Raw genomic sequence first — 71,240 nt, forward strand, 5'->3', positions numbered from 1 at the left:
AAAATAATGTTGCTGCTTGAAAATTATACTACCGGTATATTAATATTGCACATTACAAAAGTATGACTCTAAATGTTTAATGTATATATCCTTTTTCACGCGCAAAGCCAGTAAACTTTACAGCAGGGGGCGCTGTTTAATCAGCGCCGTAATGAGAGAGCGTTTGGCCAACTCTTTGAAGAACTACTACGCTGTGATTGGTCAACTGCTGGTCACATGACATATGGACGCCTTCTATTTTCGTTATCACTTACATATTGCAATTGTGTCGTGTTACTCAGCATGGCGTTGTTCACAATTACAACCAGGCAGTGGCGTTATGATGCAGGATTAGATTTAGGGTGAAATAAAGTAAGTAAAATACCACGATTTGATGTAGGTGGGACTGCACACTGCAGCTTTCTACTTCGTCAAATGAGTGGTGTGCCGTTTTACTTTTTTTTTTTTTTTTTTTTTTTTAAGACTTTAGATTAATAAAGTGTTTGTTTGTGAACGTCATAAACGCCAATGCAACACGTTACGTAATCGCAGCGGCATAGTAACGACAAGGCTATTTACTGTAAATTTGCAACAAATTTGGTTCAATAAAGCATCTAAAAAAAAAAAAAAAAGTAACGACAAGGCGTCCATATGTCATGTGACCAGCAGTTGACCAATCACAGCGTAGTAGTTCTTCAACGAGTTGGCCAAACGCTCTCTCAATACGGCGCTGATTCAACAGCGCCCCCTGCTGTAAAGTTTACTGGCTTTACGCGTGTGGATCATGGGTTTTCGGCACGTAAAACTGCTCGGCAGAATATCGCTGCCAAAAGTCACGTGAGTTGTATCCGTAAATGTAGAATTGCTTTTTACGTACGCAAGACATTTTGTTGTTGTAATTGAAGATATACTTCTTTGTGTACGTAGAGCACACGTTTTGTGTACTTAGAGCACACGTTTTGTGTACGTAGAGCACACGTTTTGTGTACTTAGAGCACACGTTTTGTGTACATAGATCACGTTTTGTGTACGTGGATCAGGTAGTGTGTACGTAGATCACGTTTCTTGTGTTTACGGGGTTTTGGCATGATTCTAACGCCATCGTCAATCCGTGATACTTTAGGTCCCAAACCAAAGTCCTTCCCGATAAGCTACTACTTCCCCTACGTGAAATTAATTTCCACAATTAGGTAATATACTTCCAGCAACTTTCCATTCAGTGCGGCTGTGGTCTGGATAAAAATCTCCTCATCTTCCCACCGCTCTTGTTCGGCATTGGCTGAGAGCTGTGATGTCACTGAGTGGACCGCCCTATAAAAAGGCCTTCTCCCACACACGCGTCAGAGCGACTGAGAGCTATCACACGCATAAACAGGCAGACAGGCCAGACTCTTCAAAACGCCCTGGAAATATCCACCGCCAGCCCACCGGTTTGCATCTCAACATGTGTCGAGGACTTGAACTGTTGCCAATCACCTGCCTGGAGAGGTAAGCGAGTCCTCTTTCCTATTCAAATGACTGTGCTGCGTACGTTTGTTTCTTTTAAATTTTAGATGTGTGGTTTATTTATTTTTTGTCATCACAGGGCAAAGGAGCTGAAAGCTCTTTTTGGAAGTTTGCTGCACAAGTCGGATCACAGCGTCCCTGTGCAGCCCAAAAAAAGTGATGCTCACAGGTAAGGTACATCTACCTCTTCTTTCGATATAGGCCTACCGAATCAGATTTTTTTTTTACAGTGTTATATAATATAGAATATAAACTGATTTATTTGTTTTATTCTTTCACTTACCTGTTTCTCCTTTTGTGTTGCAGTGTTGACGAGTGTCTGAAATGGAAAGACTCATTCGAAAAATTGCTGTCCAGCCAAAGTAAGTGCAGCCATGCAAGACTTTCACTGGACACAACATTCGGTACACCTTTACAATCTTTTTTTTTTTTTTTTTTTTTTAATCAAAGAGCAATGTTTTGCCACCCAATTTAAATTATAAAATGTAATTTTAACACAGATCAAATAAGATGCCATTTAATATGGTGTATGGGAAGTTATTATTATTATTAAAGAATACTTTAGCACTAAAATGAAGTTTAAAGCGTGGGTTTGACATTTTGAACTGTAAATTATACACATAAAGGGTAAAAAGTGAATCACATTTAGATTCAGTATAAGCAGGAAATACATTAGCTAGCTTAAGCTAAGTCAATTAATTAATCATCCAGCCATCCATTTTCGTGACCGCTTATTCCTCAAGTGTCGCTGGGGTGCTGGAGCCTATCCCAGCTCACTTTGGGCAGTAGGCGGTGTACACCTTGAAGTGTTTGCCAGGCAATTGCAGATTAATCAGTCAGTCTTTATTTATATAGCACTTTTCATACAAAAAAATACAACTCAAGTGAATACAACTAATAATAATAATAATAATAGAATAAAAGCATCAAATGATACGTTTGCAGTAAAATTAATTGGGTATTGCTTTACATTTGATTCTACGTTAACATCTGACTTATGAGAGTTAATATTACTAACTAGTTTTAACAGAATTATTAAGTTTATATTAAGGTGTTTGTGGCATTTTTCTGCATTGCCAAATGGGTGAGCCGGCTCTGCAATAACAATAGCTCTATTTTCAGCGTCACTCTCTGAGTGCTATTAAACTAGCCCTGTGTTATTATGGTTATTATTATGGTTTTCGAGCCGCACTGCATCATTCTGAGAGGTGCTTCCAATATTGTGGCTTCTTTCTTTAGACGTGAGAGGAGAAAAAAATAGTAGATACACCTCCCAGTATGATGCAATTGCAGTGCAGTTTCATCTTTGTAGAGACATCGATTACAGACAGCTATTGTATTGGATGTTATTTAAATGTGCAGGTCAAATGTAGGTTACAAAAGGTCATGCTAATTTTTGTCCTCTCCTCTCCTCTAGACGGTTTGTGTCTATTCAGAGCTTTCCTCGTGTCAGAATTCAGCGAGGAAAATATTGCCTTCTACTTGGCGTGCGAGGACTACAGGACGACAAAGCCCTCCAAAATGTCCCTAAAGGCCAAAGAAATCTTTGATGAGTTCATCAGCACTGATGCACCGCGAGAGGTAAGAGACCACGCCCCAAAATAGGAACGTTAGTTAAGGGTAAGGAAAACGTCATTGATTGTTCACTCCTTCGGCAGGTGAACCTCGATCACGTGACGAAAGCCATCGCCAAGGAGAACATCGAGCATCCCACCTTGTCATGTTTTGATCTGGCCCAAGCCAAAATTTACACTCTGATGGAGAAAGACTGCTACCCTCGTTTCCTCAAGTCCTTGAGTCAGCAGAGCGGACAAGACCGGCTCAGCGACTTCATCAAGAACTGCGCAACGAGCGGCCGGCAGATGTGATCCTCCCGGCGGAGGAGATGCCGAAGCTAATGACGCCCAGCCGAAAGGTGCGCAACCAACCTGAGCCGAGGAGTCGTTCCCCAAGTTCAGCAGACTGGAGTCCAAGCTGACGGACGTGAAGCTGTGAGGTTGTAACACTGAGCTGCTCGTGAGAGACATCTGAACAAGTCCCCACTCAAGGCTGATGGCCACGGTGGCAAACGACTTGGAACAATGCAGAAACAGATGCCGTCTTGCGTTCGCACAACAAATCCATCACGATGTTCATTTATTTATTCTCTTTAATTTAAACTAAACGCATATTTATAATGAAAATGATGAACGTTTGCTTTTCAGCTGTTTAAGTGACTGTCTCTTTTTTTTTTTTATTATTGTGAAATGAAATGCATCAAATAAATTGACACAAATGTCTCTGGAATGTTCTGTTGTTGTGAAGGTGCTAATTCTTGTATGGCCTCTTGACAAGTAGGTGACCAAATGACTCATTTTAAGCCAGTGGATGGAAGAAATCAGTGTATCAACATATTACAGCGTGAATATGTTTTGGACTCTCACGAGAAATTAAAGATACACGATGTTCACTTTGGGATGCGTACAGAGCAATGTTATCACTAGATTTGATGTGGACATAGAGTGAAGACTATGTAACAAGGAGCGTGCAAATCCAAACATACAACAGCTTCGTGCTAGCACAACGTCGTTTTTAACTAAAAACAGGAAAAAACTGATTGTGGTCATTTGTGTTCACATCAAACTTTTGTTTGGAAAGTTTCAGAGTTTCACGATGAACGGAAATTGTTTTGACAATGTTGCCATATTTGTGTTAAACGTCTCAATAATAAAATGTTAAATAACTATTTTGTTTTTACATTAATGTACAAAAAAATAATACAAGTGTGAAAATAATGGTGGATGATAGAAGTAAAAAGTAAAACTTATGTCTGCTTGCCTCAACACACAAAAAGAAGATAATCAACACATAATGAATGACAGCAAGCGGTCAAGACACTTTCAGTGTACCGATACAAAATAATTCAACTGCATGTCATATATATATATATGTGTGTGTTTATGTGGGTGCGTTGTGTATTTGCAGTAATTGTGCTTTTATACATTTTTTTTTTTTTATACAAATAGACTGAGAAGATTCTGTTTTACAATACAGATTGTTCCGCAGACTATAGGTTCGGAAAAAAATGTCTGTTCTTAATTTGTACTCACTTTCCCATTTCATAAATTTGGTTTGTATATTGACTGGTAAAAATTAATGATGGGCCTTTATACATTATTTTAAGGCGGTTAAACTTCATCAATTCATTAAATTTTAAAGTTTTTAGTTGTATGAGTAATAGATGAGTGTGGTCTTTGTGTCCACAACCAAATCGCTAGTATCACATAATTGGCTTCTTAAGCAGGTGATATTGTTTTAAACTGCACGAGTAAATTTACATTATCTTCCTAACTTCTTACAACACATTCAAATTATGAGATAGCTATTGCCGCTTACTGTAGTGGATGTGCAATTACAAATTGTGCTATTAAGGCCAAAAAAAATAAATAAATAAAAATCCCCGTGGTCACACATTAAAATTATTTCAGTTTTTTTTATTTCGTTTTTTTTGGTGGGGGTGGGGGATTTTATGTATTGGTACTTGGTTGAGAACTCATACTGCTATTGGTCTGAAAAAATGTGGTATCAAACATCCCAAACGATATTTGTATATTTTCTTACATGACCTCTATTGTATTTGTCACACAATAATCCAAAGTGGGTGATAAAAGGCAGTGAAAGTCTGAAAGAAAACAAAATAAAGAAAATTGCATCTGTGGGTTTACTGATATGAAAGCACAGCCACCACATATATTTGTATAGATTCCAGTAATATTTACTGAAATTCCAGCCCATTTTATAACCTTTTCAAATACTGTATTAGACACCTCACAGTAATGAGATACGATGTAAAGAATCACATCTGAGTGTTTGCATTCACTTAAGCATTCCAAATATGACTTTGATTTCAGCTCAATGTTAATATTTGAGGTGCTGGTGGCGAGAGGGGCAACACTATGACGAAAATGAGTCACAGATATGGTAGTGAGCCCTGCGCCGATGAGTTTGCCTTCTACCATAGAAGCGACTCACTGCTTGAGTCAGCGGCCCTTTGTCACTAAGCTTCTTTCTTTCATCGTGCTGCAGACCCTCATAGAGTAGCTGCCTTGGAGGCGCGCTCAGCTCCCACGCATGCAGACTGCCAAGGTAGGATTCCGTTCAAATTATCAGGCCCCGAGGAGGAAGAAGTGCAGTCATTAACACCAGGCTAACGCTCCTGAAAATGAATCTGCTCGACAACCTCTTAGTCATTTCACACACACACATATTGTGGGGATGCACTAAACCTTGACAGTGATTGAGATTATGAAACAAAGTCCTGCCAAATGAAACATGTTTTTATCAAAGAATAGATGGGCTTGACAAAATCCAGCAGTTTTTAATCAATATCAAAAGGCGGCCATTTTGCCACTTGCTGTCGAGTGAAAATGACATCGGTTGCTCACGTCTGAGGTAACAACCAATCACAGCTCGGCTTCAGAAAACAGGTGAGCTGTGATTGGTTGTTGCCTGTACCCTGAGTAACTGTGATGTCATCGTCACTCGACAGCAGGTGGCAAAGTGGCCGCCCCCAGATATGGATAAAAAGGGCTGGATTTTGCTTCATCACTCACATTCCACAAATGTAATATTAATCAGAATGTCATGTTTAGGCGAGTGAGGTCACATGTAACATATTGTCAAGAAATGATTAAAATTGACTTGCGCTTTAAGCAGGAAAATCCACCCATTCTTTTACATAGCAGAGGGCAGCCATTTTGCTGCTTGCTTTTGATCTAACATGACATCACGGTTTCTCTGGGATTAGGTCATGACCAATCACAGCTCACATGTTTTCTAAGTTTGGTCATGTGACACTCGCAAGCTGAGCCCTGATTGGTCGTTACCTGAGCCCTGACCAATATGGGTTGTCATTTTGCTTGCTGGTCAAATCGGCAGCAAAATGGCCGCCCCTTGAGATGAAAAGCTACAGTAATTTCTTGAGAACAAAATCAAATAATTTTCTGTTGCCTCGTTGTGGATGTTCCCGATGTTGCTGCTGCTTTTCTCTCCTTGTAAATCCACAAGATCTCAATCGATCATGATTTTAGTGCTATGTTTTTTATGTCGTGCTATCGAGCCGTTTTTTTTTTTTTTTTATGAAGTAAGGACTAAGAGCATGATGTGTCTCTTGTCGAATGTAGGTAACAAAAGTTAAAAAAAAAAAAAAAAAAAAAGTCTTTAAAAATAAATACTCGCGTAATGTACAGATGCCTGAAAAATCAACTAATTTCTTGACAATAATATGTTTTATGTGATCTCACTAGTCTAAACATGACATTTGTGGAATACAAGTTATACCGCAAAATCCATCCCTTTTTATCCATCTCAGGGGGCAGCCATTTTGCCACTTGCTGTCCAGTGATGATGACATCACAGTTGCTGAGGTCTCAGGCAATGACCAATCACAGCTCACCTGTTTTCTGAAGTGTTATGGAGGGGGTGTGGTGGATGGACCCAGAGGCGGAGGAAACAGGCAGGAAGAGTAATGACAATAACTTTGACAGGCGGAGTCGTGGATAGACTTGGCATGATGAACCTGGACTGAGGCGGAGACCTGGCGTGGACTGAAGCGGATACCTGACCTGGCGTGGACTGAGGCGGAGACCTGGCGTGGCGAGATGCCGGTACTTGGCGTGGCGAGGTGCTGATACTTGGAAGACTTTGCGTGGATAACTTGGAAGACAGCGTGGATGACTCGAAAGTCTTAGAAGACTTGGCAAATTAAAGACGCCATACAAACATACAAGGTATAACAATGCTCCCACACCCGCATGAGACAAACACCACTCCCTTATACCAACACTAATGACACTAACAGGACACACCTGGGAGACACAGCAGGCAGAGGGCACTAATTAGGTCACACAAACGGGAGGGGAGACACACACAGGTGGACAAGGTTAACAGTGACGAGACTAGGGGAGACAAAACTGGAAAAAAGACAACACAAACACCCAAAAGCAAACTAAAACCCAACCACCCAAAACCAAAACAAAACATGACATGAAGATGAGCTGTGATTGGTTGCTACCGCAGACCTGAGTAACTGTGATGTCATTTTCACTCGACAACATTATAGCATATTGATAAAATGTGCTGAGTTTGACTTCTTAGCTCATTTTCCACTAACACAATATTTACCAGAACACCATATTTAGACTAGGGGGGGCTGCATAGAACATATTATTGTCAAGAAAAAATGTGGGGTTCGACTTCTCCTTAACACAAGCACTACTAAAATCTAAAACAACTAGATCTCCCAGAGCAGTCATTTTGTCGGCTTGCACTCCCGCCTAATTATATTAATCGCCTAATACGGTTATTACTCGCTGTTTTGAGGAGCTAATAAAGCCCCTCTCTTGCTTTTCTGTGGAAAATGGGTGTATTAAATTTTGATTACCAGGCTTGTATTGCCAAAAACGTCATGACTCACATCTAGGAGCGCATTTTTTTTTATAAGCTTTTACTCTACCTTGAGCTGTGTCACCAATTCCAGTGAAGCGATACATGGCTCCTTTTTAGAGGGGGTGGGCTTGTTTTGTTTGGACATGCTGTCTGAAACTCCTGAGCGATCCAGCGACCACTCATTGTGATTCGTCAGACCCTCTGTCAGCTTCCCAGAATGTAGGTGTGTAGTCTCCTTTCTTGTATAGGTTTTTTGTTTTGTTTTGTTTTGTTTGTTTGTTTTTATTCAACATGGTAATCTAGCTTGTATCCAAAGCCAAATGCCTCCGCGTTTAATGGTAGTTGATACGGAAGCCCAGTGGCGCCAATTACGGAAGCCCAACGCAAAAGATCCATCCATCCATTTTCTGAACCGCTTGCTCCTCACAGGGGTCGCGGTGTGTGTGTGTGTGTGGGGGGGGGGGGGGTTGGGGCTATCCCAGCTGGCTTTGGGCAGTAGACGGGTTACACCCTGAACTGGTTGCCAGCCAACGCAAAAGATGTACATTGAAATGAATAGACCAGTCAAATTCACGGGTGTGGAGGTAAAGTAGAAATTACTCCTAAATATTTTTCTACTTTTAATACAATAAAATGGCAGTGCCGTAATGATATATATACAGAGAGAGGGAAAGCCAAAAGACCTGGAACATTGTTGATCTATGTAAACAGGGTAACAACAAATCCGATTTTGAGAACAGTCAAAATGACAGCTCTGGGTGATTGTAACAATCGGCAGTGTGGCACCGCACCACAAGGTGGCGCTTCTTTTCTTTGTGTGGAAGTAGTTTCCTTTTTCCTTTTTGGCGATGAATGTTGTTTTTTGTGTGTTGCCCTGAACTGAACGGTCATTGTAATGCACGGTGGCGTTGAGCCCGCTCTCCCTTTACAAGTTGTAGTGTTAAAGTCGATCGATATTTGTACTTTGTAATTGCAAACTCCTATCACATGTACAAACAGATGTAGAATAAACTAGGCTGGCATGTTTCATAACCGAGTATTTCGACGTGTTATGGGGGTGGTGAAGTTGATGGAGCCCTACTTCGACATCTGCTCCACCATCCCACCTAACTGGCTGACATGAGCCAGCATCCTCATTTTAAAAACATATTTTCCATGAGACTGGTGATTAATAGCGTGACTAATAGTGCTTGAATGCACAAGTGTGGCGTAAAAAGACAAAGCGCTGTAGTTATTGTTAGCGGGTTACCAAGGGAACACACCCATGAAGCACAGACGACTGGCCTTGTTTGTTACCTTGTTTTCATTTCAGTTGTTTGTTAGTTAAAAATAGTTGCTCACCAGGCATTGCTCTGATTATAATCATCATTAGTGTTATATTAAAAAGAAGCGTGAACTAGACTCGCTGTTGTTGTTTTTAAGCGTCAGCGGTGCATTATTGCTGTGGCAGTCAGTCACGTAGAAGTACAGCAAATATGGTGACTCATCACGACAGTAAGGCCACATATTATGTGCTGTTTAGTATGGATGTACACATGTGAAGGTTGCCCTGATTTAAGTGACAAACTGCTTTTCTGTGTTCCCTCTACTTCCACTCAATGACAAACATCAGTTTGTGGCAGTAACTCATGTGCAACCGTCCTGTAAACATGTACATGTACTCAGTTGAAAAGTTGTTTTCGTGTTCAGCATTCAGCCATTAAACTGCCTCCCCGGTTCAAACGGCGATCCCGGAACGTTTTGATTTTGTGTTTCTCATGACTGCTGTGACCTGGAGACGGTAGGGAAATCTATTAGACAGCTTAATGCAATGTTATTTCTCCTGCTTTAGATTTGATGACATTCTTGCCTGATTTGGACCAATCATCCATCAATTGCATGAAAGCTGTTGTGAAACTAGTGCCTAGCTAAAGGTCATGTCTTGAGATGAGAATTCACATGTATTTTAGAAGCAGTCAAGCAGTTGCTACTAGGGATGTAGGGATGTCACAATAAGGGCAATATTGTGATATCGTGATAACAAAACTGCCACAATATCGTCGTCATCATGTTCACAATATTTAAAGGGAGCACATCTGTTAAAAGTCAGGTTGATTTCCATTTGTGCGGTTCTAGCACCCTCTAGTGGCTAGTTTATTAGTGCAATTTAATTTTCAATAGGGATGTTTTGGCCTTCTATGTTTAAAAGCTACGCTAATTGTCAGATGAAGGGGAACCTAATTTGCATGTGAAGAGATCAATGTGTGCTTGCATTAGCAAGTAAGTGCCTCAATATTGTTATTAGAGATTGTAGGTGGTTTATATGCATTGCTGTTATGCACAAAAGCACAATATTGTGGGGGGTTTTTTTACGTATGGGCTCTCTTTTTTTTTTACAATATTGTGATCTCGTTTAAATATCGCCACGCCCCCACAATATCGGGATAATTATCGGATTGTGACCTTCATATCGTGATAGTATCGTATCGTGATGTTTGGATATCGTTACATCCCAAGTTGCTACATTGGGCATTAACGACACAAATCAGTTCATTCGTGTCTCAAAAGCACACGTTACACTTTTATTTTTATTTTTTTTCAACTCATGTTAAATGCATGTTGACATTTTGACATGTGACTGACTGGCCTGAGTCATTCTGGTTTGTGTGTGTTCTCACCCTCACCTCCAGGAAGGCGACCTCCATCAAATGTTGTGAGCAGCTGCTGGAAACCAATTGCCAATTCAGAGCAGAACATGCTGTCAATTAGGGGTGTTAAAAAAAAAAAATCGATTCGGCGATATATCGCGATACTACATTGCGCGATTCTTGAATCGATTCAATAATCGGCAGAATCGATTTTTTTTTTTTTTTTTTTTTTTTTTTTTAGGATTCACACCTTGAGCATGGAAGAATGTTATATGAACGGAACATTAAGCCTTAATATTTTATTTTAATGCTGTTCAAACATGAAACAGATTACAACCTCTATAAGACTGAAATTTCAGATAAATAAATAATACATTTTCATATAAATCTTACACTCTACAAGCTTACTGATTAGTATTTTCTAAATTTGAATGAAAAAAAATCGCAACAATCGACTTATAAATTCGTATCGGGATTAATCGGTATCGAATCGAATCGTGACCTGTGAATCGTGATACGAATCGAATCGTCAGGTACTAGGCAATTCACACCCCTAGTTCTTTATTTTTGTCCCTCTGCATGATGTGTGCTTCAAAAGTTATATCTAATTGGAAAAAAAAACAAAGAAGGAGAAAAAAATTTATTTAATTAAAGGGTGAATTTGCACTTCTCAAAAATCAAAATCAAGAAAATCATACATTGTACATTGTTAAAATGACCGATTTAAAAAAAATAAAATAAAAATCTGACCAAGTATTGATCATGTAACCCTGTTACTTGGGATTGAAAATTTTGGCTGAAACTAAGGCAGAATATCCACCGCAAAAAAATAGTATTTCAAATCTGCAGTTCATTTATGAAATTTGAAGCCTTGACCCAAATGCGAACTTCGCCAAGACCTCAGGTATCCAGGAGGCTTTTTACGAGAGTGCACCTAATTGAATGTGGAAGCTGCATCTGCTGTTGTTTGATTTGGATCCTGGGAGCACTGAGCAAACCTGTGCAAGAATGGACTAAATGCCTGGTGACGTGCATGTGCTGCACTTAAGGTGTCAAAATAACACCTCACAAGATGAATGACCTGGCTCAAGAAGGTGGATTTTTTTTTCCCCCTCAACAAATTGTTACTTTTGACTGAGGATGATGTAACTATTTATGTGTACAATATAAATACAATGTAGATGTCACACCATTCTCTCTCCACTATTATTATTATTTTATTCTTTTTCTTCTTCTTATTATTATTATTGTTATTATTATTATTATTAATTTTATTGTTGCTGTTGTTATTCGGGGTGTCAGGCGATTAACATTTTTAATCGTAATCACATCACTTCAATAGTTAACTCACAATTAATCATAAATTTTATATCTTTTCTAAATGTGCAATAATAGTTTTCCTACACTTGTTAACATAAAAGTGGAAAAAAATGTTAATCTAATAGAAATGTGGCTGCATTTTTTTTTGGGGTCATTGATACAGCAATTTTAGAATAATTAATAAAATTGAGTTAAATTTAATATCATATACTGTAAAAAAAATGAGTATGATTTGGTTTGCTTTGAGGTCATTTTTTCTGCCACTAGATGGCATAATTGGATTTGTAAGACGGTGACAGCTCAGCGCATTTTTCTTTTCATATTAGGAGATATCTAATCTTTAGCATGAAGTAAGTTCGGATGAGCATTTTTTATTTTATTTTTTTACTTGGAATATTATATGGATTTTTGTTCCATTTGTTATTGATTTATATTTTGTATTCTGCTTGTTTTTAATGACAGTATGTTCAAAATAAACTTCAACTTGTGAAATTCTGCACATTTTTATTATTATTATTATTATTTAGGGGTGTCAAAATTAGTGCGTTAATTTTGAGCTAATTTAAAGTAACTAATAATAATAATAATAATAATTATTATTATTATTATTATATATTTTTTGGTTGAAGTCCATTTTTCAGCATGGTCCTTGTAGATAGATCTGGAAACAAAAAAAAGCTCTTTTCTCTGTGGTCTTTAGACTATCAGCAATAACAATATAACACACATGCTCAGACATTCGTGATCGTGACAAGCACAGAAGGTCATATGATTATCAAAGACAAGTGTCCCCATGGTGCAGATCTCAGTTCTGTGGGTTCATTAGTCTCGACCCATTTGCACGTGTTCAGCCGACGCAACCCTGGCTGTGACCACCCTGTGAGGAGCACGGCAGTGACAGTGGCTCTGTTAAAATATAAATGAGGATTTACATGATGTTTTTGAATATCGTTGAAACTGTGACAATTGAAATCCTCACCAAAGTGTCATTGCAAAGTCTGCAGTCTTTTGTATAGGGAGAGTTAAGAGTGATTTTTCGTCCCTGATCTGCTGGGAAAATGGTTGGAGATACAGTGGTAAAACTGGTTCAATAATGTTTATGTCACAAATCCCGAGCCCCTTAATTGGGACGTAAAATGTAACAATGGCCAAATAGGCAACGACCCGCACACAACCAGAAGGGCAACTGGTTGTGTTTGGATAACGAGTCCCCCAGTTCACACATGCTCAAATTTGGCCCAATTATGTGTGTACGCTAGTAGGCTGAACTAGTAATAACATGAGCAGTACTAAATATTACTAACACTTCTGAGTATTGAATGTAATTAGTTAAAACAGGGACAACTGGTGGGCCACATGCGGCCACACTCTTGAGTGAAAAATAATAATAATAATAAATAAAAAAATAAATAAAAAATATTTTTATTCTATTTATTTATTTTGTTAGGTGTTTTTTTGTGTTTTTTTTTTGTGTGTATTATTATTATTATTTTTTTTTACAAAATTACAATCCCCCCCATATATATATATATATATATATATATATATATATATATATATATATATATATATATATATATATGTATATATATATATATATATATATATTTATATATTTATTTATCTCTCTCTCTCTCTCTATATATATATATATATGTATATATATATATATATATATATATATATATTTATATATTTATTTATCTCTCTCTCTCTCTCTCTCTCTCTCTCTCTCTATATATATATATATATATATATATATATATGTATATATATATATATATATATATATATATAATTATTATTATTATTATTCACATAATATTAAGGGGGAGAAAATGTATATACAAATGTGTGACTGCCAAATTGAGAGTATCTAGTGATCAACTGTAGTTTTAAGTTGTAATATCATGGATCCCCACTAGATGGCAGACATGTCTTAGTTCACTGGGTCTCATACTGCCCCCATACTACAATGTGAGTTTAAAATGATATTCAGGACAAAAATAGTACCTCGATAATATTAAAATGTTGAGTGTGTTGATTTTTGTGAATACTATGTGCAAAATGAGTTCTTGCAATTATTGTTGATTTTTTTGATCAGCAGTTTTGTGTCATCCATGAATTGCACTATTTATACAACAGAGACTTTTGCACTGAAAAATAAAGCATTATATGGTTATTAGTGGATTGTTGTTTCAAACTCTTTGTTTTAGGATAGTGGATATTTTATAAATGCAATGAAAAAATAGAACCTATTGTCTAAAATGAAATACATTAAGAGTACGTATTTTTACACGTATGCATGTATTTTGACCATATTGAAAATATAACTTTGTCATACTGATGAACAAACTGCTCTGACCTCACGTGGAAACTGATCGGTGGATAATAAGATCCACTTGATCCACAATGAAAAGTCTGTGATGATGCAGATGTATGATGTCCCGTTCGACAGGTCACGTTCACGTAAGTTCACATGTCGGTGAGGACTGAGGAGTGCCCATGCAGAAAAGAGGTGAACATCGATTCAGTAATTAAGGCTCGTATAGCCCGTTTCGTTGGAACGCCCTGCACCGAGAAGATGGTCCTCCACATGAGTCATGCGCATGCGAAGGCCTCCTTGTGAACCTGAGAGCATTTCTGTTCTCCCCAACTAATATCTCCAGTACACTTTGTTCCCTCGGGAGGTGACAGGGCCTTCTGCTCTTTTTGACCTTGATGCTTGATGTATAGCACAGTCAAAAAGAGGGCTGCATGACACCGCTGGTGAAGAAGCAAAGACTGCAAGGAGCTTCTCACTTTTCTGCTTGGTTAACTTTGACTTTGAAAAGACAAAGAGCTCCGTTGCCACCTACCGGGCAGAAAGCATATTACACAGAAGACAGCCATGGGTGATAATCACCTCGTGTAATCCTAAAATGTCGTTTCCAGAGGCTGGGATTCGGGTTACAAATTGTTTAAAGTTTCTCATGTTTTCTGGCGCATTTCCTGCTAAATTAACCAGACACATCAAGACAGGATTTGAAGCTCGTCTGTTTTTTTTATTGAACTCTTCCCGAACGAGGCTCGCTCTGTTACACCTCTCTCTCTTTTTTCGCTCATGACATGCGCAGTACACGAAACCTTCAGCATGTAAAACTAAAACTAAATACACTTGCAAACGACGTGTTACACTAGTGCTACCACTTCGGACGCCATTACTTTCTTTTCTGATTGGCTGGAGGAAATTACATGTTTCTACTTTCCTAAAGATTCCCATGACGTCTATAGTGGCTTCCATTTAAGTTAATAAAGTGTTGCTATGGTAGCCTATATTTATCACCACTTAGTGGTATTTTGTGTGTTGACTCACTTGCAATTGGCTGGCAACCAGTTCAGGGTGTGTACACGCCTACTGCCCGAAGCTGGCTGGGATAGGTTCCAGCACCCCCGCAACCCTTGTGAGGAGTAAGCAGTTAGGAAGATGGATGGATGGATGGATGGATGGATGGATGGATGTTGACTCACCAGATATAAAGAGAACATAACACAAATGACCACTCAACAAGCAACTTACCATCATCATTCTAACCACTGAAGCGCACACCGCAATTCCAAAACAAATCCTCAACCCTCAAAATAGTCATTTCAATTTCACAACATTGTTTCAAGCATATTTATCCTACAGTGCGGTTAATGCTCTTTGAAACACTGTCAAAAGTACTAAGACAAAAAGCAGGTGGTGCAATGCCAGGGGGACCCGTGTGACCATGGGGAACGTGCTTAACTCATTTGCTCCCAATAACGTGAAAATACGTTTGTTTGTTTTTTATGTTGTATGTGTCCCAAAGACGTATTTATATGTTTGTTTGTTTTTGTGTGTTTTTTAATGCTAAAACATACAGAAGGCTTTGATGCAGCCTCTCAACTGCAAAGAACGGTTGCAGAAATGGTAGTTATTCCACAAACTGCCAGAAGGTGGCAGCACAGCAAAGGAGATCAACCAGGGCCATCTAGAAAAAAAAAAAGCAAAATTACTTAGAATTTTAAATAGATTTGTGAAAACTGATGAAACTTAGATCTCTTCTAATGCTAATTGCTGCATAACGGAAACCTACTTTTTTTCCTGATGAAAGAAGAGACCTTAAGCTTTCTTTTGATAGGTTCCATGCTTTTATAGCAATAGAACACAATATTCTGTGGGCCATGCAAAATCAGTCAAAATCCAGTAAAACAGCCGGGATCGAACGGGATTGCTTCTGTGAAAATGGCTGGGAGTGAATGTTAATATAATTAAGTGTTGTTGCATATCTACTACAGTAGGTGGCAGTGGCACTCTTTTTTTTTTTTTCTTCAGGCAGATTGATGCACTTCAAATCTTTCTTGTTGCATACTAAAAAGCAATGTTAGTTATTCTTTGTTGTTAAGTTTATATGTATTTATTTTTAAATCTTTTTTTTCTTTAACATAAATAAGGATACAATGTTATGCAGGGATGTACTTAAAACTATTTTAAAGACAAATTATATTTAGAGTCAGGGCAGAGAGTTGGGAAAATGCACAAAATGTTTTCCTTCTTCCCAGGGGGGTGTAACATAAAATTAATTGAGAAGCACTTGGGTCCGGGCATCCGTCTCCAACTTAATCATTTCCATTGCTTTGGTGAACCATTTTTTCTGAGTTGGTGTCTTTTTTTTCCGTGGTCACAAAGAAGGAGAGAGAGATATTTTTAGTCTTTGAAGATAAACTGAAATTATGCAGATGTCCCAGTAGGTGAGTGGAATGTTATGATGCTAATAATTACTTCCTTTGTTATGCCCAACCAAACACATAAGTCCCCTAAGAAATGGAGCAGAGTTCCTTCATCAGCACTGCATTTCATTTTCATACATTTTCTTCTGTCAGCCTTCAAGCCATGGAATGGTGATACAATCTGTTAAAAATCTTAAACTAAAAGAGTTTTTGTGTGTGTGTGTGTGTGTGTGTGTGTGTGTGTGTGTGTGTGTGTGTGTGTGTGTGTGTGTGTGTGTGTGTGTGTGTGTGTACAACCAAGGAATCAAGCCTTGACTGAATCATTAAAATTGAAGTCAAACAAAAAATATTATAATTTTTGATGATTGTGATTTATTTAATTAATTTAATTTAAAAAATGTAAAATTTAAAAAATTAAATATAGTTTGAGTCGTTTTTTATGATTGTGATTTATTTAATTAATTTAATTAAAAATGTAAAAAAAAAATTTAATTAATTGATTTATTTAAACAATTTAATAAACACCATGGTAAAATGAAAAAAAAGTACTGCATTTCTTACCTAATTGGTGTGTTTCAGCTGAGTTAAATGAAAAAGCAGGCGAGGCGAGCCGATGGAGTCGAAAGTCAAGCACGCAAAATTGTCGCCTAAGGAGCGACGTCATCTGGAGGTGCTTTTCTATTGGCTACTGATACAAGACATCACTTGTGTGTGACACTTTGAAATGTCCTTACTTTGGTTAATATAGAAATAAATATACTTAAAATCACAATTAAAATAATCCCAATAGCTCATGTATTAAATTATCAAAGATGAAAGGACATTTTCACTATGCAGTAATTATAGTTACCGTAGATTTAGTTACATAAAATATAGTTTGTAGGGTTTTTTTTGGGTTGTTTTTTTGTTGTTGTTGTTGTTGTTGTTTTGTTAATGAAAATGTTTTTTGAACTTTTTGTTATTTTGTTAGTTTTTGTTGACTAAAATAACCTTGGTGCAAAGACACAACAACAGAGTACAAATTGTTCTTCAAATCTCATCATTTCATATTTCCACAACAGAGACTGTGTTGAGCACTGTGTGCTGCTGTTATTTATTACTGTATATATCTTTTTCTTTTTTGTGTGTGTGTAGAATTTAGTGCCATCTCGTGATGAACTAATAGAATGCAACAGCCTAAATATTGCGACGACCTATGTAATATATCTAGTGATTACGTAAAAAAAAAAATGCTTGTTGATGCAATAGAACAATGAATGAACATTGGAAAATCAAAAAATACTGCTCAATTTCCCTTTAAGCTTATCACCTGTTGTAATATTACAGGCATTGTTTCAAAACCTCATAAAGTAAATGGTTGGCAAAATTGCATTTATTTATTTATTTTTATGTATTTTATTTTTTTTTGGGGGGGGGGGGGGGGGGGGGTTGCGCCTTTCATGTGCCTGCATACCCCTCAGAAAGTAGGTAGTTGCACCCCTGGTTACAGGAATGCCCCCCCCCCCCCCCCTTAAATCAGAAATCCGAGTCACGAAGTTGAGGAAAACTCCAACATCACCATCCAGCTGATGTCACTCGTATGGCGACCCCGTAGAGACACAGACCGTGATTGGAAAAACATAATTGTAGCATTAATGTAGTTATTTGAAATGAGTTTACTTGACACAACTTGGACTGACTCAGTTAACCAGAACACCAAACAATTTATGGGAATCGGCCATCTTTCTCCATCCATCCATTTTCTTGACCACTTATTCCTCACAAGGGTCGCGAGGGGTGCTGGCGCCTATCTCAGCTGGCTCTGGGCAGTAGGCGGGGGACACCCTGGACTGGTTGCCAACCAATCGCAGGGCACACAGAGACGAACAACCATCCACACTCACAAGCACACCTCGGGACAATTCGGAACGCCCAATTAACCTGCCATGCATGTCTTTGGAATGTGGGAGGAGACCGGAGTACCCGGAGAAGACCCACGCGGGCACGGGGAGAACATGCACACTCCACCCAGGAAGGCCGGAGCCTGGACTCGAACCGGAGTCCTCAGAACTGGGAGGTGGACGTGCTAACCAGTCATCCACCATCTTTGTTGTTTATATAAATTTGCCTCAAACAAGGCAAATGAAAACAAGGACCATGTCGGAACTGCGACAATCCCAGTACGATATTTCTGACTTCCCACTTTCCTCGACTGCTGCATTGAACATTGTGATGTCATTTGACTCGACAGCAAGTGGCAAATGGCCGCCCCTGAGATGGATTTTTTTAAAAAAAGGTAGATTTTGCTGCTTAATTCATATTCCACAAAGGAAATAGTAATCACAATGCCGTGTTTAAACTAGTGTGGGCGCCTAGCAACATATGCAATAAAGGAAACAAATGTTGGTGGGACTTTTATTTAATAATTTATGGCATAGGCCTATATGTTTTCACAATATTTGAAAGTAGGTTTTCAAATGCGTATTCATTGTGTCTATATTGACGCTTTTACATAAATGTTCTTTAATTGAGGTTCAACAATGACTGTACATTTTTTGAAAGTATCCTGACGAAGTTGTCGCCTGTGGATTTTCCAGAAGCAGCATGTTCCCGGTGGTACCACTAGATGTCACACAAACAAAACAAGATCCATTCCTGCTGGGAGAAAAAAAAAAAAAAAGAAAAAAAGACACTTTGCTCTTCTCTTCCACCCACTTTAAAGGATGAGAAGCACTCGCCGCCTGTCAACGTTGAACATTTGAAACAAACAGACGCATGATGCAGACCTTTGAGCAAACAAGAGTCATGTGTTGAGTCATCTGCAGAACGACAAATCCTCCGTCGTGCCTCACAGCGAAGGACACTGGGGTTGGGGTGGAGGTGGTGGGGGGCGTTCGGCTATACTGCGCACATCGATCACCGATCAGCTCCACAAGCCGAACGAACTCTCCAGCTCTATCGATCCGTCTGGAGCGGTACCGCTCGACCCGGACGACCTCCAGGGGGTAACGTTGCGCAGAAAAGATGCGCATCAGTTCTCGTCTTTAGGGTGTCTTGAGGCCAAACAAGTGTCGAGTACGTCCGCAATCATTCGATAAATGAGCGATGCCAGGGGTGACCAAGTACAATTTGGTGGACGACTCCCTCGATTTGAGGATCCCTATGCATAACGAGGAGGTGTTCCAGCATGGAGTCTGCTTCGAGGCAAAGGTAAAGACCCCCGCATCATCATTTTTGGACCCTCTTGTCACAAGTAGTCTGCTTCATTTTCTCCTGTCTTTTCTGTCTATTGCCATTGTGCACGAATGTGTGCCTATTTTAACTGCATTTCATTTTATGACTTTGTCACCAGCATTTCTGTCCACCAGTTCTGTTTGAAGTGTATCAATAGGAGTTTGAGTTGATACAATATGACAGATAAGTAACAAGTGGTCCTTTCTCTGACATGGATTTCCTTTGGATTTTTACAGTACATTGGCAGCTTGGAAGTGGGTCGTCCTGGCAGCCGCATGGAAATAGTTGCTGCGATGAGAAGAATCAGAGTAAGAAACAATCAAATATTTCATACCCACAAATCGTTCAACTGCTGCAATCGCTATAAGAAAACACACAACCAAGCAATCGATGAAGTGTGCACTTCCTGGCGGGTGCGTTTAATGTCACACCTTGTGCACAGTGGTGGGAGGAGCAATCCTCTTTACGCTTCATGTGAACCTTAAGTTATTATACTTCCTGCACTTTAGTTATTGAATGACATCCATATTCTGACTTTATGCAGGAGGTTTATGTGCCACGCCATTTGAAAAATCAACATCTCTCCCGAGGCTCAGACGAGGCCAGCGACTGCAGAGCAATTACTTCTCACTGCAGTGTTAGGGAGACGCGCTGGAGGAAAGGATTTACTATCTGTTGGTCAGCGCCGAGATCCAATCTAAAATCCAACTTATTGAGTCACACGGAGGCTGGCGGTGTCCTCAATGACACGCGATGAGGATTTAATCCTCATCTGGGGTAGTGATGCCTTATTGGCATATGTTGAGGACATTTGATGTCCTTTTAAAAATCCTTTGAATTAGAGATTTGTCAAGTTGTCAGTCCCCAGGCACAAAAAAACAAACAAAAAAACATAAATATACAGGGTGTCCCAAAAATCACGATAAATGAATGCGGACAGGCGTGAGGCCATCAGCATTTGACAGCTTTTGCAGTGTTTGTAAGCATCTCGTTCCCTGGTGAGATTTTTTTTTTCTGTCCTCGCCTGCCGTTTGAGAAACTTTATGGCTGTCACACCTGCACGACAACGGCAGTTGGTGTTTCCTCTACCGACTTCAGGTTATTGTCGTTTGAGCGAGTGATCTTGCGGTTCAAGCCTTTCAACAACAATTATCTTAAATTGTTGGAGCAGTCTGCGATTGGCTGCCAACCAGTCCAGGGTGAACCCCGCCTGCTGCCCATAGCAAGCTGAGATAGGCTCCAGCACCCCCTGCGACCCTTGTGAGGAACAAGCGGTTCAGAAAATGGATGGATGGATGTTGGAGCAGTGCGACGGCCTTAAAGCTTCTAAAACCAGCAAGTGACAAAAACCGCAAAGTCTAATCTGTCAAATGCTGACGTCCTCACATAATGATACATGATACATATATCAAAATTGGAAAAAATGAAGTGAGTTGTGACTTTTGTGATCCCCTTGAACAGCAATTACACAAGCTAACTTAATTAAAGTGCTCTATTTTTGTACCCAGAACAAGTAACACAAAATGCACGAGTCTATGAGCAAGGGTGGTGTTTTCTGTCTTAGTATTTTGCTAGACTAGCACAGATAGAATATAGAGATGGTACACAGCTGAATCCCAGCTAATCGAAGCGGCCCCCCTCATTCTTTTCTTTTTTTTTTTTTTAAATCAGTCTACCTCTAATTTCTACAATGATGGGAGATTGCAGCACCATGTTGTTCATATTTATGCATTAAATACGATGATATTCACCTTCGCCTCCATAAAATCCACTAAAATCGTGTTGCAACACCTGCACCACCATTTAGACCTGCTTTTTGCGAGTCTAAATTTCTAAATTCTTGTTTACTTTTTGTCACCAAATTGCTAGCTCCGTCCACCGGAACTTGCTCTGGCACGAAAATGGCAATGCGCGCGTTTGTACGTCGCGTGCGCAGTCACCTGTCTAAGAAAATAGAGCACAAGTGTATAATGTTTTTTTGTTTTTTTTTGTTTTGAGGTACAATTTACGTAATTTATATTAAGCCTGCACAAGAGTGGGTTGTGCATTAATGCCACAAATTTGATCCCTATTAATATTTTGTACCACATTTAACCCATTCCCACACTCTAGAAAGTAACCCAATTATGGATTAAAAAAAAAATAAAAATGGACCAATTAACTTTATGATTCAATTTGACCCAAATTTCTGGGTTGTTTTGTTCAAAATGACCCAATCTTTTGACACAAAGTTGGGTCAAATTAACCCAAGTGGAGGATCTTACCCAACTTTATGGGTTGTTAAATACAAAACATCTCAATTCGTTTCGGCAAAGTTGGGTCAAATTGATCCAAGTAGAAGATATGACCCAACATTCTGGGTTGTTTTACCCAAAAAAATAAATAAATAAAGAAAGAAAGAAAGAAAAAAAGACCCATTTTTTGCCCCAAAGTTGGGTCAAATTGATCCAAGTAGAAGATATGACCCAACATTCTGGGTTGTTTTACCCAAAAAAATAAATAAATAAAGAAAGAAAGAAAGAAAAAAAGACCCATTTTTTGCCCCAAAGTTGGGTCAAATTGACCCAAGTAGAGGATCTGTTCACCCCACCCATAATAGGATTATTTTGGACCCAACTGTTTTTAGAGTGTATTGTGCTTGCTCATGGAGGGGAACTCCCTGATCGCTCATATCCAGTGTGAAGCAAATGAATGCATTCAATTGCTGCACAATGGTTGATGCATATGGCATTTTACTACGTGAAAGCACGTAAAAACAACTCTACTGTAAGGACCTTCATTTTTGCTGTATTGCAATACAGTGACTCAAGATCAATGGTTGAAGTGATCAAATAAGCAATCACATTAATAGAAGTCATATTTGTTTTAGTATTGCACAACTGCAATATTCAATATTCAATATTGAATATTTATTCATTTGTCATTGTGCAAATAACATGGTTAAAAATAGGGATGGGCGAGTACCGATACCAGGTATCGGTATCGGGCCGATACCAGCCTTTTTTCAAGTACTCGAGTACTCGTGACGCAGACGAATACAAGCGACCGATGGCAGAGGGGGAAGACGTTAAGTGAGTCCTCCTTGCCTGTAACTGGCGCTAGCTGGCAGCAGTTTTTCGCCAAAACTTCACCGGTTTGGAAATACTACAAAATTGTGAATCTTAAACTAAAAGAGCATTTTTGTGTTTTATTTTGAGCGTTAAGACTATTGAAGAGTGACTGCTGTTTTTTTGGTCAAAATGAAAGGAAATATATTTGTTTAAAAATATCTTATAGTGATTTTTTTTATTTGTCAAAATGTACTACTGGTATCGGCAGTTGGTTTTGGTATCGGTGAGTGCTGAGGGTCTGAGTATCGGTATCGGTCTGAAAAAAGTGGTATCGAACATCCCTAGTTATAAACAACGAGATATCGTTATGAGTGACAAATAGTTTGCACAATCTCTAATCTCTACTCTGAAATGATAAACAACTGTAGATAGATTTTCTTTTCATCTTACAGAAGTCAATGAACAGGACACTGTACAGAGAAAACAAAATATCTGAATGAATCAAAAACGCTTATTGTGTCATTTTGAAGAGTGAAGAGTGACAGATTGTTTTCTTATTCAGTGTCAGGTGAATGTGCATGTAATTGTTCAATAATTTCATCCAATGTTACGCCTCATTCGCCTCTGACACACACGCACACACATTTACTGAGGCAGCGTATCCTTCACCTGAGTGTCCGTCCACAATTCGGAATGTCAGAATAATTCCCTCGGCTTGATGCGATTGATGAGTGGTGAGTAAGAGCGTATGACGAGATGTATTATTGAATCTTGTGCATGTTACACACGCACATCACTGGCTAGTAGATAAATCGCTTGCTGATTCATTAGTCCGAACATCATGGCTACTTGCCACTCGACTATAAATAACAGTGACTTCATTTGAAATCCTGACGGATGGATTTCAGTCGAATGTGTCAGGGCGAATGGAAGGACGAGCTAAAGGGTTGTCAACACGGGGACAAACAAACTATGACAAGGGGAATATCCTCAAATGACTTTGAGTGAGCCTCGTGATCAAACATGATGTGTGATTTCAAATACATTACGGCTGCGCCAAGCTCTCCGGGCCAAGATGTCTATAGAGGAAACTCCATCATTAATCATGAAGAGGGATGAAAGTGTGCCAAACATCTCAACCACCCGCTGCGAAGTCTCAATTTGAAATCTTAAACAGCCTCCAGAAGGAGAAACCGAAAAGTGCCGGCGTGTTTACTCGAGCTTGTATTTCCTCGGAGAGGACGCTAATCAAAACCGTCGCGCTATCCGGACGATCCCGTCTCTCGTTTCCAATATATCATCTGTCACTGTGTAAAGAGAGCTGTCTCAAGTGGGAGTGTGCAGTATTCATCACTCTCTCCACCAGCGTGTTTTTCAACCTCTTTTCATTTGATTCCCTGACCTTGAAATGCTAACGCGATTGTTTTGCTTTTCACAGTACGAATTCAAACTGAAGAACATCAAGAAAAAGAAGGTCAACATTGTTGTTTCCACCGATTTTGTCAAAGTGATATTAAGAAAAAAAAAGGTCAGTCTCGTAAAGTACCGTTTTATGACCGGCTGCATCAAACGCTAACTCACTTTGATTTGATTGTTTGTCCTGGCAGAGAAAAGGGTGGTCATGGGATGAGAGCACAATCTTGGTGACGCAGGATCCCATATTCAGGTGGGTTATAATCATTTTCCATTTTGCATTTGAGTTCGTTTGTAGTTCATTTTGAATTTTTGTTTTTTAAATACGGTTTTAAATTATTATTATTTTTTAGAATGCTTTGATTTATAGATAGATAGATAGATAGATAGATAGATAGATATTGTTACATAGGTAACAATATTAGCTTGCTAGCTAACAATAGCGATAGATAGATAGATAGATAGATAGATAGATAGATAGATAGATAGATATTGTTACATAGGTAACAATATTAGCTTGCTAGCTAACAATAGAGATAGATAGATAGATAGATAGATATTGTTACATAATTAGGTAACAATATTAGCTTGCTAGCTAACAATAGCTATAGATAGATAGATAGATAGATAGATAGATAGATGGATATTGTTACATAATTAGGTAACAATATTAGCTTGCTAGCTAACAATAGATAGATAGATAGATAGATAGATAGATAGATAGATTGATTGATAGGTAGGATCAGGAACTAGAACTGAGAAATGACAAGAATAGAATATTGCCATTAATTTCATGCAATTTAAAGGAAAAATGCAATATTGGAATACATAGGTCTTTCTGTAACATTATCTGTCAGTGGGAAATTTTATGTATCTGCAGGAGCCAATTGTGTATTGGTTAATTTGTAGTGTGTTCTACATATTGTATATTGTCGCCAGAGTCATATTTACACATTGCATATTGGATAATGTAGTTAAAATTAATGGTGAATATTATTTCATGCTTTATATTAGAATTTATTTGTTTAAAAGTACAAAGAGACAAATTGTTTAATAATTTTTTATTGGAACTTTTTCTTCTTTTTTTTTTTTAGCATCACATGACTCACGAATGTGCATAGATACAACGGCAACAAGTTGAACATGGGACAGATGAAGCCAGCTCATGGTAGAAGCGACATAGTTTTTTGACCAGACGAGCTGACCTTTTTTAGACGTGCTTGTATTATCATTTTGGTGTTTTATTAAATAGTAAAAGTCAAGACGTGGTCCTGTCTTATGCAAGACTCATCGTTATTCTTCAAGGGTGTTCGTCTTTGTGGAAAAACACCTACAGTATCAAAAGTACTAGTCGTATCGGCACTTGATATCAGTATCGGTGACTACTCAAGAGTTGAGTGCTCGTACTGGTGTCGGCCTGAAAAAAGCATCAAACCTCCGTAATAAAAATCTTAGTGGTTACCAAACTAAATAAAAACAAAGGCAATTTGATTCAGGATATGAACGAAAGCCAACAGTCTTTTATGCCACCAGGATTTTTTATGTCTCACATGATGCTCAAGACCTGAAGATCTTCAGTTACATAGCAAGAGATGGAGAAAGTAATAGTTTCCGCTGCAATGTCTTCAAGTCGAAGAGGAAGGTAAGCTAGATCCCCCACTGAACTAGATTATACCGTGTCTGACCAAAAATTTGTAGTCGTGGGAATGCTGAAAGCATCCCACATATGTTATTCGGATTTTTATTCTCCTCACTTATTTGTCGAGAAACCATTCCCACATAATAATTCCGATTTACACCGTTCAAATTTCAACTTCCTCCAAAACTTCACGCCTTCCGGGGTATATATCATCTGATTCCACATTACTTACAGTACTCGCACAATTTAACGTTAAAGAGATACTTTACTTATTTAGCCAGTCAAAATGAAAATGAAAATGACATCACAAGGGCTCAGGTAACCAATCACAGCTCAGCTTGTGAATGTCACATGACCCAACCTAGAAAACAGGGGACCTGTGATTGGTTATCTGAGCCCTTGTGATGTCATTTTCAGCCGACAGCAAGTTGCAAAATGTGTTTTTAAAGGTACTAATTGTATGTGAAAAATAATGGAAGTATCAAATTAATTAGAGACAAAATATTAACTTTATATAGCTATAATGGGCTAAATAAGTGAAGTATCTCTTTAAATATTAACTTTTCCCCATTCATTTTCAATGGGACTGACGTTGAAGTTTTTCGAAGTCCCACTTTCCACACCCACTTCCATACATACTGCTGATGATCAATACCAACTCTCTGATATTGCTCGGTGGCGCCCTTGGTTAAGTGTATTGTCTAGTAACCAGGAGGTCACGGGTTTGAATCCCACCATCCATCCATTTTCTCAACCATTTTTTCCTCACAAGGGTCGCGGGGGTGCTGGAGCCTATCTCAGCTGGCTTTGGGCAGCAGGCGGAGTACACCCTCAACTGGTTGCCAGCCAATCACAGGGCACACAGAGACGAACAACCACTCACACTCACAAGCACAACTAGGGACAATTCGGAGCACCCAATTAACCTGCCATGCATGTCTTTGGAATGTGGGAGGAGACCGGAGTACCCGGAGAAGACCCACGCGGGCACAGGGAGAACATGCAAACTCCACCCAGGAAGGCCGAAGCCTGGACTCGATCCTGCGTCCTCAGTACTGGGAGGCGGACGTTCTAACCAGTCATTCACCGTGCCGTCTACATTGCAAATATATCCATAGCAATTATGCTGAAATGATGAAATCCCACCTTAGACAGATTGCAGTTCAAGTTTTCTTCTTATTCATTTATCTTTCAACTTCAATCAAAACTTTGTAATTTTCACATAATGTATCTTTCATTTTACCTCATAAGCATTCATCTTAGCATTCAGCTATTAGCATTCAGCAATTAGCGTTCAGCTTTCAGCATTCCCACTAGGGGTGTAACGATAAGAGCAATATCGTGATATTAAAACTGCCACAATATCGTCGTCATCATGTTCACAATATTTATGAGGAACACATCTGTTAAAAAAGTCAGGTTGAATTCCATTTGTGCAGTTCTAGCACCCTCTAGTGACTAGATTATTAGTGCAATTTCATTTTGATTAGGGATGTTTTGGCCTTCTATGTTTAAAAAATATGCTAATTGTCAGATGAAGGGGAACCTAATTTGCTTTTGAAGCGATCAATGTGTGCTTGCATTACCAAGTAAGTGCCTCAATATCGTTATTAGAGATTGAAGGTGGTTTATATGCATTGCTGTTACGTACAAAAGCACAATATTCTGCTTTTTTTAGTATGAGCTCTTTTTTTTTTTTTTACAATATTGTGATCTTTATCGTATCGTGACCTTCATATCGTGATGTTGGCATATCGTTACATCCCTAATTTCCACGCAATTTCTCCAGAAATTGCACTTAGTCTAGTTTCACATGGACTTCAAATAAAACTGTAGCTAGTCCAGCAGGCCAGTGCCGATGAAAATGTGCATTTTTACTGTCATAATGCTGTCAAAGTGTCAGTGTTATCTAATTAATTTATCACAAAAATATATCGCATTAATCATGCATTAAAACAGATTAATTGCACTATCAATTTTGACCAGAATTAACATTACCGGTAAGTAATTAATCATGATTAATTAAAATTGTAAGATGTGATTAATCTGATTTAAAATAATAATAATAATAATGGTTTGACACCTCTAGTAGAGGAAATTTTCCTCACAAGACAAAGATAACTCCTGTGTGATCGCTTTACCATGGAGACGAGACAGACAGTGACTTAGCTGACACTTAATATTAATCATCCTAGTTGGAAGAGAAATGAGGTCCGTCTGTGTTTGTGCGTGAATAACATCGCCTCATTGTCTGGAGGACGGTCCGAGTTTGTATCTGGCTGCTGCAAAGCACGCGCGGAACTGAGTAGGAGGAGATGGAGCAGCTGATACCAGCAAATTAGATTTGTTTTCATCAGCTCAGTACATCTACGGAGCTTTTGGCTGCAGTCTTGGGAGGGCCAGCTGCTTTATTAGACAATACTGTTGCGGTGTCGTAATAGGAGCAGGACAACCAATTACATTAGCTATTTTTGTTAGTTAATTGTCGTTTTGCTTTTCATGTCTAATTTAAAGTCTCAAGTCGATAAAATATCTGTTAAGTACACAGCTTGTGCTACACCTTATGATGTAATTGCTTAATTCTGAGCTGGCCAATTCATCACTATAGCAGCAGAATCAATACACAGTTGAAGCTTCTCCCGTTCACTCCCACCACCACTCATGTACAGTATTCCTCACTCGTCCATATATCCCCCCCACCATCCCCCGCTGCAACCCTTTCTCCTATTTCGCCTCGTTTTCGCCCCTTCATCTTGCCTCACGCACACTCTCGTCTCCCTCCCCAGTCTCAGGCCATGCGGATTGTGCGGACGGTCGGTCAGGCGTTTGATGTGTGCCACCAGCTGACCTTACAGAAGAAAACAGATGACCAGGAGGATGAGGAGGGGAAGGAGAAGGAGTCGGATGCCATGCCAGGTGACCAACATCGCAAACTGTCCTTCCTGCTGACAAAAGCGCATCGAAAATATGCCACTTTCTTGAAAAAAAAAAAATATATATATATATAGTTTTCATTAGCTTTCAGTGCTGCAGCTGCACTTTAGTGTTGCTGAGTTGTTTGAGTCACCGATGAAAGCATTTGTGGGTTCTACGCACCGCATTGCCTCTGTTGCACGCTGTCAAGCTCAGGGTAAAAACACGGCATGAAATGTCCCTTATTTGCGTCAATTTTCCCCGCAGACGACAAGAGGTTGGCATTGTCAGAGACCGACCTTGAAGCCACAACAGAGGAGAGTATCGAGTGCAACACTTCATCAGACCTGGAGAGGAACAAAAAGGTCCTTGGTAATAATGGGAAGGTAGAGACCGTAAATTATACTTGATCATTTTAGTGCCCCTAGTTGTTATTCCATTCAAACAATAGGAGGACATCAGCACACAGATGACACCACCCCCTCCCAAGTGACATTTATGGATGCTTTCAGACAATTTACACGCAGCAGACTTTTTATTTGATACGCCGGGAGAATCTGATGAGATGCAGCGGCATCCAAAAAATGAGCCTCGGATGGATGAATCTCTTTCGCAGAGGTTTGTAACCGCAGTTTGTTTGCTAATGTCCAGGGCTCCATTAGTGGCTCTCTTCTGCTGAGCTCCCCAGCCAGAAAAGCTTCTGTCGCGGGTCAGTCAGCCGCAGAGGCCCCCAGCGCGTCAGAGCACCAGCTACAACTGCTGCAGAAACAGTTACAGCAGCAGGAGCAACAGGCACTGGCGGCATCAGCTCAGGTACGCAACATATTATCTGGAATGCCGTTTTTAAAACATGTTTCATGCTTCATGAATGGATCTACTTTATTAATTCTGTGGCAAAATTACAATTCTCATACATACAAAATTATATTATATATATTTTGCTTTCCAAATGACCTTCTCTAAACTTTTGAATACAAACGTCAAACTGTTTGCTGTTCCAGTACTTTTTGCACAACTTGCTGTTCTCTAGCAGGAAAATGAACAGCAAAATTTACAACAGGTGTTTGACCCATGAATCAACCACAAATTTTTTTAAAAGGCGTCCACCTCCATGCCTTTCTGTGTGACTCTTCCAGTCACTTTGCATCTCTATTGACGCTGTGACATTTTAAGCTCAGTTTATATACACCACACATATACATATATATATATATGATATATGATATTTTCATAGATTGAAGTTGACATGAGTTGAGATGTGCATGTGAATTTTAGTGACAATTTTTCATCTCTTGAGAGGGCAAACTTCCAAAACATTTCAAGGGTTTAAATCTCAGACAATGACCTTCGTCTGCTATTGGAATTGACTTTCCATTGATATTTTAATAAATCCTGAAAATTTCAGGTTCATATCTTTTTTCCTAAGGTACTGGTTGCTATGGACATTTGAAAGATGCAAGTACCAAAACTTTAAACCCCTTTTTCGCAAAACTAGGAATTTCAACTTTCGAACCTTGAAACTGCTGTAACTTTGTCAGTTTTTGAGATACGTTCCATGTATCATTTTAAAGGGAATTAAGTGCAGAATTTGAATATATCAAGATCTCAATTTTGATTTTTTTTTTGCACATATATATGTATATAAAATTACAACACTTTTATAACCCTGCTATGTATTATAAATCAGTAATCAAGACAGAAAACTGTGACCACATGAACACAAAGACCTTCCAAAGGGTCCTAACCAATAATAGACCCATGAAACTCATCACAAGCTTCAAAGTCAGGCAGCAGGAACCACTCAGCCATACAGCCAGTGATGCAACAGCGCAGCCTTTGCTGATCAGGGAACCGTTCAACTCGATCAAACATACAACTTCATAAGATGTGTCTCCACCAACCAGTCACACTGAAAAAAAACATTACTAGCGTTTTCATCATGTTTGCAATATTGCAACAAAAGCGCTGACTAGTTTCGTCTCCGTTTCTGTAGCTATTGAGTAAGCACGACACCCACCAATCAATGCATGAGAGTAAGCTAACAGCCCGTGTTAGCAAGTTTAGCTTCAAAGTTGCACAGATGCCATAAGGTGTAAAACTTGAAATAAATCAATAAATAAATAAATAAATAAATAGCAACTCCAGCAGACAGAGAAGCACAACTAAGCATTTTGTAAAAAATACAAACTAATAAAAACAAACAAACAAACCTGCTCTAAAAACTAATTAAAACTAACTGAATTGAAACAGCATACCGGTAAGTCAAATTGAAATAAAAACTAACAAATGAAAAATCACAAACATTATCACGTTGATACATATGTGGTTTGTCTATGTTAGGGTTCTGCAATCTGGGGCGCTTTAGTCCTTCTCCTGTGACTCCCCGTGGATCCCTGAAAAAAATAAAATTGTAGAAATGAATATTATTATTATTTTTTATTTTTTATTTTTTTTACTTTTTTTTTCATAATTTTTTTAATTAATTAATAATTTAGGAAAAACAAATGAATAATTAAATATTCAAAAATTGTCAGAGTCCCCATTTTTTAGTTGTGATGAGATAATAAAGAGACGAAAGGTTGATGAAAATATTTTAAGAATTAACTCAAAATGTCCAAAAAGTGACCATAAAGTGTCCAAAAAGGAAGAGGAAAAGCAGAAAATTATCATAAAATGTCCAAAAATGTCAGAGAATTGAATTATATTTTAAAAAAAAAAAAAAACAGAAAAGAAAATGTGAAAAGTAGCTATAATAGGTCGAAAAACTAAAGAAGAAATCCCGAAAAATTGTATAAAATGTTTAAAAAAAATTAGCCAAAAAAGTCAGAAAATTGATAGCAAAAAAAGGCAGTGAAAAATTGTAAAAAATAAAAATAAAAATAAAAACACCAAAAAACAATACAAAAAAACTTAAAATGTACACAAAATTGCCCAAAAAGTCGGAAAATGTATTTTTTTTAAAACAGAAAAGAAAATGTTTAAAAAGTAACTATAAATAATGTCCAAAAACAAAAGAAATCCCGAAAAATGGCATAAAATGTCCACAAAATAACCCAAAAAATCAGCAAAAATGTAAAAAAAATAAAAAAAATAAAAAAATAAAGAACAGCCATAAAATGTCCAAAAAGGAAGGAGAGAGGCAGAAAATTATGTAAATAAAATTGCCCAAAATGTAAGAAATTTGACAGAGGCAGAAAAGACAAAAAATGTATGAAAAACGATGAAGAATTGCCCCCCCTCAAAACAAAAAAATAAAAAAAAATCTAGCAAATTAGACTAACACACTATTTCGCTCATTACAATGTTTTGTGGATCCTGACAGATTTTTTTTCTTTGTTAATTATTTGACCTAAAATGGGATTGCTAAACCCTGGTCTATGCCTTTGTTTGAACATCTATGGAGACCGAATTGCAGGCAAACAGAAGTAGTGACGTCCGGGATGAAGGGCGTTTGAATGTCGTGCCCAACCGTGGTCCTATCTCATGCATTGCGGAATGAAACAACTTTCCCCATTCTTACCAATTTATCCTACTCATCTAAAAATAGATCCATATGTGGTAGAGCAGTATGCCACTGACCATCAGGACTCTTACTTATGTGTATGATTTCAGGCAAAACCCAAAGAGAATGTGGGTGATGTAAGTCAAAACTACGGTGAACTTTTTGATTGCCTCTGATTTTGAACCTCGTTTCTTTTCGCGATTGCTCAGGTGCATGTGCTGCGGGGCCAGCTGTCTGTGGAGGTTTGCGCTCGAAGCGAAGCCCAGACGAGAGTTCAGAGGCTGCTGCAGCAGAATACTGACTTGCTGCAGCACATTTCCCTGCTGGTCAAGCAGATCCAGGAACTGGAACTCAAAGCTGGTGGACATTTAACATCCAGTGAGTGGAGTACACTTACTTACTTTCTCTTACTTTGACTTATGGGAAGGGTTTGTTTGTTTGTTTTTTGTTGTTTTCTGTTTTACTTTTTTGTCCCCTTCTTTTTTTTGCTTTGTGTTATGAGCCAAAATCTGACATACCAGCAGGAGCTGGAGTCAGTTCCTGCTGTCACTAATTAGGCCACGCCCTCGACGCCCATTTAAAGGCACATGTCAACAAATGTGTGATAAGTGGTAAAGTAACTTAATGTGAAAATAATCAACGAATATAGGTTAGTTTAAAACATTCTAATGTATATGTTTGAATTAAGTCAATTCTAAGGACTTGTTTTCAGGCATGGAAGTTTTGGATGCAGACAGAATTGTTACTTGTAGCTATTCAATCTGTTTAAAGTGTTTAAAAATATTGTAGATGACATTTGTCGTTTGGTACCACTTTTTTTTCAGACTCAAGTACAAGTACTCAACTCTTGAGTACTCACCGATATTGATACCAAGTACCCATACTAAATAGTATTTTTAATACGTAAAATGTTGCAAAAAAAAAAAAAGAGATAATTTTATGTATTTATTTATTTTTACTTAAAATTGCATGAAATAAATGCCAATTTTCTATTCTAATTTCTAGTTCCTGATCATAAAACGGCCACAAGAGGCATTGCGAATACAGTTTCAATATCTTGAAATAAGGCTGGGTATCGGCCTGATACCTGGTATTGGTACTCGGCCATCCCCAATAAATATAAAATAATGCCAAATTACTCATTATTATTAATTACAGTTGTTTTAAATTCTTAGAAACATTTTTAGAACCACTGTTTCAATGTTCCGTACTGTATAAACTTAAAGTGTCTGGCATTACTTATAAAAATAATACGGCACTAAATCTATACATCTAATTTTTTTTTAGGAATAAAAAAAAAAAATCTGCTTAATTTTAATGAACAGAGGGCCTGCTACGAAAGTGTATTCTGTGTGTGTGGCTTTCAGTTTATTAATTACACTTCACCTTTTTAGTATGTTTTATATTTGTGTTGTGTATGTATTAACATTTGAAATTATTATTTTTATAAACAAAAAAATGTGTTTTGGGTAGGCTGGAGCAGATGATCTTCGTTTCAATTCATTTAAATGGGATTTTGCGTCCGTGCATGTGGAAGTGAGTCGTTGTCAAATAGTGGTGAATTATTAGTCCTGTCACAGCCTTGCTCAGAAATGCCCTTTAACTCATTCACTCCCAACCATTTTCACTTAAGTGTTTTCCTGGATTTTGACTGATTTTTCAAGGCCCGTGAAATATTATGTTCTATTGCTATAAAAATATGGAACATACCAAAAGAGAGATTAGAGTCTCTTCAATTATCAGTGGGGGAAAAAAAGTATATTCCTATCCGTTTCCGCTGTGCAGCAATTAGCAATAGAACATAGCTAAGTTTCATCGTTTTTCACAATTCTGCTTAGAACTGTGGGAGTTTTAACATGGCCTGGTTGATCTCTTATACTCTGCTGCCACTCAACCATTTTCTGCAGTCGAGAGACTGCATAAAAGCCTTCTCTATGCTCTGGCATAAAAAAACAAAAACAAAAAAAAACGTATAAACACGTCTTTGGGACACTTAAAACATTTAAAATATGACGTATTTATACGTTTTTGGGAGCTAATGAGTTAATTTGTGTCCTTCCTTTAGTGGGCTCCCAGGACAGCCTCCTGGAGATCACATTCCGCGCACGACCCCCCAGCACGCCCAGCGAACCGCTCACTCCGTCCCCTTCAACCGGCCCGTTAGCCTCTCTATCCCAGCACCAGAGCGGCGACGGCGCTTGGGTCCCCTTCCCCGCGGGGTCCTGCTCCTCGAGCACCACCGGCGCCCAAACCAGCCCGCTGAGCCTCGGCGGCAACGCGATCCGTCTGGAGTGCTTCCGCTTCTCCTCGCGAGGTCCGGACGGCCAGGAGCAAGAGCGAGGGACGGACGAGACGCCCGGCGACGGCGCTGCGGATGACAGCTCGCCGATGGGCGAGCAGGTGCTGGGAGCTCTGGAGCTGCTCCGCTTCAGGGAATCGGGAATCGGATCCGAGTACGAATCCAACACGGATGAGAGTGACGACCGGGACAGTTGGGGCCACGGGGAGGGAGCCGGGCTGGACGGCGCCGCTCGTCTCTTCCATGTGTTGAATACTGAGAGTTTGCCAGACTGTTTAGGCGATGAGATGGCTGTGTAGAGGCGACGACGTTGCGCTCATGCGTCGTGCTGCAGGTGTGAAGATCATGAATAAACTGCATCACAAAAAGATATACGGTGGTACTTCGGAGTTTGAACATGATTCGTTCCTGTGAAGTGTTCAAAGTGTTCAAATTTGTTCAACCTTGAAACGTCTGTTCACATAGGAAATAATGTAAATGCAATTAATCCGTTCCCAAGCTTGAGAAAAAAGCAACAGAAAATTTCCATTTTAATTTATTTCTAATTTAACTTAATTTCTAGCTCTGTCAAATAGAAAATAAGCTCAAGCTGCAGGAAAAAAAGAAAAAAAATCTATTTATGTAAAATAGAACAAAGCATAAAAAATAAATAAATAGAAAATAAAATGTGAACGCTTACTTTTGTTCAGTGCTGTATTTTGTTATGGGCATATTGGTAGACTACTAAGGGGTCCTTGCGTGCTGGGGGGATGGAAGTCATTACGGTAGATACAATGGCGCGATTCTCTTCTTCCTTAAAGGGATACTTGACTCATTGAGACATTTTCAGCAGTAAGAAGATATTTTGTCTATAATTAATGTCACTATTTTTCACAGCGTCTGACCTGTTTTCTGGGTTTGATCAGCAATCTGAGCCATGATTGGTCGTTACCTACCGTACTTGTTCAGCACAGGTGATCTTATCGTCAGTCAGATAGCAAGTGGAAAAATTAGTTTTTAAAGGTATTAATTGTATTCTACATGAAAAATAATGAAATTATCAAATTAATTCGGGACAAAATATCTTCTTACTGTTGAAAATGGCTCAATTAGTTAAGTATCCCTTTAAATCCACTGTGGTTCCTTCTGTTTTTCTGCTGCCACTGGTACTGTTGTCTTTCTTTGGACCATGGTAAAGAAGAAAATTGCCGCTGAAAAATCAAAATGCACTCGCAACCTCCATGAGTGTTCACACTATGGCTCGAAATGAGCAGCGTCTCGTCTTGACTACCGTGAAGTGTGCGTTCGGCATCGCTCGGTTTGGCTAGTCTACCCGTTCAAGGTACGTTCGGCTTTGCTTGGGTGTTCGGACTCTGAAAATGAAGTCATTCTCCGAAGCATATTTTTTTTCTCAGATTTTTTTTGGTCAAAGTCTGATTTGAACAAATTCCGAGACCTTCGAACTCCGAGGTTCCACCGTATTTTCAAACTGGTTGCTCATTTGAGATGAAAGAGAAGTTCTGGGGCCCTATTTTCGTTCTAGCGCAAAGTGCAGTATGACTGTGCGCATGGGTGGAGTTTTCTTTCGTTTGGTATTTTCATAGAATTTGCACAGGTAGAATTGAAAGTAATAGTGGTGTTTGCCCAATTGTGCACCAAATCTGCATGTGACAAATCCACCAAAATTGTGTTACACCACCTGCGCCACAAGTTAGACCTGGTTTTACCAAGTCTAAAATCTTTTTTTTTGTCTTTTTTTTTTTTTTGTCACCGAATTCGAAATGCAGGAAGGTGTAGTGTGCCTACCGAATTCACAAACTTGATTTACCAATATGAAGATGCGCCCATGAAGGCCGAGTGGAGTCTCCTATCTGTTACCAATTGCCACATGTGGCAGCTGTGTCCACCGGTGTCTGTACCAGATGTGATCGGGCTGCCGGATCATATTGGGGTCGCCTACCGATGACATCACGCTACAGGATTGGCTGGAAATTATCCCGTTGACGTCGAAACATTGGAAAGAAAATATTACAGATGTAATTTAAATAACAAAAATTTACGGACTGAAATTGTAAAAACGTAAATAAACCCAAGAATATAAAAACAGGATACTTTAATGTTGAATAAATCATAAAAATAGATTGAATAAATAATAAATGAGCTAAAATACAAATAAACATAGGGCAGTGTTTTAAAAAAAATCAATATTGAATCGATTTTCCTTGTTCAGCATATCAATTCCGAAAACCATTTCTTGAAAATACTGTATAATTTTAAAAGTATTTTCTTACATTCATGAAAGACCTGACTTATTGCCTCTTTAAGACCATTCAGAATCTTTGTTTACAATTATTGAATTATTTAACCAGTTACTGCCTCAGCAATATTTTATCTGGAATTTGTTTGTGGAGTTTTTAATTATGCGGAGAAGAATTGATGTTCCGTAATTAATCATTATCGATTGAATTGAAGTGGAATCGAATCGAATCGGGGAAAATGTAAATTAACTGAACCCCTGTGAATTGAAATCGAATCAATTGAGGAAATTAGAATCGATACCCACCCCTAAATAAATAAATAAATATAAAAGAATGGAGATTAAATAGCACATAAATGCAAAAAAGTAAAACAAAAAATAATTATTTAAAAGCTATACACTCAAATTAACTCTTTTACTGCCACACGTTATCAAAAAACAACCCCCAATGCCAGCGGATTTCGAGCATTCTAACTGATTTTTCGAAGCAAACAGAATATTGTGTTCTTTTGCCACATATACAACATGGGTACCACATGAAAGATCGCATTCCATTCTTTCATTAGGAAAAAAAGTATGTTTCTACCCTATTCTGTTCTTTAGTAATCACCATTTGAAAATAGGTCATTTGAGTGACTGAAGAAAATTGAAAAGAAAAGATGCATTGACAGTGACTTTGACTCTAATATTTTTTGTTTGCTCCGTCAAATTAGGTTTAATGTTACAAAGTCTTTGGTCATTCACGTCAGCCTTGTAAACGTTATATTTCATCAGATTGCGTCATGTTTCATTGTAATTCGCAGCTTTAGTTAGGGCCCGAGCAGCTACCACTGCAAGGTTTAATAAACTTGAGTTGAATTGAGTAATTCCATACACCAGCAGGCCATTGAAAAGAGATACAATGCTGCCATCTGCTGGCCATAGTTAGTGGGTGTTTTTGATTTCACAACTCATTGACCCGGCTGCGCTGCACTTGGACGTTGCACTCATATATAAAAAAAAACAAAAACAAAAAACAAAAAAAAAAACAAAAAAAAACGTTTATGGCATCATACATCTTGATTTTACTAAACGTTATTAAACGTTTTTGGCGGGCAAAGAGTTAATTTACTGAGATGAGACAAATATTGTCAGTTTAGATTGCTAATGTGTTCCTGTTTTTGTGATGTATTGTGATTTCTGAAGAGCTAAAAAAAAAAAAAAAAAAAAAGAAAAGAAACCAAACCAAAGTGAACACTCACGCTTTTCATTTAAGTCGCGCTGCTGTACCCGACGTCATCGGCAGGCACAAAGAAGTCCGATCACATCTTGTATCCACATCGGAACGCCCAGAGAAGTTCAACGCAGCCCCAATCACAGTAGACTCGACTTGCACCTGCACAAAAATGTAACCGCATCCACTTTTTTCACCGAGCGCACGAAAATAGAGCCCCTGATGTTTCACATTTGGCGCAGTGAAAAGATGTCATGCTTCTGAAATTGTGGATGTTATGGCAAAGCAGGCTTGAAATCACATTTCTAACACATGCATGTTGAATCATAAATGTAATATGAGTAGCAAGAATTATATACTGTCCAAATCTCTGCAAATGCTAATGTGAAAGCAAATGTTTATGTTGAAGATTGTCAACACATTTGGCTTATATATTAAAAGGTTGTCTTGCTTTCTGCTGCCAGACAGATCAATATAACTTTTTTTTTTTTTTGGCACACTTGCACAAGCTGTAAATGAGAAGGAGTGTCCACACTCCTTTACTGGTACTGTAATTCTTCATATCACCTGGAGCGTCTATTTTGGGAAAGGTAGGCCTTTATTTGTACAAATACATTTTTATTTTTATGGTCGTCATAGTACAAATCATTGTTTTTTTTTCTGAAGAGACTAATGCGTATGAGGAAACAGGCAAAAAGGAATTAATGAAGGTCTCGGACCTACAATTTTTTTTAATTTTCTCGTAACATTTATCATTTCAATAAGTGATCATAGTTACTAACTGTAATTCTGAAAACCAAAGCTTCTGCATCCCCGTATTTATCTCTGCAGCTCCGCAAGCAAAACGAAGCATCAGCATGTATTATGTGCCAGCGTTTCTTGTGTTTGCCTCTGCCGTGTGTTGAGTAATGTATGCGTATATATTGATGATTGTGAACAGGTCGGCTTCCCTGCCTTGGCGACGTCACGGTGCTCCACGCTTGTTGCCATAACAACCATATTGTGGTATAATACGCGTGACACATCCAGCAAGGATATGACTTCTTTTTTTTTTTTTTTTTTTTTGTCTTTTACGTTTTACAGAAACGGGGACTGAGTTTGTTCACGTTCTTGTTTGTCTTGTTTATTTTGTGGGATGAGTTTCTTATTTGTGTATGCAACATCAGACTTTTGTGTCTTCTTTATGGCCCCCATGTTTCAGCACTATTTATTAACACCATCTTGCAGTAGGGCGACTGTTGCGCCCCACGGGAACTCTTTTGGAGAGGCATATAAAACAAATCTGTGCCTTCCAATTCCTTTGGCCAACTGTCACTCCAGTTTTGGCATGCATGACTGCAAGCCGGCTTTCAATGACTAAAGTGCGGACATGTCGGTCAGTTGTTTTTTTTTGCCCCAAATGTGCCCATCTCGTCTTCTATGCATCCTCTCTTATCTTTTTTTTTTCTTCCCTATTTTCCCCTAATGTTCCATTACTTGAGCCCTCACTCACATACACTTTAGGTTGTAGGGTCTCGTTATATCAAGTGTACTGAAAAATGAAAGTGCACTTACAAACGCACCGTGTAATGTATCGCCTTGTGGAATTAAAAAAGGAACAAAGTCAATCTGAACCTTTTTTTTTTTTTTTTTTTTTTTTACATTAAGCCATGTTATGGCAAATGGTCTGTTTACACACTAGTTTCTCTGCTCATTACATGGAAGCTAAGCTAGGCAAAAATTTGCCATCTTCAACAACACGGAAGCAACTGTAAGGTGAAAAACAAATTCTAAGCAGAGCAGCAATATTAGTATAGATTAGCTTTAGCAAACAGCGTTACCAGCATTAATTTACAGCAGATGTGCAAATATTTGGAGACTCATGTACAGATCTGCACATTTAATTGATGGTGTGTGATTTTTTTTTTTTTTTTTCCTTTTTAAAGCGATACAAGACTTATAACTCATTTTCCACTATTGGATTAGGCATTGCGTACAAATAATAAAAGTGCAAATATCTCTGGCATCTTATTTCCTGGATTTTTTTATTTAAATTTTTTTTAACCGATTTTTTTTAACGCAATCCCGTTCACTCCGGCATATTTTACTGGATTTTGACTGATTTTGCAAGGCCCACAGAATATTATGTTCTATTACTATAAAAACATGGAACCTACCAAAAGAAAGATGAGTGTCTCTTCTTTCATCATGAAAAAAATAAGTATATTTCTATCTGTTTCCGTTTTGCAGCAATTAGCAATGGAATATAGCTAAGTTTCATCATAATTCTATTTAGAATTCTGAGCAATTGAGCTCGTTTGCAACATGGCCCTGATTGATCTCTTATACTCTGCCGCCACCTCCTGGCTGTGTAATAACTACCATTTCTTTAACCCTTCTTTGCAGTTGAGAGGCTGCATTAAAGCCTTCTGTATACTCGAGCATAAAAAATAAATAAAACCATAAATATGTCTTTGGGACACTTAAAACATTAAAAATAGAACATATTTCTATGTTTTTGGGAGTAAATAAGTTAAGTATCAAAATACGAACATACCGTGGTGAACACCATTATCCTGGTCAAATAACACGTCAGTGCTGTGCAAAGTAAAGTAAAGTAACACAATGCAGCCTTTGACCTTTTATCAAGAGTTATAATTGAAAACAAAAAAATATAATTGATTTTAATTATAAGCCTGTATAAAGTGTATAAAATTATAATCGATTTTAATTCTTGATAAAACAGGGCCCATAATATGGAAATGATTTATTGTGGATTTTGTGTTCTAAATATAATAAAAGTAATATTAAATTAAAATTGAAAAGTAATATTAAATTAATATTAAATATAATAAAAATAAAAATAAAAGTATTGTACATGCATAATTCAAAATAAAAATATAATTGATTTTAATTATAAGCTTAAAATAAAATTATAATCAATTTTAACTCTTGATAAAACAGGGCCCATAATATGGAAATGATTTATTGTGGATTTTGTGTTCTAAATATAATAAAAGTAATATTAAATTAAAATTGAAAAGTAATATTAAATTAATATTAAATATAATAAAAATAAAAATAAAAGTATTGTACATGCATAATTCAAAATAAAAATATAATTGATTTTAATTATAAGCTTAAAATAAAATTATAATCAATTTTAACTCTTGATAAAACAGGGCTCGTAAATATGGAAACGAGCAATTATGGATTTTGTGTTGTAAATAAAAGTTGTAAATATTGTACATGCATAATTGAAAGATATTGATAAAAATTAAAAAGAAAATATGACATTTGGTTGTCACTTACCCTGAAATCATGTTTAAATTTAAATTTAGGACCACATATTTATTATGACAAACAAATTACAGAGGAACCTGTTATAATAAATTCATTGTTACCGTGAAAAATGTACTCTCGTTACGGCTCTGACTAGACGGACCAGACTGCACTATACTGACATTACATGCACACAACCGAAATCTTTTCACACATCAAACTGAAATCCATTCATACATACTAGACTGAAAAGTGTTACAGTAGTGCGAGTCATTTCAGTAGCTTGTATGAGATCATTGAAGTTTGTGTGCGAAGTAATCCTGAATTCTGTTCCTAACGGCCAGCCAACAACTCAAAAGTGCACAAGTGTGATGCAGAACTGAGCTTAATAAGGCTGCAGGTTGGACGGAAAATGTGAAAATCAGCCATTCGCCTGCCCACATCCGGGCACAGCAGGCAGGGCAGCTCCCTGCAGCGCAGCTGTTGACACTTGATAGTGATAGTGGGCGGACCCCGAGGAGCTTACGACTTTCATTTCATTTCATGTTGTAACAACCCACCTCCTCGAACCAGTTGTGATGTTTCTCTTTGGCCACAAGAGTTGAACGCTTCATTGCTCTTCTGTTTCTGTTCACCGGATGCACTTACGGCATTAGGAACATTTTTCTTTTTAAGCGACACAGCTTAAAAACTTAACGGCGATTTGGCACAGATATAGACGGAGTTGGATTTGCACAAAATGCTCCACATTGTGATCCAAAGAGGATATATCCTCTTAATTTTCGGACTTTTTTTTTCTGGTATGGCGGAAACTTTTTAGAGTAATGCTATATTAGATGGTCTAATGGAAATATTATAAACGCGATATGCTGTCATTAAGCAGCATGTTACTGACAGGGTGGAAACTCAAGCAATATCAACAGAGGTCACCCTTTCAGCCAAAAATAAAAAATAAAAAATAATAATAATAATAATAAAATACAATAAATACAAAATAAATAAATAAATAAATAAAAAGTGGCCACCCTTTCGGCCAAAAAATAAAAACAAATAATAAAATAAAATAAATAAAAAATAAATCATAAAAAAGAGCTCACCCTTTCGACCAAAAAATAAAAAAATAATAAAATAAAATACATGAAAAAATAAATAAATAAATAAATAAATAAATAAATACATACATAAAAAAGAGGTCACCCTTTCGGTTTGTTGTTTCTTTCATTGTACCAATACATACAGTTAGGCCTAAAAGTATTTGGACAGTGACACAATTTTAATGATTTGGGCTCTGCTTGCCACCATATTGGATTTAAACGGAAACAACTACAATGGAATTGAAGTGCAGACTTTAAGCTTTAATTCAGGAGGTTGAACAGAAATATATGATTAAGCATGTAGGAATTGTAGCTATTTTTATGCAAATGCTCCTTATTCCAGGGGCTCAAAAGTAATTGGACAGTGAACACATAAACATAACGTAAAGTAAAATGGTACTTTTTAATATTTTGTTGAGAATCCTTTGCAGGCAATGACTGCCTGAAGTCTGGAACCCATGGCAATCACCAAACGCTGGCTTTCCTCCTTTGTGATGCCTTGACTGCAGCTCTCTTCAGTTGCCGTATCTTTGAAAGTCTTTCTGCCTTCAGTTTTGCTGTGAGAAAGTGAAATGCATGCTCGATTGGTCAGAGATCGAGTGATTAACTCGGCCATTGAGGAATATTCCACTTCTTTGCTTAGAAAAAACTCCTGGGTTCCTTTTGCAGTATGTTTTGGATCATTACATATCACTAATATGATATGTCCAATCAACTTTTCTGCATTTGGCTGAATCCGAGCAGAATTTATATCCCTATGGACCCCTTCATTGCCTACGTCACGATGATGTCACGGTGTTTACAGACCTGCACTGACTTCATCAGTTGTTTTTGGGCAAAGTCAATTCTGGCCTATCTATTTTTGAGGCTGATTAATGGTTTGCGCCTTGTGGTGAATCCTTTGTATTTACCCGCATGATGTCTTCCCTTTATGGTAGACTTACATACTGATACACCTACTTCTTGGAGATTGTTCTTCACTGGAGTGGATGTTGTGAGCGTTTTTTTCCTCACCATGGAAAGGATTCTGTGATCATCTTTTTTTTTTTTTTTTGTCAGCCTCAGAATGGGCTGTTTCACCCCCATTGAGAGCTGCTTTGACATCATGTTGTGTGTTCACAGCAACAGCTTCCAAATGCAAACGGCACACCTGGAATCAACTCCAGACCTTTTAACTGCGTAATTGATGACAGGTTAATGAGAGAAGGGCCCATGTTTTTATTTTTTGCAGCCTTCTGAGTCAATTGTCCAATTACTTTTGGTTCCCTGAAAAAGAGAGAGCTACATTTTAAAGAGCTGTAATTCCTAAACCCCTGCTCCAATTTGGATGTCAACACTCTCAAATTAAAGCAGAGAGTCTGCACTTTAATTCTATATACACTATATGATTGTATCCTGGATATGTTTTTGTCAACAGCTAAAATAACAAAACTTGTGTCATTGTCCAAATACTTTTGGGCCTAACTGTAAATCAAGTATTTTCATGTGTATTGTATTTTTTTTTTTTTATTTTTTTTTTTTTTTTTTTTTTTTTTTTTATTTATTTTTTTTGCGCACAAATATTGTCTTTCTAGCACAGAACTGAGCGGTCCTTTGATTATTATTATTTTTTAATTGTATTTTTTTTTACATTTTTGTTGATTTCTTTTAGCTTGATTTTATTGTCATATTCCTTTTACTTTACAAACACCAAATATTATTTAAAAATAAAATGATATTGGGGAATAATGGGTGGAGGGTCCTGGAAAATAAATGGGGGAAAAAAACAAAATATGAAAAAAAATCTAAAAAGAAAAAAAATGTGCAAAATATGCAAACTGTGACTATGCAGGGATCAACTGCAGTTTTAAGTTGCAATATCACCATTCCCCACTAGATGGCAGACGTGTTAATTGCGCTTACACTGGGTCATACACAACTAATATATTTTTGCGGATTTGGAATAATATGCAGAGCAAACTGTATTTCAATAATATTAAAATGTTGAGTTAGTTGATTTTTGTGACTGAATTATTTCTTGCACCTAATGGTTTCTTAATTGTTCATTGTTCCATCCTTGATTTTTTTTTATTTATTTTTTTAAATGCATGAGAGCCTCACCTGTTTTCTGAGTTTGGTCTTGCACGCTGAGCTTTGATTGGTCATCACCTAAGCCCTGAGCAACTGTGATGTCATTTTCAAGTCGACAGCAAGTGGCAACATGCCAGAGATGTACAAAAATGGGGTGGATTTTTCTGCTTAATTCATATTCCACAAACACAATCATAATTAAAATGCTGTGTTTAAACCAGTGGGGGCACAATCACATTCACACCTGTAGAATATTTGGAGACTTCATTTAACGTAACGTCATGTGTTTGTTTTTGGGGGTTTTTGGAATGTGGAACAGACAGACCTGAGATTCAAACTTCAAAACTGTGAGGCAGATGTGCTAACCACACTGCAAAGTAAAATTTAGACTTCTGAAACTATTTTTGCTCATTTGTATTGTTCCCAACAAGGTATTTTCAAAAAGATGCGCTCGGCGGAGGGTGGCACCGTCGCAGGCACAGTTCTCTGCCTCTGCAGACCATAATTTCCACCATTTGTGAATCAGGTGGCATTCTGGGAGGTTGGCCTCCCCCTCAAAACCCCAAAGTGTGTTATTTTCTCTGTTTCTTTCCACCAGCCTCCGTTTCCTCTCCCTCTCTCACTCTCTCTCTCTCTCTTTCTCTCTCTTCTTTCCACTTCCATGAAGTCCAGAAGAGTCCAGCGAGTCGAAGATGAGGGCTATTTTCTGAGATTGATGACTTCCTAATCGCAAAGACATACACAAGTAAGTCTAAATCAAAATTTGTCAACCGTTATTTTAATACAAGTTGCCATTCTGATTTTTAAAGTTGATGTTGGCTTGCATCTTTGCCTGGAGACGATTTGGGTGTTGTGAATTACATTGTGCAGGAAGACACGTGAGAGGAAATACACACACGGGAGGCCAGATCAGCCAAATCATTACATTTAAATATGTTAGCATGTTTTTCTTTCTCTTCAGTGAATAATTTCCACTAATTAGTGACCTCTAAAAACCAAAGTCTGCACTCTTGCGCATGTTTGTTTCAAGTAGTGAAGTAAGGAGGCATCATATGAGCATACAAAGAGGATAATGTGTATTTATGTGTCTACAATGAAACCTTATTTTGGAAGGATCATAACAATAACAACAGTGCTGTACCCGAACAAGACTGACTGATGTATTTCCATGGATTTTTCTCCATATTCTTCTGGGTTGGTGCACGTGCAGCTCCTTGCGAAGCGACAAAGGTCATGGGAGGGAAAGAGGCAGCACGCCATGTTATCTTCATCCTGCTGGCTGGCGCAGCACGATGTCAAGTTAACCCAGGTAGATATTCATCTTCTTCTGTTTTTTTATGTTTTTTATTTTGGTGCCATTTTCAAGAGGTTAATCTCAGCAAAGTAAGATGTTTGGTTTATTGGTTTGGTTTATTCATTTTTTTCCTTTCGGACACATTACAGTTTACATCAATCACATCACATCATTTGCAACATTGACATCCGAAAGAAGGGCTGACGGGTAGAAGCCGAAGCTTATTCGAGACCCGTCCCCATTGACCCATTACTATAACGCATCAATCATATACATTATTTAGAATAGACATTAATTTTGATCGTTATCCATCCCATACTATCCCAGACACTGCTCGCTCAGTTCATCTTGAATGTCCGTGTGTAGATTGTGGCTAGTCCCAGTCATTTGGCACTGGTGAGTCGGTCCCCAGACGCCGCCAGCAAGCCCACCCCGCCAGGCGAGCAGCCAAGGCAAGCGCAATTCTTCTCTTTCACCAGTAGGGTCTTCGCTGACCTCGGATCAGCTTTCACACATGTTGTGCTTTCCAGAAGAGTAGATCGGCTTGCATTCGGCCCATTGCTTTCAAGCAATTTCAGCACTCCATTCTGGTCAGGTAGCACCACTGGTTGCTAGCATGTTGTGGGTCTGATGACTCCTGTGCGCTGCCCAGCCTAGCTCACCCAGCAGAGCGGCCCACGCCAGCTGCATTCCAGGAACCAGACCACCAACCCCCATTTTGCGTATTGACAGCAGATTCATTGGAGCCACAATACAGCCTTATCATGTAGCCTTGACTGTTAGAACAAATGTCCAAACGGAATTCGAGCCAGTCAGCTCTTTTTCCGCCAGGCATTCTGCAACAATGTAGTTAAAAATCCCAATGCAAAAATCAACAAGTAGTTAGATTCACGAGCGAGTGCAGGAGCAAGTACAGATGCGTCCTTCCTCAACAGATGCGTCCTTGAATTGTGATTGACAAGTTGTAAAAGTAATAAGCTAGCTAGCTTAGCATTAGCTAGCTTATGTGTACGTGGTCAAACCGCGTGAGCTTAAAATAACATTTCTATATGGAGATATAATTGCAAGATGGATAAAGAAAGCAATATCAGGTGGGTGGGCTTTAAAGCGCAGACGAGTGTGTGCGTGTGTGTGGTTTAGCCGATGTAAGACAGCAAATACCGTCCGAACAGGCAGACCTTTCACAAGCGGTTTTTAGGCGTAGTCGTGGGCAGCACACGCAGCTCCACACTCTCCCCACTTTGAATATTTTCACAGCATAAAGCGGATTTGTCCCGCTGCTGAAATATAACAGACATTTTAGCGGGAAAGGGAATAAATCGACATCTTCCATTAATTACCAGGTAGGAGCAGGTACAGGAAGTCGTGGCTGTGACTTTGATAGAATTAGCATTGAAATGAAAATCTTGACGTTAAAAAGTCAAACGTGTGTCTCACGTGGATGTGGTGGAGCTCTGGAAAAAGCAATGAACACTGAAGAGCAAGCCTCCTGAGACTGGCACGTTACACAGTGACGCCTCTGTTCCGCTGTAGAGGCCTCGCAGGGCCGCAGGAAGGGGACTAGCAAAAAAAAAATTATTTTTTTTAAATAACTACACACAACTCACCTCCACACTTCACTTGTAAATACACGGACTGTATACAAATCTATAAGGTATGCGAACGTGTTCATGTATCAAGGATGCCTTGTGTGTTTGTAGAAATGTGCCGCTATCCTCTGGGCATGACTGGTGGCCAGATACAGGATGAGGACATTTCAGCTTCCAGCCAGTGGTCTGAGTCAACTGCTGCAAAATTTGGGAGGCGTGTCATTGTTTATTACTCTTGAAACTTGTGGTCTGGAATCTTTGTTATTTGTCTTTGTAAATTTGTGCTCATCCTCTTTATCTTGTGCAGACTTGATTTTGACAACGGGGACGGAGACGGTGCCTGGTGCCCTGACGTTTTGTCCGAATCTGACGGCCTTAAAGAATATCTGCAGGTGGACCTACGCTCGCTGCATTTCATTACACTGGTGGGCACGCAAGGGCGCCACGCCGACGGCATGGGGAATGAGTTTGCCCAGCGATATAGGATCAAGTACAGCCGCGATGGCAGCAAATGGTCGGGCTGGAGTGATCGGAAGGGGCGGCAGGTGAGCACTTCAGCGTCATTGCAGTTTTGTACGTACAGGACAGTGGTACATTGACCTAAGACGCCAGCCTATTGTATGGTTAGCTACTACTTTGTGGATTGGTCTCTTGGTTTTGTTTGTGATCATAGCTTCATCTTATTGCAGTTTTATCTTACTATTTTGGCTGCGTTTTTTTACAAAAAACAAAACCATGAACATTAGCGCTAGAATACTCCAATCTTTCTTGGGAGTGGGGAGGGCTAGAGTGTTGGAGGGTGACGTCATGCTCATCCCTGCAGAAATTTAATGTTAGCGTACGACACAATTGGGATGGAAACTGAAAACAAAGCAAAACAAAAAAAAAGAGGCCGGCTTTGAGCACAGCCCAAACTCCAGTTCAGACTCCAAGAAAACTGAAAAAAAAAACAACAATAAAAAAACAACAACAAAAGACAAGTTTATTCAAGCTACGTACTCCCACCCGCACCCTGCACGAGCTTGACACAGGGGCTGCAGTTACACTTTACGCCAGAGATGGCATTCATGACTAAAAAAAAAAAAAAGTGACAATTAAACTCCACAAAGCAATGACTACGGTTATCAATACACCCTTCCAACTGACGTCACCGCCTCCCGGAGGGCAAACATCCCAATACAAATGAATGTAGAGAGCTTGATTTTCAGTGAGCGTTTTCGTTAAAAGGTGGGAAGTATGTCAAGTGTCACAAAAAAACGTCCCGAGTAGGACACTACATTACTGCGACATGCGACTCATTTAAACCAGTCGTTTGGAGCCGCTAACTACAGAACAAATGTAGTTTGTTGTTGGGCAAAGTGAAAGTGGAAGCTTAAGGTATGTTGTTTTTGGTTGAAACAGTACGTCGATCACTACTTTCATGGTGTAAATTATCATTCATTAAATCGTTTGTGTCCGGATATACTTGTCTTGCTGTATATCAAAGTCTTCAAGCTATCTTAGCTTGCTAGCTGCTAACAAACAGACCACAAAGTGTTAATTGTGATAGTGTTAAATCATTAACTTTTTGTTCAAAACTTACTTGAATACTTATGCAAAAAAAAAAAAAAAAGTATGAATGATTGTTTCAGTAAAGATTATACGGCACATTCATCAGGTCTGCCTGGAATTTACAATCAGAGGTTCATGTGATGACCAACTGTATATGAAAAAGAGAAAAACTACCTGGTCTGGTTTAGAATCACTGCCGGCATCCGAAAGAATGATCTCATGTCTCTTTGAGCCATTAGAGCATCCGTAGGCCGCGCACAAGTTCACCATAGCATTGGTCGCTAATTTATCAACTGTTTGACCTATTTTCTAGGTCATGCTGATTGTTTTCTAATACACTCGCATTGACCCCCTGCCCTCCACCGCAAGGGGCGCACTTAAATGTGACGTCACACTGGAAGGGTCTATTTAAGTACTTCCGGTGGAAGCTACTTCTTTTTTGTTTTAAGAAGAAGAAGAAGAAGAAGAAGAAGAAGAAGAAGAAGAAGAAGAAGAAGAAGAAGAACAACAACAACAACAACCAATACATGAAGAAGAAGAAGAAGAAGAAGAAGAAGAAGAAGAAGAAGAAGAAGAAGACGAAGAAGAAGAACAACAACAACAACAACAACAACAACAACCAATACATGAAGAAGAAGAAGAAGAAGAAGAAGAAGAACAACAACAACAACAACCAATACATGAAGAAGAAGAAGAAGAAGAAGAAGAAGAAGAAGAAGAAGACGAAGAAGAAGAACAACAACAACAACAACAACAACAACAACCAATACATGAAGAAGAAGAAGAAGAAGAAGAACAACAACAACAACAACAACCAATACATGAAGAAGAAGAAGAAGAAGAAGAAGAAGAAGAACAACAACAACAACAACAACAACCAATACATGAAGAAGAAGAAGAAGAAGAAGAAGAAGAAGACGAAGAAGAAGAAGAAGAAGAACAACAACAACAACAACAACCAATACAAGAAGAAGAAGGAGGAGGAGAAGAAGAAGAAATAAACCAATACATTAAGACTTCTTAAATCACCTCCCATCTTTGCTGTTTTTCTGATAGAATTTGAGTTATATTTAAGAAGAAGAAGAAGAAGAAGAAGAACAACAACAACAACCAATACATGAAGAAGAAGAAGAAGAAGAAGAAGAAGAAGAAGAAGAAGACGAAGAAGAAGAAGAAGAAGAACAACAACAACAACAACAACAACAACCAATACATGAAGAAGAAGAAGAAGAAGAAGAAGAAGAAGAAGAACAACAACAACAACAACAACCAATACATGAAGAAGAAGAAGAAGAAGAAGAAGAAGAAGAAGAAGAACAACAACAACAACAACAACCAATACATGAAGAAGAAGAAGAAGAAGAAGAAGAAGAAGAACAACAACAACAACAACAACAACCAATACAAGAAGAAGAAGAAGGAGAAGGAGAAGAAGAAGAAATAAACCAATACATTAAGACTTCTTAAATCACCAACCATCTTTGCTGTTTTTCCTGATAGAATTTGAGTTATATTTAAGAAGAAGAAGAAGAAGAAGAAGAAGAAGAAGAAGAAGAAGAAGACGATTTTAGTCTAGCTATATGCAATACAACTTTAGCCTAGCTATACACCACTGAATACTAAAACCACATTTAAAACTCAAGTACGTACAGTCAAAAACAAGTGAAGAGCATCAGATAAGAATCTATCTCACCAATTTACTGACATAATAGTTGAGAAACCCTTAAACGTTAATGTTGTTTCAACTAGAGAGACATACGTTAGCAAATGTCAATAATGCCAAGAAAGTAAACATCAACGTCCACCAAATAGAGGCAGCATTCATTTACACCTGTGTTGCTTTACGTCTCATGTGCCTTTCCTCTACTAGGTCATTGAAGGAAACAGGAACGCGTATGATGTGGTGCTGAAGGATCTGGAGCCTCCCATAATCGCTCGATATGTGCGCTTCATGCCGGTGACTGACCACTCTTTGATAGTGTGTATGAGAGTTGAGCTCTACGGCTGCGAATGGCTTGGTTAGTCAGAAGCTTGTATTTCATTGATGAAACTCCCAATGTCAGTTTTACATTTTGATGAATACAATTTTGATATCTCTGTTTGGACTGTAGATGGTCTGATGTCCTACAACATCCCTGAGGGGCACCAAATGATCTATCAAGGTCTGGATGTCTACTTCAATGACTCTGTGTATGACGGAGCATCAGCCGAAAAGTGAGGACATTCTACAGATGTCATATGATCGAAAATCTTGAGCTACACTTCATAAGTATACATGTAAATTTAATATCCATCCATCCATTCTCGATAAAGCTAGTCCCCATTATGGTCATGGGTGAAAAGCCAGTCAGCCAATGTTGGCCCCACTCAAAACATGCAAACTCTACAGGAAGCACACAAATTAACAAGTCATGTGACGCCAGAGAGGGAAAATGTCTAATTGCACAGTTTCACTCAAAAGTCTACTCACTTTTGTTGCAAACAATTTCAGCACAATAATTTTTGTGTGTTAGTTGAGTTATACTAACTCAGAGGTCAGCAACTAAAGGGGCCACGAAACATTTGAACATTGTGATGAGCGAAAGTCTAATTTACTGAGGGCCCAAGAGCTAATTAGCGCTGTGTCATAAAACAGAAGAATGCAGCATGCAATACTTTGAAATTTATTTTTCTTTTTGTCTTCGTTTTTGGATTTTTTTTTTTAATTATTATTATGTTGTAATTTTTCATACTTCATTTTTCATACTTTTTTTCCAGACTTTTCTACCTTTGTTAATTTTTTTGACATTTTTGACAATTTATGGACATATGGTAAATTTCTGCCTTTCTCCTTTCTTTTTGGACATTTTGTGGCTTTTTTTTTTTTTTTTTTTTTTACATTTCTTGCTGCCTTTTTACTATAGTTTTCTGACATTTGGTAATTTTGTGGACATTTGATGGTAATTTGACAGATTTCTTCTTTTGTTTTTGGACATTTTAACCTTTTAAATGTGTTCTGCTTTTTTTTTTTTAAAGTACATGTTCTGACCCTTTTCTTTTTTTGTGTGTGTTTACAATTTTAAATTAAATTTTGGGATTTCTTCTTTTGTTTTTTGTTTTTGTTTTTTTTGTTTTGTTTTTTTACATTTTATGGTTACTTTTTAAATGTGTTCTGCTTTTTTCAAAGTACATTTTCTGACCCGTTTCTTTCTTTTTTTTGGTTTGCAATTTTGTATACTTGAGTTAATTTTTGGGATTTCTTCTTTTGTTTTTCGACCTTTTATAGGTACTTTTCACATTTTCTTTTCTGCCTTTTTATTCAATATTGTGACATTTTTCATGGACATTTCTGCTTTTCCTCTTCCTTTTTGGACATTTTATGGTCATTGGTAGGTAATAAAAAAAAAAAAAAAAAAAAAAAACTTTTTCATCTCCCTTTCATTGCTCTTTTTCTGACAATTCAAAAATTTGGACTCTGATAAATTTTTAATATTTAATTATTCTTTTTTTCTAAATCATTCATTCATTTCAGGACTATTTTATGTTAAAAAAAAATTGTGCAAAACAGAAAATTGATCATTTGTACTTTTTTTTTTTTTTTTTTTTTTTTTTTTTTTTTTTTTTTTAAATAGCCACATGTGGCTCCAGAGCCCCAGGTTGCAGACCCCTGTACTAACTTTACTACTGTTATTTCTCAAGTATTGGCCAAAGAAACTAACCTGGCAATAGCCAGATTGATAATTGTGATTCACTCAAGGGAGTTCTTCACAAGATCAATCTGGGACTGCTCTACGATCATTTTCTCGGTAAAGGCGGGACATTCTGTACAATACTTCCATCTGATTGGACGATGTGGCAACTTGTGCACGTTTGTTTTGATCAATCATGGCAATGGATGAAAACGTCGTCTTTGGTCAAATGCTGCCAGAATTCAGCTTGCTGGCAAGGTTACAATGAAACGATATAATGTTTATAAAACTGTGAGGCCTACTCTCTTTTTGTGAGATACTGCATATATATTATTATTTTTTTTTTTCTCATCATCAATCTTCCTTACTAGATTGACAAAGGGTCTGGGCCAGCTGACGGATGGTACGTGGGGTCTGGAGGATTTTCTCCACAGTCACATCTACGGCACGTGGCCGGGTTACGACTACGTGGGCTGGAGCAACAGGAGCTCCCCCAAAGGTTACGTGGAAATGACTTTCGAGTTCGACCACATCCGAAACTTCACTTCCGTGAAGGTGACAAGACAAAATATAGAAATGGAGTTTGAAAAAAAAAAAAAAATTATTAAATTTCAGAGTTTTCGTCCACAGGTTCACTGTAATAACATGTTCAGTCGAGGAGTCCGGATGTTCAGACAGGCCACCTGTTATTTCCGCTCGGGCTCAAACTGGGAATCTGACCCGGTGACCTTCAGGCCACCTGTCGACTACGTGAGCCAAAGTGCCCGTTTTGTCACCGTGCCTCTCGGCGACCGTACCGCCATCGCCATCAAATGCCGTTTTCACTTCGGTGACCTCTGGATGCTTTTCAGTGAAGTCGCCTTCCAGTCAGGTGAAGTCATCTTTCTTCCAAGCATTTTTTATGTCCATTCCTATTTAATTTTGCGGAGAATGTTCGGAAACTTCGGATTTGTAGTTTCTCCCTCCATCATTATTTTCTCCCTTGTCTTTCCCCACTGGCAGGCTCAGCGGTGTACAACACATCTTTGACTCCTCGAAAACATGGACACCCAACGAACACGTTGCCAGGTTAGGTTTGTTTATTCTTCTTAAAAAAAAAAAAAAAAAAAAAAAAGAAAGAAAAAAGAAGCTCCAACAGATAATTGCTGATGCTTGATGTGGATGTGTGTGTGTTGACAAAACACCACAAACCACTGATTGATTATACATCTAGAGTTGAATAGAAATGATGCAAAGCATCTCGATGTGGTCTATAATGCTTCATTCTATTACAAGGGCAGCTAATTGCATAAATAGCTTAAACAGGCCAACTCATTTTCTGTGTAAGCAGACAATGCCCCCTGCTGGTAGACTTTCAGACTGTTTCAAGCATCAAAATGTTACTCAAGTCTCGTTTTCTGTCTTATTTAGGGGACGATCCAACTCACAAAGTGGATGACAGCAATACAAGGATCCTGATTGGCTGCTTGGTGGCTATTATCGCTATCCTTTTGACCATCATAGTTATCATCTTGTGGCGGCAGGTGTGGCAAAAAATGCTTGAAAAGGTGCGAAATGTTCCATTTGACTACGATTATTTTCCAAGTGTGCATTTCCAACAATGGCAAATGGAAACGATTATGTGTTTTAATATTTAAGGCATCACGGCGAATTCTGGATGAGGAGCTCACAGCGCGTCTTGCGGTTCAGACTCAGGCCTTTTCCTTCCAGCGCTCCTCTATGTCCTCCTCTCTCTCCACCTCCAACTCCACCTATGAGAGGATCTTCCCCCTTTGCGCCGACTACCAGGAGCCTTCCCGGCTCATCCGGAGATTGCCCGAGTTTGCACATTTCACGGGACACCTGGGTGAGCTCTACGGTTGCAAAGGAGTTAAAGATTTCAGTCAATTATTGTTAGTTTTCAGGGATTTTTTTTTCATGGAAAGGTAAAGCTAATTAAAGAAGTTAAAGCTAAAGTTAAAGAAAATTCAATTTTGAAACGCTACTACCACCTGTTGGTGAAGAATGAAACTACACACACCATTCTTCACGTACATAATGACCACATGATGTTACATCCCCAGCCAGAGGGCGGGAAATTCAAACCCGAATTCAGTCTGAAAATTATTGGCCAGATGATTGCTTGTTAACAGCTAAGGTGTAAATCTACCAATTAGAAGACATTTCAGTCATAAATGGTCTAATAAAAAGCCTACTGTAAATATATTTTTGGGCAAATTGTTACAAGGAGCAGCTTTAAGATGGGAAATTTAAAAAATATATATTCCAACTGGAAAGTGTACATGGTAATTTACTAATTTGCTCCCAAAAACATATAAATAGATTTTTATGTATTTTAAATGTATTAAGTGTTCCAAAGACGTATTTATACTTTTTTTTTTTTTTTTTTTTTTTTTTAATGCTAGAGCATACAGAAGGCTTTAATGCAGCCTCTCAACTGCAGAGAACAGGTGAAAAAAATGGTAGTAATTACAAAAATGGACAGCAGGTGGCAGCAGAGATCAGGGCCATGATGAAAACAAGCTGTTTCCCCACAATTCTAAGCAGATTTGTGAATAATGATGAAACTTCTAATGCTAATTGCTGCAAAACGGAAAAGGGTAGAAATATATATATTTTTTCCTGATTAAATAAGAGACGCTAATCTTTCTTTTGGTAGGTTCCATGTTTTTATAGCAATACAACACAATATTCTGTGGGCCTTGCAAAATCAGTCAAAATCCAGTAAAACAGCCAGGAGCGAAGGGGCTTGCTTCAGTGAAAATGGCTGCGAGTGAATGAGTGAATAGGAATTGAGTGCAATTTGATATAAAAGAAAAAAAATACGCGATACTACATATTTTTTGCATATTATTGACAGAAACAGTTTTTTTTAATGAATGAATTATTAGTTCACCACTAGATGGTGCTAGGGTTCACTGAATGTCCCTTTAATTTTATAAATGTATAGTTTAGTCCTGCCCCAATAATAAATTCCAATTAATTTGGATAAATTGTCATAAATTCCCACAGAAATGTAACATAGCAATAGACAGATTGATAATTGATTCACTCAAGGCCGCGAGAATTCAGTTTACAGAGCAAGGTTAACCGAAATGTTCCAACTGTGAAATGTTCCAACCGTGAACATTTGCGAACCTATAGCCACATAATCCATTCTGTTTCATTCAAAGGTTTTCTCCCACTGCATCCACTGCAATGATCCCTTGCATGTGTCTTCCGCATTAGGACCGAGCAGCTCCTACAGGGCTCTTGAAGCCGCCGGTTCAGAAGTCGCCCCCCACTATGCCGAGGCAGACATCATCAACCTGCAGGAGTCTGACAACAGCAGCCACTCCATCACAGCTGTCAACCTCAATATCTTTGCTGGCGTGGATCCATCCATGAGAGAGTTCCCCAGAGACAAACTCACATTCAAAGTCAAACTGGGAGAGGGGCAGTTTGGCGAGGTGCATTTTTGCTCTTTGTGTTTTGGATGTCTGGAAATGCGGCGACATTGAAAATGTGTGTGAAAATGTGTTGTTGTTTTTTTTAGGTGCACTTGTGTGAAGCAGAAGGCATGCAGGCCTTTTTAAACGACGACTCATCTGAAGAAGGAACTAACCAAGCACCTCTGCTAGTGGCTGTTAAAACACTGCGAGAAGATGCTAACAAGAATGCAAGGTAACTAGCTAATTCTGTTGGATTCAAAAAGAGGTTACAGTACAGATATTTGTGTTTAAAAAAAAAGACTGATAAGAGAAGCTGATTTAACTGGTTTACTTTAGTCTACTTAAAAAAAACTAATATATACATATATACATATATACATATATACATATATACATATATATATATATACATATATATATATATATATATATATATATATATAGGCCTGGGACGGTTTTTGAAAACCGTAAAAGCCGATTGGTTCAACAGTTTCGGTTCGGCCCATCTGTGTTCCGTTCGGTCGCTTTCACACAAAGATTTTTTTTTTTTTTTTTTTGTACACCTTCATGAGTGCTAATCCAATATGGCGGCGTCCATGGTTACGGAGCACGTCCATGGTTACGGGCCGCGTCATGGGCTGCGTCATATCCTTCCAGCGAAGCTGTAGCCAATCATATTGCAGCGGGGCGGGTACAGCCTCCAGCTAGCATGCTACAACACACCAAAAGCTGGGTGTAGGGTTTCGGCGGCGCGTTTGAAATATCAGCAATGGACTTAGAACGAAAATGCGTGGGGTGGTGTGGAATCGGGACAGACAGATGAAAAAAAAAAAAGAAACATCCAAGTACTGGTGAGTCTATTTACTTGCTGTTGAACTGTATCGAGCTAACAGCAGTGTTTGTGTTGACTCGCAAAAGTACGAAGGCCCTAAGGTGACATGGTAGAACAAAAAACAACTTTGCGTTCCCTCGCAAAATATATATATATATATATATATATATATATATATATATATATATATATATATATATATATATATATATATATATATATATATATATATATATTAGGGGTGTGAATTGCCTAGTACCTGACGATTCGATTCGTATCAGGATTCACAGGTCACGATTCGATTCGATACCGATTAATCCCGATACGAATTTATAAGTCGATTGTTGCGATTTTTTTTCATTCAAATTTAGAAAATACTAATCAGTAAGCTTGTAGAGTGTAAGATTTATATGAAAATGTATTATTTATTTATCTGAAATTTCAGTCTTATAGAGGTTGTAATCTGTTTCATGTTTGAACAGCATTAAAATAAAATATTAAGGCTTAATGTTCCGTTCATATAACATTCTTCCATGCTCAAGGTGTGAATCCTAAAAAAAAAATAAAAATAAAAAATAAATAAATAAATAAATAAATAAAATCGATTCGAGAATCGCGCGATGTAGTATCGCGATATATCGCCGAATTGAGTTTTTTTTAACACCCCTAATATATATATAATTGTGTTTGTGGAATATGAATTAAGCAGCAAAATCCACCCATTTTAATACATCTCAGGGGCGGCCATTTCGCCACCTGCTGCCAACTGAAAATGACATCACAGTTTCTCTCAGGGCTCAGGTAATGAGCAATCACGGTTCACCTGTTGCCTGAGCTTAGGCATGTTACGCTCGCGAGCTGATCTGTGATTGCTTGTGAGGAACTGGTGGCTTTCCAAGCTGTTACTATTATTTTTGTTCATGCTCTTGGTTCCTGCTACTGCCCCAGTAGCATTTTTTTACACCTAGAAAGTATTGCATCTGTTTTGAAATGCAGAGTACCTGACAATCTGCTAAAGTAGTCACAACCAACAAACAACAGTGCATACAAGTCATATATATTTATCCAATCTAGATTTCCAATTTTCACACTTTAGGAATGACTTCCTCGAGGAGATCCGAATTATGTCTCGTCTGATGGACCCCAACATTGTCCGTCTGCTGGCCGTATGCGTGGACACAGACCCCCTGTGTATGATCACCGAGTACATGGAGAACGGAGACCTCAACCAGTTCCTCTGCGTGCTTAGACTAAAGGAGGTTGATGAGGACTGTGAGGCAGGACAGGAGGAGAAAGAAGAGAAGAGTATGGTTCGGTAGGTTTAATATATTTTCATGTTTATTTAATCACCAGACACTTCAGTGCTGTATCAGAAATTCTTTTTGATTGATGTTGTATAGTTTCAACGTTTGATTGTACAGTATTGGTGTGAAATGTTTTGGATTAGTCTGTTTATGTAGTTTTCCCCAATCACAACTTGATAGGGGTTGGAAATATCACGATATGAAACTCATGATGCGATAATTATCACAATATTGTGGGGAGGTTGGCCAAAAATAAATAAATTTAAAAAAAAAAGCAATAACATTTAAAAAAAAATAAGCACATATTGTGGGGAGCACTATATTGTGTTTTTGTATATAAAAACAGTGACAAAGCTTAAGCTTGGCCATGTCATGTCATTGTCATGTGCTCTCATTGGCTCAGCGGCATAAAGTGTCATGTAGTTCACAATGTTGCGTTCGGCTGAAACGGGCGGAAAGTTGTTTTTTTTGACAGAGATTTTGAAGAATATTAGCTGGTATGACTGATTTATGGGCGTAATAACCACCACAGTGGCCCAAACATTCCCAACGGCACTAACAAACTAACCACCAGAGGGTGCTACAACTATACAAATGAAATACAACCTCCCTTTTTAGCACGCTGATTCGTGACGACGATGACATCTTGGTATTTTTAATATTGTGATGTCATCATTATCGTTACATCCCTAATGATGCAGTATATATCACATTTAATTAAAAGCATGTGCAGATGTACCTGATCTGTGGTTATCAAGTGCAGAGACAACTTGGAAAACATCAAATCCATGCACACTCATGACTGGTTTTCTCTTTCTGACCTTTGCTCTTTAGCTACAGCAAACTGATAGACATGGCCGTGCAGATAGCTTCCGGTATGAAGTACTTGAACTCGCTCAACTTTGTCCATCGTGACCTGGCCACCCGAAACTGTTTGGTGGGCAAGAAGTACACCATAAAGATCGCAGATTTCGGCATGAGTCGCAACCTGTACCGCGGCGACTACTATCGGATCCAGGGCCGAGCTGTACTGCCGATCCGCTGGATGTCTTGGGAAAGCATTTTGCTGGTGAGTGAGGGACCAGTGACCCGGTCCAATTCAATCTACAACTATGTCTGCTGATCTGATTTCCAGGGTAAATTCACCATGGCTAGCGACGTGTGGGCATACGGGGTGACGTTGTGGGAGATTTTGACTCTTTGCAAGAAGCAGCCTTACGCCCACCTCTCTGATGAGCAGGTCATTGAAAACACAGGCGAGTTCTTCAGGGACCAGGGCAAACAAGTGAGCGTCACACCTTTGAACATATCGAATCTTTTTATCCACAGATTGATCAGGACTACTGTATGTGATTTGTTTTCAATGACAAGATTTTTTTTTTCTCCTTTTTTTTTTTCAGGTTTACCTGCCCCAGCCACCTTGTTGTCCCGATGGTGTGTATAATGACCTGATGCTGAGATGCTGGAGGAGAAATGCCAGTCAGAGGCCGAGCTTCCAGGATATACACAATCAGTTGGTGGCGCACCTGGCGTAACAGATGGGACATATCGTTTCTGTCTGCTTAGCATAGCCTGGTTGGTCAGAAATTGTTCAGTATGAATGTTGAATCACAATCAACCCTGCAAATGTTATCAAGTTGTTTTAAACTAGTTTGCGACAAAGGGACTGTATATAATAAATGTGCAGCGTGCAACTGAAGATATATATACACCATTCTCATATTGAATTACTCAATGTATTTATTATTTTGTATTGCCTATTTGGTGTCTATGTATAGGTTAGAGTTATTTCTGTTTGAAACATATTTGGCCAGCTTTTTTAACATGTTACTATTTTCATAAACCATATATATTCTGTATAACCCATGAATAATGTGTTAAAACTTTTTTTTTTTTTTTTTTTTTTTTTTTTAAGAAAAGGTAAGCATTGTTGTGATTTTTAAACATTTGAATGTTGGCTTTATAATTCTAATATGACCCCGTGTTTGGAACACGTAGTAATGCACAATGTTTTAACATTTGTTACTTTGTAAAAATAAATGAAAGCATAAAAATATTCATCTTCTCACAATAAATGACGCTCATGTAACACTTTGGGACATTTTGACCTGCTTAATCTACTGAATGACAATAAAATAATTTTTGTTGTTTTAGTTAGTCTGTCTGCCTATTTTATACGGGAATCAACATCCATTATGTGTGTGGATTATAAATACTGTATGTTTTATAAAGTGATTTTAGAGTACAATCACTCAAAAATGAATGGGAGTTTTAATTGTGCAAATATATACAGTCATTGTTTGTTAAACTTTGGTAAATACTTTGATTTTGAAGTACTGTAGTGATATTGACCCAACTGCGTCATTCATTTGCTCCAGTAGAGGGCAACAAGAAATTAGACACCTCTACACAGGCATGAAAATTCGGCCCCTTCACTAAAACATAAATAAACAAACAAAAAGATAAATGGACTGCACAAAAACTTTTATGCGACTAGAATGAGAGCCATTTGCCCAAATTGTATGATTCAATCGAAAAATAAAAAAGCAGGCTCAACACTAAACAGTAAATAAGTTAATTATTTATTTGGGAAAAATTGGTAGTAAAAATATATATATTAAATAAAAACCTGAAAACCTCATTATATATTAAGTAAACCCATAGAAATTGAGTTTCTCTTGTAAAGTAAGCAGGAAGGGCAAAAATGGCCCTCGCTTGTCTTTTGTCTCTAGTCACTCGCCGTAGTTCGAAGCTAATTGGCCAGCATTTCATCGACATTAACGTCTCGTGCACATGGATTGGTTGGTTGCTTTGTTTACACCGGAATCGAACCATGGGACCATTGGGACTGTACCTCCCTCCCACAAATTCATTATTAAACTGTTGTTAGTCTGAAGGTAACAACCCGCAGTCAGACATGGAGAAAGTTGTTATTGTAACCGGCGCGAACAGGTAAGTTGATGTTATTTCCATATCGAAGCGAAGTTGTTTTGCGAAATAAAGTATGGAAACAGTTCATGTTACGACACAGTCTTGTATGGATAAACGTAGACGCCCCTCAAACTGCAAATGTATCATATCTGCACACCTACAAGTGAAAACCCTTCACGTTTGATATGTGGGCATTCTTCTGCAACTGATGTCAGAGTCTGGTCTAATGACAGAAGTTGGTTAGTACTGTATAATGGTAGTCAATAACCAAAGACGCTTGTATGTGCTGCCATGTCAATCGAATTTCCCAGAATTTTCAGTGCTGGGGTAGGGAGCACTGCCTAGCACCAACAACATATTCTCAGCCATTCTTTGCATCAATCTGTCGTGTCTTCCCGTTTCAGTGGCATTGGTCTTGCCTTATGTGAAAGGCTTCTCACTGAGCACATCCAGCTCCGTTTGTGTCTGGCGTGCAGAAACGTGCAGCGGGCCGAGGCTGCCCGCTCTGCTCTCTTGGCATCCCACGCCAAGGCCCATGTGGACTTATTGCACCTCGATGTGGGCTCTGCGCAGTCAGTGCTCGCTGCTGCCCGAGAACTCAAAGCCAGGTCGATACAATGACACCATACTGGACCTCATTTGACAAACTTGATGGATTCATTTTTTATTTTTTTTCTGCAGGTACAAAAGAATTGACTTTTTGTATCTAAATGCAGGAATAATGCCCAATCCACAAGTAGATATAAAAGCCTTTTTCAAAGGTTTGTTCTCAAGGTAAATTCAGTTTATTACTAACTTGTTTAGCTAATAGCCCGCACTGATGTAACGTGTACGCTCCCCTCAACAGAAACGTCGTCAACATGTTTGCGACAGCAGAGGGTCTTTTAACACAGCAGGACCGCATCAACTCTGATGGTCTGCAGGAGGTTTTCGCCACAAACCTGTTTGGTCATTTTCTCCTGGTAAGCAGTAAACACCCAACTAAACAATCCAATTATTTGATAATATACTTTATTAGGTATACCAAGAACTTAAAAGTTAATGCACATGGGGCTGTGTCAGATATTTCATTAACCTTAATTACTTTCATGAAAAGTGCAAGGTTTTTACCCCAGAACACTTGCTACGCCTGGTGGTCAGGAACGGAAAATATTTGTCAACGGGGAAGGGTGACGCTTAGCATGGCCAGACTTATAAAGCACTTGGGGAAACCCTGCATTCGATTGTGCAGGTGCCACAATTTGACAAATATTGTGAACAGGGAGTACATTTTGAACCTAGTAGCAAAACATTAGATCAAACACAGATTGTTCAGTATCAAAGCACTCTACCTTCTGAGAGGGACATCAACAACCAGAGCTGGTTGGAGTCAGATCTACAGTAGTCAACGTGGTCCCCAGTCAGTCCCTGGGATACACTTTTCACTATTTGTATTTACCGTTGGGCCGCTTTGTGGATACTACACGACACTGTCCGTTTCTTATGGAGGACCAAAAATGCCTAAATAAATTAATAAATAAAAGTGAAAATAAAAGCAGATATAAAAAAATATAGATAATTCATTAAATATATACCAAAAATATATATAAATGTAAATAAAAACAAAAAATATATGTACATAAATAAATAAAAGTAAAAATAAAAAAAATAGAAAACGAAAGTCAAAAAAATAAAAATAAATATAAAAATAAATGTGGAAATAAAATACAAAAATAAATATCTAAATAAATAAAAAGGCTCTGCCCTCATATAAATATAATTCAATAATTATTAATTATATACAAAAATATCTAAATGGAAATTAAAAACAAAAAATAAATGTAAAAATAAAAAAAAATAAAAATGAGAGTCAAAAAATACAAATAAATATAAAAATGTGGAAATAAAATACAAAATAAATAATTTAATAAATAAAAAGGCTCTGCTCAAATAAATATTATTCAATAATTATTAATTATATACAAAAAATATCTAAATGGAAATTAAAAACAAAAAATATATGTACATAAATAAATAAAAGTACAAATTAAAAAAAAAAAAAAAAAGAGTCCAAAAATAAAAATAAACGTGGAAATAAAATACAAAATTAAATAAATAAATACATAAATACATAAAAAGACTCTGCTCTCATATCTACTTCATGCTTAGTTTCTATGTCAATAAACCAAACTGAAACTCAAGTTTTGATTACGCTTGGATTGAGAAACTCCTCATGGCAGGAATTACTTATTATTGTTCTTTTAAGATGGAGTGACTGGCAACATGACTTAGTGCTTCCTAACATTTACGAAACCAAAGCACACATATTAGGTTATAAAACCCTCACGACACACCACCAAATTTGTAGAGGGGAAACAACTCTATGACACTAATACTACAAACCGAGCATCACTTGTACTTTTGCATTCTACTGCATGCAGTCTTTCAGGTTTGACACTCATCTTTCTGTGCAAGGTTCGAGAGCTGGAGCCTCTGTTGTGCGAGGCGGGTCACACGTCACGTGTGGTGTGGACCTCTTCAAGTAACGCCCGCCGCACTGCGTTCAGCATTGACGACATCCAGCATAAAAATGGGACCGAGCCCTACAGCTCCTCCAAGTATGCATCTGACATGCTCAGCGTGGCGCTCAACACACACAAGAACAGCCAGGTTCGTTTTTGCGTTTAGTTTTCAAGCTTTTTGAGATGTATAGCTGTTGTGATGTCAACAATTGGCTTCTGGGAGGACTTTATGTGCGTAAACATTTTCTTGATATTCCCCAAGGGGCTTTTCTCCTCTGTGATATGTCCAGGACTGGTGATGACCAATCTGACTTATGGCATCCTGCCTTCATTTTTCTGGACTTTAATCATGCCAATCATGTGGCTGGTGAGTGCCAGGAGATTTTTTTTGCTGCTGTTGCCTTTTTTTTCTGAAACATCAACTCGTGTTGTCTGTGTTGAGCAGATCAGGATCTTCACTAATACGTTTACCCTTACACCATATAACGGAGCGGCGTCACTGGTAAGTCAGATAACCCAACAAAAGGATTGGTAAAATGTCAGCTATTTAAAAATAAAATTATTCTTCCACTTCCACAGCATTGGCTTTTCCTTCAAACACCAGAATCTTTGGACCCACGGGCAAAATATCACAGCTTAACATCAGGATTTGGAACAAACTACACAGAGCCGCGGCAAGTAAGTATCTCAAAGACTTCAATTGCGCTAACAGGTCGCTTTATTTGGAAGAGGCAAACTGTGCTAAAAATTATGGCTTCACAAATTTGTTAACAAGGAAATCAACCCAAAATATTCTTTTAATATGGTCTATGTGCCTTCACGATCCTAAACATTGTGTTTGTGGAATATAATTTAAGCAGAAAAATCCACCTGTTTTTAATCAAGCTCAATGGGGCGGCCATTTTGCCACTTGCTGTCGAGTGAAAATGACATCACAGTTGCTCAGAGCTCAGGTAATGGCCAATTACGGCTCACCCGTTTTCTGAGTTTGGTCATGTGACGTTCACAAGCTGAACCATGATTGGTTGTTACCAGAGCCCTGAGTAACTGTGATGTTATTTTCACTCGGCAGCAAGTGGCAAAATGGCCGCCCCCTGAGATGGCTAAAAACAGGTGGATTTTGCTGTTTAATGTATTTCCATAAACACAATAATTATCAGAATTCTGTGTTTAGACTAGTGAGGACGCAGAGAACAATTATTGTCAAGAATTTTGCTCAATTATGGTTGACACTGTCAGACTGAATAACGTTATAAATGTGTTGAGCATTGTGGTGGTTTATAGTGGTACAGTATGTAGATTCATGCTATGCTAAAATGCGGTTTACAATGTCAATCAAATAGATTATTTTTATTTGTTCAATAAGGGAGAGTTTACATTAACTCATTCAATCCCAAAAACGTTTAAAAACGTTTTTTTTTTTTTTTAACACTTTGGCCTTCCCTCCCAAAAACGTGTTTACACTTTCTTTTTTTTCTTTTTTTAAATGCAAGTGCATTGGCTTAAAGCAATGGCAGTTATTGCAGCCAGCAGGTGGCAGCAGAGTATAAGTATGTTGCAACAAGCTCTTTTTGTCAGTGTTTTTACCAGGAATGTGAATATGTCAAGTCAGGATGAAACTTAGCTATATTCTAATGCTAATTGCTGCAAAACGGAAACAGATACAAATACATTTTTTTTTCCTGATGAAAGCAGAGACTCAAATTTTTCTTTTGGTGTGTTCCATGTTTTTATAGCAATAGAACACAATATTCTGTGGGCCTTGCAAAATCAGTCAAAATCAAACAAAACAACCGGAAGCAAACTTAACTTCAATAGTAATAAAACAGATGTAAACTCACTACTGTTACAGTCACAGAGCTGAAAATTGAGAATTATCTTTGTAAAAGCAGAATTTCTTTTCTTCTACTGTTGTATTGAATCTAAATGGAGCCGGCAAGTGTCCTTGTGATATCGGAAAGCATCAAATGAACGTCCTTCAAGAATGCTTTAATGTACATTATACAGCACGTAACGATCCCATTTGTGTTCTGTCAGATGGACATCGACGACAATATGTGTGAGGTGCTTTACGAGAAACTACTTGAAATGGAGAAAGACATCAGGAGAAGACTCACTGACCTAAATCAAGTTCCGTGTAATGACATAGATGCGTCTTCTACGTAATGGAAAGTTTCACACAAAACACCAACTGTGTTACTGATTCATGCTTGTCTAGTTTTAAACAAGAGTAAATAATTGCACAGTTATACTTCTCCCTCAATGGTTAGCCTCCTGCATTCAAAGATATTTAACAAACAAACCCAGTAAAAATGTACTCAGCCGGTGCTGATCTCTTGCTAATCTCGTCCCAGTCCACAATAGACAACAATGGCGTCATTAACTCAGCTGATGGCTAATTTGTGGAATTAGCCGACTGCCTCAGTGCGGGTTAAACAGATCATTATTGGCCTAAAACATCTTCTATACAATTTTCTGTTTGCAAATGTTCAATAAAGTGATTGTTGTGTGAAATGGAGCTCTGGATTGATTCAACCAGCACTTTGTATACTTTTTGCGTATGCGCATTTGAATGATATCGTACACCCATACAGTATACCCTGTTACTCACCGAGTCAGCTGTTGTAGGCTGCAGCCACCCATGACTCCAATGGGCACAAGTGTTTGAGGAAATAAATGGATGAATATTTGGCCGGTGCAGACCTTGGAAGAAAAAAACTGTCTGGGCATGTCCAAAAGCTTTGTTATTGTTAGTCTGCCATTGCTATTTTTGTAAACGATATAGACTAAAAGCAATAAAGTGTCCAGGAAGAGGCTGTGGATTTAGACATGAGTGGAAATCCTTAAATGTGACACTTTTGTGATCCAGAGTGGATGAGCAAAGAAGATTCCAGGGAGGACAGACAGATGTGTTTCCACCAGCTGTTACTCACCATGTCCCTGCTGACCACTTCATTGCTGCTTTTTGTGAAACTCCTGAATCCACGTAATCTCTGGAACAGCTGCTACAGCATTTTCAAAGTGGAGAACTTTTTTTTTAGTAGTACGACCCGATGCCAGTGGTTCTCAAACTGGGCTCAGGGGACACCCAGGGGTCTGCAAAATAATTCACCAAAATGATGTATCATTTTAAAATAGTGCATTGAGTACCTCCATATGGGGACTGACATGCCAAAAAAAAACACATTCAATTACTCTTCCATTTGGCTTTGGGTGAATTAAACCTCTGATATGACTGTAACTGTCATCCATCTATTACTGAAGGTTTTTTTAAAATATAGTCCCATATTTTAGAGAACAATGATTTCATTCAGAAAAAAAGGTGACTTTTTTTACGAGCCATATTGAGTTCCTTCGGAGGGCCATATGTCTCTGAATTCAAATAAATGTATGATTTGCATTACACAACAAATTGATTGACGAGAGGCCAGTAAAAAGTCGTTTGTTCAAATGTTATTAGTACATTTGATTTTAAGGGGGGGGTGATAACTTGCAACAACTCAACGTTTTTAAAAGTGAATTGACCGCGCGGTTCTGTTTTGTGTGCTCAGTTTGAATTGGATGTTGGTTTATGAATTAATAAAGAAAGCAAAGGAAGAAAAACGACTCAGATAATTTCCGTGCATGTGACCCTCTCATGGGAAATTAAAAAGCAGATTACTCTCTGAAGACATTATTGTGCGTCATTACATAATGTCAATAAAAAACATTGAAGGCGGGCGCGCGCTTGTGTTGGCGTGTCCCTCTCAGTGTCCCGGATGTTGTCTCGCACCGGAAGAGAAGGGGCCGATCTCCCAGCCATCTTGTGGCAGCATCCAGCGACTAGCTCGCATCAAGCCTCGGTCGAATCGGAGGTGAATCCAGCTGAAGGGCCGCCATCATGCCCGGCCACCTGCAAGAAGGCTTCGGCTGCGTCGTAACCAACCGTTTCGACCAGTTACCGGACGACGAGTCCGACCCGTCGGAGATCCTGAAAGCTGCCGAAAACAAGAAGAAGGAGGGTGCCGCTGCTGGCTCCGCTAAGAGCGCGACTCAAGCCGCCAAGCAGCCCAAGAAGGAGTCGCAGAAAGACAGGAAGAACCCGCTCGTGGATAAGAAGGAGGAGTCCCAGCCTCCGGTGCAGCTGAAAAAAGAAGGTAAACAAACACGTCCATGTTTCTTTTGGTGTGATGCTCAATTGTCTTGCTAGCATGCTAGCTGCTGCTGGACAGCGTCGGTCGGCGGGAGGTCAACACTGAGCCTGCCCGCTTGCTCGTTTGTTGTTGGAGAACACGCGGAGGTGGTGGAGTCCTTCACTGTTTGCTGGAACTCTTCCACGTCACAGACAGCGACTCGTGCATGCATTGCACGGTATGGCGGACACATCCTGATGATGATGATGCTCAGAGTCAGCACGCAGCTCGACGTAAACACGGATGAGGATTCACCGTAATTCATGTTTGCGTGGTTGCTTGATTGAAGGATTGTCTAAATTAGTGTGTGGATTTAACAGCTGTTGCGGATTTATGTTTTGTCAAATTGAACTGCTGCCTCCACGAATTAAAATAATATCGTCCAGGGTTCGCTAAACTGTGAGTCCAGAGACTCCTTACAGGTGAAGAATTTTCATTCAAGGACTTCGTTATATTGTCATTGCCAGTTACAATGGTACCATCAACTAGAGCAAAAAATTAAATTAAGTAATTAAGTAATCACTAGGGATGTCACAATAAGGGCAATATCGTGATATCGTGATATTAAAACTGCCACAATACCGTCGTCGTCATGTTCACGATATTTAAAAGGAAACACATATATTAAAAAAGTCAGGTGGATTTCCATTTGTGCAGTTCTAGCACCCTGTAGTGGCTAGTTTATTAGTGCAATTTAATTTTCAATAGGGATGTTTTTGCCTTCAATGTTTAAAATCTATGCTAATTGTCAGATGAAGGGGAACCTAATTTGCTCGTGAAGCGATCAATGTGTGCTTGCATTAGCAAGTAAGTGCCTCAATATTGTTATTAGAGATTGTAGGTGGTTTATATGCATTGCTGTTATGTACAAAAGCACAATATTGTGTTTTTTTTTTTCTTTTTTAGTATGAGGTCTTTTTTTTTATAATTGTGTGGCTTTTTTTAAATATCGCCAACGCCCCCACAATATCGTGATAATTATCGTATCGTGACCTTCATATCGTGATAATATCGTATCGCGATGTTTATATATCGTTACATCCCTAGTAATCACAAGACTAAAATTGGACTAAAACTAAAATACAATCAGATGACTAAATTATGACTTGAATGAATTTTTAGTCAAAAGACTACAACTAAACTGAAATTAAAATTTCTTGTCAAAATGAACCCTGCCGAGCAACTTGCTTGCGTGATTGACAGGCATGAGGCGAGTGGGTCGACGGCCAGACCAGCAGCAGGGTCACCAGGGCTCCCAGCATCAGGGGGGCCAAGGGGAGGGGCGACCCGGAGACAAGAGGCCAGACCGCAGACCTCCTCGTGAGCGACGCTTTGAGAAACCCAGCGATGACAAGCCCGAGGGAGGCGGCGGCGGCGACTTCTCTGCAGACAAGTGAGAAGAGCGTCACGTCGCCATTCTGCGTGTACGAATGCGAGAGCACGGTTGATTGAGCTTCTCTTGTTGTTCCTCGTCGACAGGCCCTCCGGAGACCGGCCCCCGAGAGGGCGCGGCGGCGGTCGAGGTGGGCGCGGCGGTCGGGGGCGGGGCATGGGCAGAGGAGATGGATTTGACTCCCGTGGCAAACGAGACTTTGACAGACACAGCGGCGCTGACAAATCGTGAGTCTTGATTTCTTAACACATCTTTAGATGAGACGCCCAAAGTTTGAAGATGATTGAAAGATTGACTAATTTTGACGTGTTTAAATTGATATATTTGCCCCTTTTTTATTTTAAAAGGACTAATTTAATAAATCTTGTTTGATCCAAAAGGAACTTGCATAATTATAGTGTTTGAAAGAAATGTATTTGTCTTCATATTTTTTACGTTGAAACGTTTTCTTGTTTTGTACCAAAAAAACAAAGGATTGTCCTCATCGTGATTTCAATTATTACCGAATTAATCGTGCTGAATATTTTGTTTATAATCAAGCAGCCCTGGATGATTGGATATATTCTGTAGTTGGTTAAAATATGGGCCTCCTATAAAAGGCCAAAAATGGCACCAAATTCCAAAATAAATGCAAAATGGCAGACTTCCTGTTAGGTTTAGCATATTGCCGTGAAAGACTTTTTTTTTTTTTTTTTTTTATAGGTCTTGTGTTGTTGCATCCATCCATCCATCCAACCAGCCACGGCAACTGTGTGCCATGAGATAAAAGAAAACTTTTCATTTTCATACATTTTAAACATTTTTAGATGGAACTCATAAAGTTTGAAGATGATCAGATCGTTTCTGTCGGAGGAGTTCATTAAAATATGATCTTTGTAAAAGTAGGGATGTAACAATAAGGGTGATATCGTGATATTAAAACTGCCACAATATCGTCATCGTCATGTTCACAATATTTAAAAGGAACACATCTGTTTAAAAAGTCAAGTTGATTTCCATTTGTGCAGTTCTAGCACCCTGTAGTGGCTAATTTATTAGTGCAATGTAATTTTCATTAGGGATGTTTTGGCCTTCTATGTTTAAAATCTATGATAATTGTCAGATATGAAGGGGAACCTAATTTGCTTGTGAAGAGATCAATGTGTGCTTGCATTAGCAAGTAAGTGCCTTAATATTGTTATTAGAGATTGTAGGTGGTTTATATGCATTGCTGTTATGCACAAAAGCACAATATTGTGCTTTTTTTAAGTATGAGCTCCTTTTTTTACAATATTGTGATCTTTTTTAAATATCGCCAACGCCTCCACAATCCATAATATCATGATAATTATCGTATTGTGACCTTCATATCGCGATAATATCATATTGTGATGTTTGGATATCGTTACATCCCTATGTAAAATGTGCAACATATTTCAAAATCAATCAAAATGGAGGACTTCCTGTTAGCTTTAGCATATGGCTTCAAATGACTTCTTTTGCACATCATGGGCCATTACACCAGTGAATATAATACATTCAAAATTTCATTTCCTAATTGCTTTAAAATTCTGGCTGTATTGCAGCCACAGAAAGACAAATCTGCTGTAAACCGAGGCGCCCGGTATGACTTGTAGGCTGCATGCGTTAAATGTTATTTGACTTTTTTTAACGATCTTACCTCAGAAATCAGAAGAGCGAGGAGAAGCGTGGCGGCAGCGGCTCACACAACTGGGGAAATGTGAAGGAGGAAGCCAGGTGAAAATTCACTCGTTTACACTCACGCACTCATTTGCATTCCTGTGGGCTCCAAGTGTGTAGATGGGAGCGTGACTAAACTCATTTCCATGCGTTGGTCATCCGAGATGTCAAACCAACCAAGATATTCCTGCCCCATTTCTATCAAAACATTTCGCTGAGGCCTCAGGCTTATATTTTATTACCATTTCCATGAAGCGCCTCAGGATCAGTTAATCAATTCATCATCCTATTCCGAGTTGCACCAGGAGTGGAGTTGGTTGTTGGCAAGACGAGAGATGTCTGTCTTTTGCACTCGCGTCACAATCAAGGCCTTTCACAGCCATCTGTTACCTCGTCGGA

General features: G+C 38.4%; 5 protein-coding genes across 10 annotated transcripts in view; all 5 read left to right on the plus strand.

Annotated features, from left to right (window-relative positions):
- The first annotated feature begins 241 nt into the window (after window positions 1-241).
- Window positions 242-3,776, plus strand: rgs5b (regulator of G protein signaling 5b). 4 transcript variants are annotated; one of them, XM_077520968.1, is made up of 6 exons: window positions 242-816; window positions 1,103-1,467; window positions 1,565-1,654; window positions 1,792-1,889; window positions 2,903-3,066; window positions 3,144-3,776. In XM_077520968.1, exons 2-6 carry the CDS (start codon window positions 1,271-1,273, stop codon window positions 3,351-3,353), a joined length of 759 nt encoding a protein of 252 aa, XP_077377094.1. In that variant the 5' UTR covers window positions 242-816; window positions 1,103-1,270; the 3' UTR covers window positions 3,354-3,776. The 4 variants fall into 4 exon arrangements, with proteins under 4 accessions (XP_077377094.1, XP_077377121.1, XP_077377112.1 ...); XM_077520986.1 differs by having other exon boundaries at window positions 255-351; window positions 1,170-1,467; XM_077520977.1 differs by having other exon boundaries at window positions 277-351.
- A 15,487-nt stretch (window positions 3,777-19,263) lies between these two features.
- On the plus strand, window positions 19,264-39,677 carry LOC144018629 (carboxyl-terminal PDZ ligand of neuronal nitric oxide synthase protein-like). The gene is made up of 10 exons (XM_077521007.1): window positions 19,264-19,781; window positions 20,042-20,113; window positions 24,294-24,383; window positions 24,463-24,521; window positions 25,802-25,910; window positions 28,694-28,823; window positions 29,088-29,206; window positions 29,472-29,633; window positions 32,532-32,700; window positions 34,388-39,677. Exons 1-10 carry the CDS (start codon window positions 19,677-19,679, stop codon window positions 34,918-34,920), a joined length of 1,548 nt encoding a protein of 515 aa, XP_077377133.1. The 5' UTR covers window positions 19,264-19,676; the 3' UTR covers window positions 34,921-39,677.
- Window positions 39,678-45,140: 5,463 nt separating this feature from the next.
- ddr2b (discoidin domain receptor tyrosine kinase 2b) lies at window positions 45,141-60,317 on the plus strand. 2 transcript variants are annotated; one of them, XM_077521021.1, is made up of 17 exons: window positions 45,141-45,240; window positions 45,706-45,804; window positions 47,490-47,592; window positions 47,686-47,923; window positions 50,800-50,947; window positions 51,041-51,143; window positions 52,969-53,152; window positions 53,228-53,468; window positions 53,600-53,665; window positions 54,008-54,144; window positions 54,236-54,443; window positions 55,826-56,046; window positions 56,133-56,260; window positions 57,957-58,175; window positions 58,999-59,233; window positions 59,300-59,449; window positions 59,565-60,317. In XM_077521021.1, the coding sequence occupies exons 2-17, from the start codon at window positions 45,729-45,731 to the stop codon at window positions 59,697-59,699; spliced, it is 2,592 nt and encodes an 863-aa protein (XP_077377147.1). In that variant the 5' UTR covers window positions 45,141-45,240; window positions 45,706-45,728; the 3' UTR covers window positions 59,700-60,317. The 2 variants fall into 2 exon arrangements, with proteins under 2 accessions (XP_077377147.1, XP_077377157.1); XM_077521031.1 differs by having other exon boundaries at window positions 59,300-59,420.
- Window positions 60,318-60,972: 655 nt separating this feature from the next.
- On the plus strand, window positions 60,973-66,106 carry LOC144018648 (3-keto-steroid reductase/17-beta-hydroxysteroid dehydrogenase 7-like). 2 transcript variants are annotated; one of them, XM_077521057.1, is made up of 9 exons: window positions 60,973-61,116; window positions 61,500-61,703; window positions 61,777-61,869; window positions 61,943-62,057; window positions 63,550-63,744; window positions 63,859-63,963; window positions 64,042-64,098; window positions 64,176-64,274; window positions 65,634-66,106. In XM_077521057.1, exons 1-9 carry the CDS (start codon window positions 61,082-61,084, stop codon window positions 65,760-65,762), a joined length of 1,032 nt encoding a protein of 343 aa, XP_077377183.1. In that variant the 5' UTR covers window positions 60,973-61,081; the 3' UTR covers window positions 65,763-66,106. The 2 variants fall into 2 exon arrangements, 1 of the variants encoding a protein (XP_077377183.1); XR_013283488.1 differs by lacking the exons at window positions 64,176-64,274; window positions 65,634-66,106 and having other exon boundaries at window positions 63,887-63,963; window positions 64,042-64,091.
- A 1,232-nt stretch (window positions 66,107-67,338) lies between these two features.
- The window catches only part of LOC144018644 (SERPINE1 mRNA-binding protein 1-like), a 10,682-nt gene continuing 6,780 nt past the window's right edge, over window positions 67,339-71,240 (plus strand). Inside the window, exons 1-4 of the mRNA XM_077521043.1 lie at window positions 67,339-67,732; window positions 68,972-69,161; window positions 69,248-69,388; window positions 70,827-70,898. Of these exons, the coding sequence (XP_077377169.1) occupies window positions 67,477-67,732; window positions 68,972-69,161; window positions 69,248-69,388; window positions 70,827-70,898 (659 nt within the window). The 5' untranslated portion in view covers window positions 67,339-67,476. The remainder of the gene's footprint in view (window positions 67,733-68,971; window positions 69,162-69,247; window positions 69,389-70,826; window positions 70,899-71,240) is intronic.

The sequence above is a fragment of the Festucalex cinctus genome, chromosome 1 (genome assembly GCF_051991245.1).
Source record: "Festucalex cinctus isolate MCC-2025b chromosome 1, RoL_Fcin_1.0, whole genome shotgun sequence".
NCBI classification, from domain to species: Eukaryota; Metazoa; Chordata; class Actinopteri; order Syngnathiformes; family Syngnathidae; genus Festucalex; species Festucalex cinctus.

Excerpts from the sequence above, each read along its gene's own strand:
- rgs5b (XM_077520968.1), top strand. The coding sequence starts at position 1,271 with ATGTCACTGAGTGGACCGCCCTATAAAAAGGCCTTCTCCCACACACGC. Across the intron at positions 1,468-1,564 it reads CCAATCACCTGCCTGGAGAG|GGCAAAGGAGCTGAAAGCTC; the intron begins GTAAGCGAGTCC and ends TTGTCATCACAG. Across the intron at positions 1,890-2,902 it reads TTCACTGGACACAACATTCG|ACGGTTTGTGTCTATTCAGA; the intron begins GTACACCTTTAC and ends CCTCTCCTCTAG.
- LOC144018629 (XM_077521007.1), top strand. The coding sequence starts at position 19,677 with ATGCCAGGGGTGACCAAGTACAATTTGGTGGACGACTCCCTCGATTTG. Across the intron at positions 19,782-20,041 it reads GAGTCTGCTTCGAGGCAAAG|TACATTGGCAGCTTGGAAGT; the intron begins GTAAAGACCCCC and ends GGATTTTTACAG. Across the intron at positions 28,824-29,087 it reads GGAGTCGGATGCCATGCCAG|ACGACAAGAGGTTGGCATTG; the intron begins GTGACCAACATC and ends TTTTCCCCGCAG.
- ddr2b (XM_077521021.1), top strand. The coding sequence starts at position 45,729 with ATGGGAGGGAAAGAGGCAGCACGCCATGTTATCTTCATCCTGCTGGCT. Across the intron at positions 45,805-47,489 it reads ACGATGTCAAGTTAACCCAG|AAATGTGCCGCTATCCTCTG; the intron begins GTAGATATTCAT and ends GTGTGTTTGTAG. Across the intron at positions 50,948-51,040 it reads CTACGGCTGCGAATGGCTTG|ATGGTCTGATGTCCTACAAC; the intron begins GTTAGTCAGAAG and ends TTTGGACTGTAG.
- LOC144018648 (XM_077521057.1), top strand. The coding sequence starts at position 61,082 with ATGGAGAAAGTTGTTATTGTAACCGGCGCGAACAG. Across the intron at positions 61,117-61,499 it reads ATTGTAACCGGCGCGAACAG|TGGCATTGGTCTTGCCTTAT; the intron begins GTAAGTTGATGT and ends TTCCCGTTTCAG. Across the intron at positions 62,058-63,549 it reads TGTTTGGTCATTTTCTCCTG|GTTCGAGAGCTGGAGCCTCT; the intron begins GTAAGCAGTAAA and ends TTTCTGTGCAAG.